The following is a 72,089-nucleotide window of genomic DNA, read 5'->3' as shown; positions in this document are numbered from 1 at the left end:
TGTTGGCCTTCATAGCTAGGGGATTTGAGTATAGGAGCAGGGAGGTCTTACTGCAGTTGTACAGGGCCTTGGTGAGGCCCCACCTGGAATATGGTGTACAGTTTTGGTCTCCTAATCTGAGGAAGGACGTTCTTGCTATTGAGGGAGTGCAGCGAAGGTTCACCAGACTGATTCCAGGGATTGCTGGACTGTCTTTTGAGGAGAGACTGGATCGATTGGGCCTTTATTCACTGCAGTTTGGAAGGATGAGAGGGGATCTCATAGAAACGTATAAGATTCTGACGGGACTGGACAGCTTAGATGCAGGAAGAATGTTCCCGATGTTGGGCAAGTCCAGAACCAGGGGACATAGTCTTAGGATAAGGGGCAGGCCATTGAGGACTGAGATGAGGAGAAACTTCTTCACAAAGAGAATTGTTAACCTGTGGAATTCCCTGCTGCAGAGAGTTGTTGATGTCAGATCATTGGATATATTCAAGAGGGAGTTAGATATGGCCCTTACGGCTAAAGGGATCAAAGGGTATGGAGAGAAAGCAGGAAAGGGGTACTGAGGGAAAGATCAGCCATGATCTTATTGAATGGCGGTGCAGGCTCGAAGGGCCGAATGGCCTACTCCTGTACTTATTTTCTCTGTCTCTATGTTTCTATGACACAATACAAAATATAAAATAGCCAGCTCCCTGGTTGGTTCCATGATGTATTTTTATAGGAAACTGTCTCAAATGCATTCCATGAACTCATCCTCCAGACTACCTTTACCAATTTGATTTGCACAGTCTATAAGAAGATTAAAGTCCCATACGATTATTGGTAACCTTTGTTACAAGCTCCTATTATTTGTTGATTAATACTCTTCCAACAGTATAGCTGCTATTAGGGGGTGTATAAACTACTCCCACCAGTATTTTCTGCCCCGTGTTATTTCTTATCTCCACCCATACTGATTCTACTTCCTGATCCTCCGAGCCAAGATCCTTTCTTACTAGTGTTCTTATTTTATCCTTCGTTAAGCACCCTGGAAATATTTAGTTCCCAGCTAAATGAACTACTCAGCAAAGTAAATCATCATTGCATTACTATTTCAACAATGGCATCTTAAATTTCTGAGTTAAATTGCACTCACCTATTCCCTCTGTTATTAAAATTTTATATGACACCTGTCAAAATTTGTTAGTGAGATTCATGCTCATGTATGTCTAAAATATACATTTAAATAAAAGCAAATTTCGATGACAAATCCAGTTTTATCAAAAAAAAAACTAATCAGATGAGTAAGCTAGATTATAACACCTTGGGGACAGATAATGGCAGTCAGTTCCAAAAGGATGAAAAAAAAATGCTTCATTCTCATTTAAACCTCAATCAATGGACAACTTAAAACATTTAAATGATAAATATTAGAGCAATCAATTCCAATAAAGTGAACAGAATTAAACCAACAATTTGAGCACCAACAATGAATTCACGAACGTGACAGAGATCCTTTTTGATGCATTTGCAAAAGGATGAGTTTGGAAATTGTGTGTTTGTTCTAAAACAAAGACTGGGTGAGCAGGCCCAGAACTCTAGTTTACAGAATGACATTTCTGACAATCATTATAATTCAAGTTCTGCCCTATAGGTTAGATTATTAAAAAAATATTGCAGATAATACAATCAACAACTAACCTAAACCTTAGTTCCAAGAAAGTTAAGAGTTAGTGGAAAGAAAGGAATACCAGGTTATAATCCAATTGACTGGTTCAGAATATCTCAAGGAAGTGCCACAACTCAAAATTTTAACTCCTTCATGTGCATTTGGTATTTTATGAAATTTCTATTTAAGGATGAAACACTTTTTGCCATTTAATAATAAACATTAATGATAATTAAATGCTTTATGAAAAACAGTCAATTGGCGAGATACTGGAGGGCTGTCAACCCTCGTGGAACCATACCTCAATGAGCTACTACCTTGGTGTGCAGAGGAACAGAAGGGAGAAAGTCACATGGAGAAAATAAAAGACTATTTTTCCAGACTGCTAGGTGCTATTTTGATTTAAACACAAACAACTGGCTCTAGTTTTACAGCAAATTACTTTCATAAAAACTCTAACTTAAGAAAAGTTGGGGGTGAAATTTTTTCATTTGCTAACTTTAATAAAAAGTTTCATATAGGATTAAAGCAGCAGGTATTGTTAGGAGAGTTATGTTGTATAGTATTGGAGGAGTTATTTTGGAGCTGCAGGGAATTGTTGCTTGACATACCCCACAAATTGATGTGGGAACTCTTATTATTTCTAATTTTTTTACATTAATGACTTGGATTCACAAGCTCAATGTAAACTGGATGAATTTGCAGACAATAGTAATATTGAGTAGACTGGGTCTTTACTTGTTGGAGTTCAGAAGGATCTGGGGCGATCTTATAGAAACATTTAAAATAATGAAAGGGATAGACAAGATAGAGGCAGAGAGGTTGTTTCCACTGGTCGGGGAGACTAGAACTAGGGGGCACAGCCTCAAAATACGGGGGAGCCAATTTAAAATCGAGTTGAGAAGGAATTTCTTCTCCCAGAGGTTTGTGAATCTGTGGAATTCTCTGCCCAAGGAAGCAGTTGAGGCTAGCTCATTGAATGTATTCAAGTCACAGATAGATAGATTTTTAACTAATAAGGGAATTAAGGGTTATGGGGAGCGGGCGGGTAAGTGGAGCCGAGTCCACGACCAGATCAGCTATGATCTTGTTGAATGGCGGAGCAGGCTCGAGGGGCTAGATGGCCTACTCCTGTTCCTAATTCTTATATTCTTATGTTAAATGTGACTAGACTGCTCAGAATTATAAATTATGCTCGACAAAATATGTAAGTGAGTGGAACAATGGCAGATGAAATTTAGTCAGAATAAATGTAAAGGAAATGGCAAAAGTAAAAATGAATGGTGCTGAATCATAGAGGTTTACACCACAGCAGGCCATTTGACATATTGGGGTCAAGTTTCGGCCTGAGTTGCTCCTGTTTTTTTTTGGAGCAACTGGTTTAGAATGGAGTATCTTAGAAATTGCAATTCTCGGCATTTAGTTTGCTCCAGTTCTGGTCAGTTCGAACAGTTTCACTTTGGAACAGAATTTTTTTTCCAAAAGGGGGCGTGTCCGGCGACTTACGCCTGTTTTGAAAGTTTAGGCAGTGAAAACTTACTCCAAACTAACTTAGAATGGAGTAAGTGCAGATTTTTGTATGCTCAGAAAAACTTTGCCTACACTTTACAAATCAGGCGTAGGTTACAAATCAGGTGTCGGGAATGAGTTTGGTGGGGGGGGGGGGGGGAAACATTTTCTATGTTTCTATCGAGAAAGCAGGAATGGGGTGCTGAAGTTGAATGTTTCGCCATGAACTCATTGAATGGCGGTGCAGGCACGAAGGGCCAAATGGCCTACTCCTGCACCTATTTTCTATGTTCTATGTTTCTAATTAAATTCTACAAGCATTCAACAGTCTTACTTATACACATAAAAAGCCATCCTGAATAAATAATTTTGAACAAAGCAAAGACAAAATATTCAATGTTCTTACCTGTGTGAAGCAGCAGCAGCCTTTGAGCTGCGGTGTTTCAGGCAGGCCTTTTTTCCACCTCAGAGACGGGGCGTCGTCAGTGGCTCCACGGCAGCCGAACAAACAACAAACAAGCAACCTTCAAGTTGCGAAGGGGACTGAGGCTTTTCGGCCACGCGATAAGGGCGGCGGCAGTGGCTCAACGGCAGCCGAAGAAACAGCAAACAAGCAGCCTTCGAGCTGCGAAGGGGACTGAGGCCATTCGGCCACGCGATAGGGGCGGCGGCAGTGGCTCGACGGCAGCTGAAGAAACAGCAAACAAGCAGCCTTCGAGCTGTGAGGGGGACTGAAGCCATTCGGCCACGGGATAGGGGCATCGTCAGTGGCTGGAGGCAGCCGAAGACAGCAAGCAAGCAGCCTTCAAATCAACAAGTCCCTTTAAAAATGGTTGAGTGCCAATGTTTATGCGCTACTGCGCGTGCACGCGCGTTCCAACACGCATGCGCAAGGCTGCCGGCACGACGCTGTCTCATTTTAATTAGCCCCGCCCCCCACCACTTCTAGAATTGGCGCGACTCTCTTGCTCCGTCCCCCCGCTGCTCTGTGCGCACTGCGCCAAGCTCCAAAGGACCTGCAGGGAGCCGGAGAATCTGAAGATATTTTTTGACGCACTTTCGGGCACGAAAAATGGGCGTCCAGGTCAGGACTGTGCCGTTCTAGACACGGCCCGAAACTTTACCCCAATGTGTCTGTAACAGTTCTTTGCTGGAGCAACAACAAATGCCAATGCCCTGCTCTCTCCTTAAATCTTATTCAAACGTTTATCTAATTTTTCTTTAAAAATTGTAATAGTCTTTGCCTCAACCACTCGCTGTGGCCAAGCAGTTTATGCTGCATGCATATAATTTCTCCTCACTTTGATCATTTTAAACTCGTGACCTTTCATAATTGATTTTCCCAACCAGCGAAACATTTATATTCTATACTTTGCATAAACCCAGTACTATGACATTAGCATTTTACGACATCCATTTGAAGTGCTACTTTTCATGTCTTCTGAACCTGAACTCCAAATTCTCCTCCTCTTTCACATCACCCAGCCTTCCTTCAGTCAAAGTAGAAACATGATATTTGTTCGCAAAATGTACCACCTCACAATCACGAACATTGAATTTCATCTGCCACTTTTTTATCCAATACACCAATTGATCAATATCCCCTTACAGCTTTATTTATCCCTTTGCAGAATTATTGGGCCCAAGTTTCCACATGATTCGCGCCTGATTTTTAGGAGCAACTGGTGGAGAACGGACTATTTTAGAAATCGCAATTCTCCACTTTTTTTTTCTGCAGTTCTAGTCAGGTAGAACAGTTCTAGTTTAGAACAGAATTTTTTCTTCAAAAAGGGGGCGTGTCCGGCCACTGACGCCTGATTTGAAAGTTTCCACAGTGAAAATGTACTCCAAACTAAAGTAGAATGGAGCCAGTGAAGATTTTTGTAGAACTGAAAAAACCTGTTCTACACATTAAAAAATCAGGCGCAGGTTACAAATTAGGCGTCCAGAACGAGGTGGGGGGGAGGGGTGGGGAAGGGAACTCATTAAATTCGACAATAAATCCTTATAAATCCAACCTGAATAAACATTTATAAGCCAAGAAAAGATTAAATAAACCATCTTCCTACCTGTGTGAAAGTGCTTCAGCCAGGGAGAATTCTGCAGACGTTCGTGCCGCTGAGCGGGAGGGGGGGGGGGGGGGGAGAAGAAAGCCGTTTGTGTCGCTGAGCGGGAGGGGGAGAGAGAGAGAGAGCGAGAGAGCGAGAGAGCGAGAGAGGGAGAGGGAGAGAGAGAGAGAGGGGGAGGGGGGGGGGGAGAGCGAGAGGGAGGGAGAGAGAGGAAGGGGGAGAGAGAGAGAGAGAGAGAGAGAGACGGAGGGAGAGAGAGAGAGAGAGAGAGGGAGGGGAGAGAGAGAAAGAGAGAGGGAGGGAGGGGGGAAAGAGAGAGAGAGAGAGAGAGAGAGAGCGAGAGAGGGAGAGAGAGAGAGAGAGAGAGAGGGGAGGGGGAGAGAGAGAGAGAGAGAGAGAGAGGGGAGGGGGAGAGAGAGAGAGAGAGAGAGAGAGGGGGGGTGGAAGAGAGGGGGGGTGGGGGAGAGAGGGGGGAGCGGGTGTCAGGTCTCGGGTCGGGGTGAGGGAGCGGGTGTCGGGGGGGGAGGAGAGCAGGTGTCTGGTCGGGGGGGGAGCAGGTGTCTGGTCGGGGGGGGGGGGGGGGGGGGAGTGGGGGTGTCGGGTCGGGGCGGGGGGAGCGGGTGTCGGGTCGGCGGGGGGAGCGGGTGTCGGGTCTTGTCGGGGGCTGGGAGCAGGAGCTGGCCGTGGGAGGAGCCTTATTCACGCAGCCCCAGTGAGGCCATTCGGCCAAGGCTAGGGGCTGCGTGCTTCAGGCCCCTCCCACACAGTTCGGCGCCTGGAGCTACTGCACTTGCGTGCTGACTGTAGTGCGCATGTGCAGAGGTCCCGGCACTGTTTTCAGCGCCGGGACCTGGCTCCGCCCCCCCACAGCTCGTGCTGGCTGCGCCGAGGGCCAGAGGACCTGTAAGTAGGTGGAGAATACCGAGGATTTTTTTAGGCGCGAAAAAACGGGCGCCCAGCTCGGAGGGGCGCCCGTTTTTTTTCTTGTGGAGACTGGGGTGGGGAGAGAAGAGAGACTGGGGTGGGGAGAGAAGAGAGACTGGGGTGGGGAGAGAAGAGAGACTGGGGTGGGGAGAGAAGAGAGACTGGGGTGGGGAGAGAAGAGAGACTGGGGTGGGGAGAGAAGAGAGACTGGGGTGGGGAGAGAAGAGAGACTGGGGTGGGGAGAGAAGAGAGACTGGGGTGGGGAGAGAAGAGAGACTGGGGTGGGGAGAGAAGAGAGACTGGGGTGGGGAGAGAAGAGAGACTGGGGTGGGGAGAGAAGAGAGACTGGGGTGGGGAGAGAAGAGAGACTGGGGTGGGGAGAGAAGAGAGACTGGGGTGGGGAGAGAAGAGAGACTGGGGTGGGGAGAGAAGAGAGACTGGGGTGGGGAGAGAAGAGAGACTGGGGTGGGGAGAGAAGAGAGACTGGGGTGGGGAGAGAAGAGAGACTGGGGTGGGGAGAGAAGAGAGACTGGGGTGGGGAGAGAAGAGAGACTGGGGTGGGGAGAGAAGAGAGACTGGGGTGGGGAGAGAAGAGAGACTGGGGTGGGGAGAGAAGAGAGACTGGGGTGGGGAGAGAAGAGAGACTGGGGTGGGGAGAGAAGAGAGACTGGGGTGGGGAGAGAAGAGAGACTGGGGTGGGGAGAGAAGAGAGACTGGGGTGGGGAGAGAAGAGAGACTGGGGTGGGGAGAGAAGAGAGACTGGGGTGGGGAGAGAAGAGAGACTGGGGTGGGGAGAGAAGAGAGACTGGGGTGGGGAGAGAAGAGAGACTGGGGTGGGGAGAGAAGAGAGACTGGGGTGGGGAGAGAAGAGAGACTGGGGTGGGGAGAGAAGAGAGACTGGGGTGGGGAGAGAAGAGAGACTGGGGTGGGGAGAGAAGAGAGACTGGGGTGGGGAGAGAAGAGAGACTGGGGTGGGGAGAGAAGAGAGACTGGGGTGGGGAGAGAAGAGAGACTGGGGTGGGGAGAGAAGAGAGACTGGGGTGGGGAGAGAAGAGAGACTGGGGTGGGGAGAGAAGAGAGACTGGGGTGGGGAGAGAAGAGAGACTGGGGTGGGGAGAGAAGAGAGACTGGGGTGGGGAGAGAAGAGAGACTGGGGTGGGGAGAGAAGAGAGACTGGGGTGGGGAGAGAAGAGAGACTGGGGTGGGGAGAGAAGAGAGACTGGGGTGGGGAGAGAAGAGAGACTGGGGTGGGGAGAGAAGAGAGACTGGGGTGGGGAGAGAAGAGAGACTGGGGTGGGGAGAGAAGAGAGACTGGGGTGGGGAGAGAAGAGAGACTGGGGTGGGGAGAGAAGAGAGACTGGGGTGGGGAGAGAAGAGAGACTGGGGTGGGGAGAGAAGAGAGACTGGGGTGGGGAGAGAAGAGAGACTGGGGTGGGGAGAGAAGAGAGACTGGGGTGGGGAGAGAAGAGAGACTGGGGTGGGGAGAGAAGAGAGACTGGGGTGGGGAGAGAAGAGAGACTGGGGTGGGGAGAGAAGAGAGACTGGGGTGGGGAGAGAAGAGAGACTGGGGTGGGGAGAGAAGAGAGACTGGGGTGGGGAGAGAAGAGAGACTGGGGTGGGGAGAGAAGAGAGACTGGGGTGGGGAGAGAAGAGAGACTGGGGTGGGGAGAGAAGAGAGACTGGGGTGGGGAGAGAAGAGAGACTGGGGTGGGGAGAGAAGAGAGACTGGGGTGGGGAGAGAAGAGAGACTGGGGTGGGGAGAGAAGAGAGACTGGGGTGGGGAGAGAAGAGAGACTGGGGTGGGGAGAGAAGAGAGACTGGGGTGGGGAGAGAAGAGAGACTGGGGTGGGGAGAGAAGAGAGACTGGGGTGGGGAGAGAAGAGAGACTGGGGTGGGGAGAGAAGAGAGACTGGGGTGGGGAGAGAAAGAGACTGGGGTGGGGGGAGAGAGAGACTGGGGTGGGGAGAGAGAGACTGGGGTGGGGAGAGAGAGACTGGGGTGGGGAGAGAGAGACTGGGGTGGGGAGAGAGAGACTGGGGTGGGGAGAGAGAGACTGGGGTGGGGAGAGAGAGACTGGGGTGGGGAGAGAGAGACTGGGGTGGGGAGAGAGAGACTGGGGTGGGGAGATTTGGACACTACCTCCTGTCAGAGAAAAAAATGGCATTGGGGGCACCAGTGGGACAAGGGTTAAAGTGCTGGTTCCTGCACTGACCCATAAGGAGGTAAAAGGCCTTTCTTTTTGGCCTTGTACATTCCAGTACCAAGGCTCCATGAAGGTATTGTTATGGGTTGGGATACCAGATAGTATTCCAACAAGAAATGTCAATATGAGAGAACCTAAACAGACCACTGATCGGGCCTTGTGAAGAGGCCAGAGATAGACTTCATGGCACCAAAGGAAATGTATAACAAATTCCAACCTAATGATACCATTCTGGGTACGGTCTAAGATGGTCATGAGATGATGGCCTGTCAATCCGAGCTCATGGCCTGTCAATCTGAAGTAGTACCGATAAGGTAGTCCAATTAGAAATCTAGGGAGGTCTTGCCCGGGAACGGAGGGGTTTTTGAAATGTATAAAAGTTGTATGATTGTGCTGTTCGGGGAGCATCTCCACTCACAGGCAGCTGTGATGAGAGGTGTTCCCGGACGTTCGTAATAAAAGATAGTTATACTTTGCCATCTGTCTCTGTCTGCTAACTTCGAGAATTGCTACGTGGGCTGGGGCGAGCGTCGACCCTCTATATCAGTGGGCCCGCTCATGGGAAAAGAAGCCTTCCTGTTCTCCCCTCTACACTCCTCTATGTGGAAATGTATTTTTATCTAAGCTGATACCATACGGTATTTGTGTGCCCTTTGCAATATATATATATCAAAATGGAGTCCTGGCCCTTCCAGAACTTTCTGCATTTTAGCAGTCAGCTTGCATAAACAGCTAAACCTGGTTTGAGATGGCTGATGGCCATCAGACAGCTAGGAGACAAGTCATGCTGAGACAAGTACCCCCCCCATGGTGCTTTCCTATTGTCTACACTACAGGAGTTCCATGTCACCCCACCCTTATCTTCTAGCCATTATCTCTTTCCGAGACCTCATCCATTTGATGCAAACAGATAAACTGACCAGGAAATTGAACTATCCTGACACAATACAAGACAGGTGATAGCCCATTACCTATGACTCACATGGAGTAATGGCCGGCTGGCCAACTGATAACCCTGACAAAAGGAAATATCTGGATACCATGTCAGGACCAGGATATAGTAATTAACTCTTTATCTGTATTCACTGACTGTGAGACAGAGCAATACACAGGGAGAGGCCATAACATGGGTTTTACTGTATAAATATCTTGTTAAACTGAACCATTTCGGAGGTGTTCACTTTGCCTTTGACTGAGTGTAACCTGCCCCTTGCTAGCAAGTAAATTAAAGAAACTTCTACCGGAGCTGTAAGTGTCGGAGTCATTCATTTCGGAGGTCGGGATTTCGACATCTAGCCCTATATCCAAATCATTGAATGACACAATAAACAGAAGTGGTCCCATAAGAATCCAGTGGGACACAGCTACCCACTTACAACCACTGAGAAACTGCCCTGAACTCTTAATCCATTCCCTCTTTTCTAACCAGTTTGTAATCCAATCTAATACCCTTATCTTAATTCCATACTCCCTTCTTCATTAGTCGCGTGTCATACCTTATCAAATGGTTTCTGAAAGCCCAGGTACACCGCATCCGCCATACACCATATCTGCCAGATGATGACCTTGGGTCCTGCTATGAGGAGAAGGATGCTAGCAAAGCATAAGCCACATATGGACGCTCTGCCTGCCCTCTTCAAAGATGTATAGCAAATGGCTGGGATAACCAGTGGAGTGTGCCAACATCCAAGAGGGGTTCAACTCACTGCAGGTAGCCTGGAGAAATTGACAGAAGCATCTGTAAACCTTCCCCCAGTTCATGAAAGAGTCAGGCAAGTCAGTCAGCTCAGGAGAGGTCACTGTCAACCTGACTGAAAAGTATACAATACAGCATCTCAGAAGGACTAAAGGATATCTGGTTGACACTCTCTCAGGTATGGAAGGATGTTTGTGATTCCGTAAGGTCCGTTCTTTCACTGATAGCTGGTAATCCGAATCCTGATCCTAGTCCCAGATAGATGGTGGTGTGTGCCTCAGAGGCTGCTTCCTCTCAAGGCATCAATGAAAATGACAATCTTTAGTATCAAGACAGATGGCAGTGGGAGTTATATAAACTATGCTATTAGATAGTCAATTTGAGACACTGCTGCATTTGTCTGCTATCTGCTAATGATGTTCCCAAAGCAGGTTTTATATAGATCACGTCATAACACTGCCAATAATGTTTTATCAGTTGAGCTTTTACACTGAGGCCAAGATCAATATTTGTAAAACAAATAAAAGGATTCGACAGGGGAGATAAGAAGCCAATTCCTCTAGTGGGGCATAATCTTAAAATTAGAGGGCCCAAATTTGGCCAGGAGTTGCTCCGTTTTTTTTTGGAGCAACTTGATTTTTCTGAGTATCTTAAAAATTCCCATTCTGCACATTTAATTTGCGCCAATGCTAGTTAGAATTTTTTTTAGTTTTGTTCAAAAGGGGGCATTACCAGCCACCTACGCCTGTTTTGGCCATTTAAGCCAGCTAATAGCTGCTCCAAACTAACTTAGGCCAGCGTATGTGGCCACTTGTGGCCGCACAGAAAACCCTGGTGGAGAGTTAAAAATCAGCACAGGTAACTAGAGATGTTGGCCCCAAGTTTCCACATGATTTGCTCCTGATTTTTAGGAGCAACTGGTGTAGAACGGAGTATCTTAGAAATCGGAATTCTCGTCATTTAGTTTGCTCCAGTTCTAGTCAGTTAGAACAGTTTCACTTTGGAACAGAATTTTTTTTTCCAAAAGGGGGCGTGTCCGGCCACTTACGCCTGTTTTCAAAGTTTCGTCAGTGAAAACTTACTCCAAACTAACTTAGAATGGAGTAGGTGAAGATTTTTGTACGCTCGAAAAAACCTTGTCTACACTTTAGAAAATCAGGCATAGGTTACAAATCAGGCGTAGGGAATGGGGGGGGGGTGGTTTAAAGGGAAGTTTACAAACATTAAACACTTCAGTTTTACAAATAAAGAGCCATTATCAATAATAAATGATAAATACATCAATAAATCAACCAATAAATCAATAAAAAAAATTAATAATAAATATTTTTTTTTAAATCAATAAATAAAACATTTTCTACTTACCGACTGCAGCACCGGGAGCCCTCCAACAGCGTGCTGGGATGCCCCCCCCCCCCCCCCCCGCAGTGTGTCTCTGTCAGTGTCTCTATCTCTCTGTCTGTCTGTGTGTTTTTATCTCATTCTCTGTCTGTCAGTGTCTGTGTTTCTGACAGCGAGGGGAGGGGGAGGAGGGGGGGTAGAGGGAGAGAGGGGGGGAGCAGGGGGAGGGATGGGGGAGATGGGGGAGGGGATAAAGGAGATGGGGGAGGGGGGAGGAGATGGGGGAGGGGGAGGAGATTGGGGGGGGGTAAGGAGATTGGGGGGGGGTAAGGAGATTGGGGGGGGGTAAGGAGATTGGGGGGGGGTAAGGAGATTGGGGGGGGGTAAGGAGATTGGGGGGGGGGGAGGAGATTGGGGGGGGGGAGGAGATTGGGGGGGGGGAAGAGATTGGGGGGGGGAAGGAGATTGGGGGGGGGGGAAGGAGATTGGGGGGGGGGGAAGGAGATTGGGGGGGGGGGGAAGGAGATTGGGGGGGTAAGGAGAAGGGAGGGGGGGAAAGGAGAAGGGAGGGGGGGAAAGGAGAAGGTAGGGGGGGAAAGGAGAAGGTGGGGGAGGGGAAAGGAGAAGGGGGGAGGGGAAAGGAGAAGGGAGGGGGAGGGAAAGGAGAAGGGAGGGGGGGGAAAGGAGAAGGGAGGGGGGGGAAAGGAGAAGGGAGGGGGGGGAAAGGAGAAGGGAGGGGGGGAAAGGAGAAGGGAGGGGGGGAAAGGAGAAGGGAGGGGGGGAAAGGAGAAGGGAGGGGGGGGAAAGGAGAAGGGAGGGGGGGGAAAGGAGAAGGGAGGGGGGGGAAAGGAGAAGGGAGGGGGGGGAAAGGAGAAGGGAGGGGGGGGAAAGGAGAAGGGAGGGGGGGGAAAGGAGAAGGGAGGGGGGGGAAAGGAGAAGGGAGGGGGGGGAAAGGAGAAGGGAGGGGGGGAAAGGAGAAGGGAGGGGGGGAAAGGAGAAGGGAGGGGGGGAAAGGAGAAGGGAGGGGGGGAAAGGAGAAGGGAGGGGGGGAAAGGAGAAGGGAGGGGGGGAAAGGAGAAGGGAGGGGGGGAAAGGAGAAGGGAGGGGGGGAAAGGAGAAGGGAGGGGGGGAAAGGAGAAGGGAGGGGGGGAAAGGAGAAGGGAGGGGGGGGAAAGGAGAAGGGAGGGGGGGAAAGGAGATGGGGGGGGGGGGAAAGGAGATGGGGGAGGGAGGCTGAACGGGCCCGTCCCCAGCACCAGATTTACAGGTAGGTGGCATTGGGTCGGGTCGGTGAGGTGGTGGGAGGGAGGTCGGTTCGGTTCGGGTCGGGGGGAGCGCAGGGACCTGGCTCCGCCCCCTACAGCTCCTGCTGCGCTGCGCCGCGCCGAGGGCTAGAGGACCTGCAGGGAGCTGGAGAATCTGGAAGGTTTTTTTAGGTGCACTTTGTGGCGCGAAAAACTGGCGTCCAGGTCGGGACTGCGCCGTTCTAGGCGCGGCTCGAAACTTGGGCCCATTGGGGGGGGGGGGGAGGGAAAGCAGAGGACCTTGCAAACACCTTCACAACAACATTAAAGAAGCATAAAAACCATCAATAATAAATAAATAAATAAATAATAAAATATAAAACTTAAGTCCTACCTTCCTAACTCGGTCCCCCGAGGGACTGGATTTCTCTCCGAGGGACGAATTAGTTGTAACCTAGTACCAGGAAGAGCACCAGTCCTCTAAATCCGTGGACCTCAGTCACAGATGGTAGATGTGTATCTTTTGTAATAAAGTCTATGATCTCCTTTAACCTTGAGACAACACACTGCCAGGGATGCTTTCACTGATCGTGCCCTGTATTGACTTGGGTGAACTTTCTAGTGAGGCTCTGAAACGACTGCAGAAAGTTTCATTGGTTTTCTCTGGTGCATACAATTTTTCAAATTCCAAGCTAAGCAGAACAAACAAAGCCTTGAGTTGATATTGTGTTACAGCTCTGGTCATTGAGGAATGAAATCAGCAAGCACTTATTCACATGAAGGATAGCAGAAATCTGGAACTCTTTCCCCCAAAAGGCTGTTGGATGCTGGGTTAATTGAAACTTTCAAGACTGAGGTCAATATATTTTTGTAGGGTAAGGGCATCAAGAAATATGGATCAAAGGTGGATAAATGGGGTTGAGGCACAGATCAGCCATGATCTACCTGACTGGCAGACTAGGTTTGACTGGCGGAACAAGTTCCAAAGAGCTGAATGGCCTAAATCCCTGTTCCTGTATTCCTATGCAAGATTAAAATCAAGAGTCTCTATCATAAATGTCATTTTAACTGACCGTAACAGTCCAAAGAAAAAGTTGGAGTAATTTTGCATTTATTTATTTTGCTGTAACTGTATTTTGATTAAAAAGTCAAACAGCTGGACGATGTAAATTTTTGCAAACTTTAGTTTTTTTAGAATTCCTCCCCCACTTTTCACACACCAAGGCCACATTACGGATGCCATTGTGTCCCACAAACGTGGTGAAATGAGTATATAAAACTTAGAAATCTCTTAACAATCGATTGCTGGTCTGCATTTGCAGAAATAGCCAAAGAAGTTCCAGTCTGAAGATGAACAGTTTAGTATGGATTTTGCTTTACGAGCTTCATGTTTGAATGTCATCTCCATGTGTGCGGTGTTTTGTAGGCTAAACAGTGAAGAATGTGAATAATGTAAAATATTAACAGTCTGCAGAGGTTTCATGGATACCACAAGTTCTGTCTTATGGTAGAAAAAAATAATTCAGAAATAATTTTAAGGGAAATACTTCAATGCCATTAAGCACCAACATGCGAGCAATTTATTGCTGAATGCTGTAAATGTTGAACATAATATTTGTATAGTATACCCTGTAAGAGGATTATAAACTGAAAACTTTTTATTCTGGTTATTTCCCCTTTAACATCCAGGGTTTATTTTCTTTTCCGACATATTACCAAAGAATTCTCTGTTCATAGCAAATCCTCCATTTACTACTTTAGACAAAGCTTTAACCTGTTGGCTTTAAATGTTGAAATAGCAAACAAAGAAAAATTTATATAAATTCATCAAGTATTGATGCAATAACATTCACAGTATAACTGCTTTGGTTTGTTCTAGCGTGAGACACCAGTCGAATTCTTGATATTTGCCGCGCTTCTGCGCCTTTAGTCAGTAGTAAAACTACAGCTAGAGATTTCTCCTGGCACCACTATTGGGCACAGTTGCCATTGTAAGCTATTTGCTACAGACTGCATGGCATTAGCTTCTCCAAACCAAAGCAGTATGTTGAATTTGTGACTTAGAAATATAATGCAACCTTTCCTAACACAAATTTTAAATCAAAGAGCTGGATTTTACGAACTTCGGTGGGTCCGTGGCAGCAACGTCGGTGGCGGGTGTCGACGCAGCTGCTGTCTCCATCCTGGCCTCTGAAATGAATTTCCCCGATTGGGCTTGTTAAACCCGCCTAGCAAGTTTCCCGGCCAATTAGAGGAACCGGGTCTGGTGTCATGATTTGATGACGCGTCATTAGCCGGTTTCCTTAAAGGGACCATGGCCAACTTTATTTTGACATTTTGCTGCACTGACAAGCACTGCACAAAAGGTGCAGGGCTGCACCAAGGCTCATCCATGATTCCCGGCAGATGCTTATGGAGGGAGTCACAGCATGCAGGGAGGTCCTCTTCCCTTCCCATGGGTGAAAGATTCCCCACTAGGAGATCAACACAGCCTGGTTGCTCATTGCACAGGAGGTCACAAGCAGGGATGTGGTCAGGACCTGGGTGCAGTGCCGCAAACATTTCAATAATCTCAGTAGATCACAAAAAGCTAGTACAAAGCCACACTCAAACTCATCCTGCTGTGCCACTTATCACATCCCTATCACCGCCTTCCCTACCCTACCCCTGCACATCCTTACTCACACTAACGCACGTTGCACCTTCATCCATCCTTCTCTATCTAACATTATCACTTCCCCAACTCACTAGCCACCCCTCACACTCACCCTCATCCTGTGCAATCATACTAACTAACACACGAGGGTAAGCATTTGGGTGTTTTATGCAATGTTCATGTAAAGTTTCGGTTAATGTGGTGTCAAACATTGAAACCTTTATTTTCAACACTTTGCGTTCTTGGACAGATGTGTGTGCAGCTTTGGAAGTGGCTGAGTAAGTTGCAGTTAATGGTGAGTTATAACAGTACCCCCGCAATGGTGATGAGTGGGAAAGGAATCGTTTGGGCATTTCAGGGATGCTTTATGGTTCTGGTGTGGGGTCGTGCCAACCTGGCACATCATGTGGCAGCCAGGAGTGAAGTGAAGTAAATCTGGCCATTGTGAGGCCATCCCTGGCCTCCCGGGCAGCAATGTGCTCGGATGCTGATGCCCTGTTCGGCATCTGTTGATTGCAGCAAAGATTGGTGTTGTTGCTGGTGCTGCCGGTGTGCCAGGTGATGGGGCTGATCATGGAGGGATTCTGTGAACCAAGGTGAGGGAGTTAAGGCCACCCATGCTGATGGAATAGGTGGCAGGTGAAGTAGAGATGACAGAAGCGATCTATCAATGGTGGCAGAGATAATGAGGTCAGACTGGCTGGAGACTTATGTAAAGACTTGCAGCATTCTGAATCTGTAGTGGAAATGCAGTTTAGAGAAGCTAGTGGTTAAGGGAACATTTCTCAATCAGCTGGGAGCTTTGACTTGGCATTTGGAGCCGTCAACTCATCAGCTGATTCAATGCCTCGCGCCTCAGCTTCACAGACGAGATTGAGGCACAGTGGGAAACCCCACTCCATAGGATAGGTTTTAGCTATTCGGAAGCCAGCCGGCAAAGTCTCCATTCATAACTGTACCTACCTTTCCTGTTAGCATCTTGGGGAATTCTAGGCTATCCATTCCCAATAAAAAAATAAGAACATAAGAAATAGGAGCAGGAGTAGGCCACATGGCCCCTCGAGCCTGCTCCGCCATTTAATACGATCTTGGCTGATCCGATCATGGACTCAGGTCCACTTTCCTGCCCGCTCCCCTAACCCCTTATTCCCTTATCGGTTAAGAAACTGTCTATCTCTGTCTTAAATGTATTCAATGTCCCAGTTTCTACAGCTTTGAGGCAGCGAATTCCATAGATTTACAATCCTCAGAAGAAATTCCTCCTCACCTCAGTTTTAAATGGGCGACCCCTTATTCTAAGATTATGCCCCCAAGTTTTAGTCTCCCCCATCAGTGGAAACATTCGCTCTGCTTCCACCTTGTCAAGCCCCCTCATAATCTTATACGTTTTGATAAGATCACCTCTCAATCTTCTGAATTCCAATGAGTAGAGGCCCAACCTACTCAACCTTTCCTCATAAGTCAACCCCCTCATCTCCAGAATCAACCTAGTGAACCTTCTCTGAACTGCCTCCAAAGCAAGTCTATCCTTTCGTAAATATGGAAACCAAAACTGCACGCAGTATTCCAGGTGTGGCCTAACCAATACCCTGTATAACTGCAGCAAGTCTTCCCTGCTTTTATACTCCATCCCCTTTGCAATAAATGCCTTGCAATGCTTTTTTTTTTATTTTTCCTGTCATCGGATGCCCAAAACTGTACACGATACATGTACTCGTTCAACTTTACTCTACTTCTGCATTCTATATTTAATGGCTCCCACTCAGTGGAAGTAGGACTGCATCACAATGACTTTCTGCTTCTCTACCATATTTAAATCTTGCCATTTAAGTGTTTTCCTTTTCCTATTTTTACTTCTAAAATGTATTACCTCATATTTTTCTTCCAAACGGAGTGTGAAAAGACCTCTGCCAATCTTCAGTTGGTCATTAGGTATGCTAGAACAGTATAGCTTAAATATGGTATGGGAAAATATCCTGCTGACAACAATCTGAAGCAAAATATGTAGTAAATGATGAGCAGGAACCTGTCCCTAGCCACTACGTGGCATAGCATGTTATAACACCAACTGAAGAGGAACATAGAACAGGAGTAGGCCATTCTACCCTTCAAGCCTGTTGACCATTCAATGAGATTTGTATCTTAATTCCATCCACCCACCTTGGCTACATATCCCTCAATGTCCTTGGCTGGCAAAAATCGATCAATCTCAGATTTAAAATGATTAATTCAGCTAGCATCTCCTATTTTTTGTGGTTAAGAGTGCCACACTTCTACCACCCTTAGCATGAAGATGTGTTTTCTAACTTCTCTCCTGAATGTCCTGGCTCTGATTTTAAGATTATGTCTCCTTTTCCGAGACTCCCCCACCAGCAGAAAAAGTTTCTCTCCATCTACCCTACCAATTCCTTTCAAAATTCTAAAAACATCAATCAAATCACCCCATAACCTTCTATATTCCAGAGAGTACAAGCCTAGTTTATGTAATCTGTCATTATAATCTAACCGTTGGAGCCCCGGTAACAATCCGGTGAATTTGTGCTGCAGTCCTTTCTTTCTACAGTTTGGTGCGCAGACATGTAGACGGTACTCCAGATGTGGTCTAACCAGGGCTTTGTAGAACTGTAGCAAAACTTCCTCCCTTTTATATTCTAGCCCTCTAGTTATAAAAGCTAACATTACAGTCACCTTTTTGATTATTGTTTTGAACCTGAGACCCACATTTTAATGATCTGTATACATGGATCCCCTCGATCTCGGAGGTGTCTCAGTGCTCCATTAGTTCAAATACAACTACTAGTTTTCAAAATGGACATGCATGTTATGGAGGTCCAATTTCAATTAAAAAATATGAGCATGCTTTTTCACACAATCATTTCCTGCTTTTTACAATGATAATCAGTTTTTGTACAGATTTCCCAAAGCAATGGCATTGCTAATCCTGAAGCCAAGAGCATAATTCTCATTTTAGGCAACACGTATTTTCCTTTTCAGCGGTTTATTTGAATATAATTTACTCCGCTTTTTGTTATTGTGCATCTAAACTCATACCACCATCATAAAATCATGAAATAGACGAATACCAGAATAATACTTTTTCCTTGTTAAATCAAAAAAAATGGGGTTTCATTGCTTTAAGAGACACAAGAGAACTCCATGGGTTACCAATTCACACTATGCAATCAAATTAAAGTGAGAATCCATATGTTTCAGGATTTTATTAAGAACTAAATTTAAAACACACTAAAACAAGAGCACATTATATTATGGTTGCTTGCTGCACTTGTAAAAACATGTGATCAATAAAAATAACTTCCAAGTTTCTATTAAATCCCTAAACTACTCCAGTCCTCTTTGGATCTGGGCATGGTGCCGGAGGATTGGACGACTGCTAATGTAGCACCCTTGTTTAAGAAGGGAGAAAGGGATAGGCCGAGTAATTATAGGCCTGTCAGCCTCACCTCAGTGGTGGGAAAATTATTGGAAAAAATCCTGAAAGACAGGATAAATCTGCATTTGGAAAGGCAAGGATTAATTAGGGACAGTCAGCAAGGATTTGTTCAGGGAAGATCGTGTCTGACTAACCTGATTGAATTTTTTGAGGAGGTAACCAAGAGGGTTGATGAGGGTAGTGCGTACGATGTAGTATATATGGACTTTAGCAAGGCTTTTGATAAGGTCCCACATGGTAGACTGGTCATGAAGGTTAATGCCCAGGGGATACAGGGCAAAGTGGCAAGTTGGATCCAAAAATTTGCTTCGAGGTAGGAAGCAAAGGGTAATGATTGATGGATGTTTTTGCGACTGGAAGGATGTTTCCAGTGGGGTTCCACAGGGCTCAGTACTGGGTCCCTTACTTTTTGTGGTATATAACAATGATTTAGATTTGAATATAGGGAGTATGATTAAGAAATTTGCAGACGACACCAAAATTGGCTGTGTGGTTGATAATGAAGAGGAAAGTCATCGGCTGCAGGAGGATATCAATCTACGGGTCAGGTGGGCAGAGCACTGGCAAATGGAATTTAATTCAGAGAAGTGTGAGGTGATGAACTTTGGGAGGGCTTATAAGGAAAGGTTATAACATTAAGCAGTAGGCCACTGAATAGTGTAGATGACCAAAGGGACCTTGGGGTGCTTGTCCACAGATCCCTGAAAGTAGCAGGCCAAGTCGATAAGGTGGTTAAGAAGGCATACGGAATGCTTGCCTTTATTGGCCGAGGCATAGAATCTAAGAGCAGGGAGGTTATGCTTAAACTGTATAATACTTTGGTTAGGCTGGAGTACTGCGCGCAGTTCTGGTCGGTGTATTATAGGTCGGACGTGATTGCACTAGAGAGGATGCAGAGGAGATTTACTAGGATGCTGCCTGGAATGGAGAATCTTAGTTATGAGGACAGATTGGATCGGCTGGGTTTGTTCTCATTGGAACAGAGGAGGTTGAGAGGAGAGCTCATTGAGGTGTACAAAATATTGAGGGGCCTGGACATAGTGGATAGTAAGGGTCCATTTCCATTGGTGGGAGGGGTCTATTACGAGCGGACATAGTTTTAAGGTGGCTGGTGGAAGGTTGAGGGGATTTGAGTGGGGGGGGGGGCTTCTTTACGCAGAGGGTTGTAGGGATTGAAGTGCAGCGAAGGTTCACCAGACTGATTCTCGGGATGGCAGGTCTGACATATGAAGAAAGACTGGATCGACTAGGCTTATATGCACTGGAATTCAGAAGGATGAGAGGGGATCGCATAGAAACATATAAAATTCTGAGAGGATTGGACAGGTTAGATGCAGGAAGAATGTTCCCGATGTTGGGGAAGTCCAGAACCAGGGGTCACAGTCTAAGGATAAGGGGTAAGCCATTTAGGATCGAGAGGAGGAGAAACTTCTTCATTCAGAGAATTGTGAACCTGTGGAATTCTCTACCACAGAAAGTTGTTGAGGCCAGTTCGTTAGATCTATTCAAAAGGGAGTTAGATATGACCCTTACGGCTAAAGTGATCAAGGTGTATGGAAAGAAAGCAGGGAAGGGGTTCTGAGGGAATGATCAGCCATGATCTTATTGAATGGTGGTGCAGGCTCGAAAGGCCAAATGGCCTACTCCTGCACCTATTTTCTATGTTTCTATGATCTGAAACTCGCTGCCTGGAAGAGTGGTGGATGCAGAAACCCTCACTACTTTTAGGAGATGGTTGGATAGGTACTTAAAGTGTAGTAACCTGCAGGGTTACAGACCTAGAGCTGGTAATTGGGATTAGACCTTTTGTTGGACAGCGCAGATATAATGGCAAGTACTGCAGGGAATAGAATATCCTGCAGTGATCTCCTGGACTAGTTTTGATCGTGTGGATGGCTTGGAGAGGAATTTTCCCAGATTTTCTCTCCCTAAATTGGATTGGGTTTTTATCTGTTTTTTGCCTCTCCCAGGAGATCACATGGCTCCAGTTGGGGTGGAGTGCCGAATGTTTCAGTATAAGGGATGGCGCAGTTGTGTGAGGCGGACTGGTTGGGCTGGGTGCTCTTTGCCTTTCCATCATTGTTCATAGGTTTATATGTAACCTTTAGGCCTGCTGACCAAGGGCCGTGCGGCTCTTTGTCGGCCGGCGCAGAAACGATGGGCCAAAATGGCCTCCTTCTGCGCTGTAAATTTCTATGTTTCTATAAAAAATGCAACTGCAATTAAAATTTTACACCGTTTTGAAGTCAATGCTGTCATCACAGTTTTTCAAAATGGTGCTCCTAAAGGACATTTCATTGGAAATTGTTCCTCTGAAGGGACAGCTTGTCATTGACAAAGAACTCGTGTCAAAAACTTTTTTTTGAAAAGTTTGAACAAAGCCAGTTGCATAATCCAAATCAAAAATGATCCAGATATTATGCGATTAATTAATTATCCCATAAGATATACACCAAGAAAACATTCAGTTTTCATTATAATTATATAAAAATAAAAACTATGATAAAATGTTTAGTTTCAGGTCTCATTCACTGTAGTGTTTCATTATTTTCTTAATCACGTTTGTTTTGGTGTCAGCCGTGACTCAGCGGTAGCACTCTCACCATGGAGTCAGAAGTTCTCCTCCCGAGACTTGAGCACAAAATCGATGTTGGCACGGTCAGAGGTGTTGTCATTTGGATGAGACATGAAGCCATATCTGCCTTCCTTCCCAGATGACGATAAGATTCCATGGCATTATTTCGAAGAAGAGCAGCGGAGTTCTCCTGGGCCAACATCAACCATCCTTCAACCAACATCACTAAAACAGATTATCTGGCCACGATCACATTGCTGTTTGGACATAACACAAGAAATAGGAGCTGGTATAGGCCATTTGGCCCTTCGAGTCTGCTCCACCATTCAACGAGATCATGACTGATCTTCCGCCTCAACTCCATTGATAGAGAATTCAAGCTCTGCAGCCTGGCTGCAGTTTGAGAAAACACAGACCATATTGCATTAAGTCATCAATCAACTTGACATTTTAGGACCTTGGGTAGCGAGCCAATTAAAAGGTTAACAGACTATCAATTGAGCCAATAAAGTCAAAGAAGGCGAGTTCTTTTCTGTAAATTGAAACAGGTATAAGTACAGCCATTTTGGCCATGTGGTCTCAGAAGGACAAAAGCCTGGCTTAAAGCCAAGAGTTTGTTGCTGCTGCCAGAATAAAGTTACATTAAAACTACAACCGGAGTTCGTATTTCATTGGAAATTAAGAGATCTAACAATTTTGGCGTCACGAACAGGATCGCTGGGAAGAAACTGAATTTTGGACATCGGACCTACATACTGAGGTAAGGACTCCTCTCTATAGAAGTCCTCGGTCAAACGTCTAAATTCGCCTCTCCTTCTACGCAATTCCGAAAGCTCCGGTTTGCGAACCTTCCGGTTGGTAGTCGGCTCGAGGTCTCATAGGCGTCCAACTTCGGCGGTGTGTTAGTTAATTAATCACCGACCCACTGATCGGCTGGAAAGTCTACGACTCGAGACCCTAGTAAAGAAATCAGTATTATGGCAGCAGGAGATAAGAGCAAAGAATTGCTTACAACTGTTAAAGGTGGGCAGGCACCACCTGAGGTTTCGATAGATGAAATCCTCCAACAGTTGAAAGAATACATAGAGCAACAAATCAACGTATCTAAAACCTGTATTAAGATCGAACAAAAATACGGTACCTCCAAAGGACAATGGTCCTTGGACGAAATTAAAAGCGTCTGGGGAAAAACGATCTGTATGAAAAATAAAGAGCGAACTAGATGGTCCCTAGCCGTTATGGGACAGATCCGAAAGCGGAATGAAATTATAATGCTTTCCCAACATGATCGCGAACTGACCAGTACAAAGGACCAATTGCAAGCTGTTTGTGCACAGCTGCGACAGAAAAGATTTGAACTTGAAAAGTCGGAAGCAGAAGTTAAAGATCTTAAAGGTGAAATTAAAGAATGGAAAACATAATTTGGTCAAGAGACAGTAATAGGAAAAGGAAAATGTATCGGTCAATTCCCAGGGTACCCATGTTTGGATAAATTAAAAGCGCAAACCCGAAGACACAACCGAGGAATAGATACGGATTCTGAATCCTCAGACGATACAGGGTTGGAGGATGAAGAATTAGGGGTGCGCTTTGCCCAGTTTAAAAAAAGACGAGTTGAAGTCAAATCAGAAGAGACTGCGGATGAGGGCGGAACCAAAAAAACGAGGAAAAGGGTGTATGCAGAATATTTAGTTCATGATCCGGCAGACAGAGAGAAAATTGATAAATGGTCCAAGGAATTGCCCAATCTAAAGAAAGGGGGAGTAAAAACATGGGACCAATTGGACCGCTTAAGAAATATATATCAACTTCATCCCTGGGACGGAGTGAAAATTTTGACCAAAATGGTGCCAAAAACACAGGGAAGAAAATTGCACGACAAGGTAGAAGAAGCTTTGGGGCAGGATGAGCAAGAATTAAACGCAGGATGGGAGGCGATTAAACACTGGCTGCAAGCCTTCAGCCCAGCTGAGACAGACTGGGGAAATATTGCAGCCTGCCAACAGAAAGGAACAGAGGAGGTCCTGGAGTATGACGAGCAGTTTAGATGCACGTGGCTAGAACATTCGGATATGAATAATACGGATGAGGAAATGGATCAACAGTGTTTGGACCCCTGAAAGCAGCTTTCGTGGCAGGTCTAAAGACAGAACTGTCCAAAATGCTTAAGGTAGTGTTACTGGACTGGGAAGGTAGAGGAACTACCTTTGCAGCATTGGTGGATCGATGTAACCAATTAGATCGGGTTATGGGAGCTAAAGTCCGAGCTGTACAGGCTATGGGATGGAAATCTCAGGATTCCGATAAACAGTTATTAGGAAAATTACCCGGAAAACGTCATTATTGTGGGAAAGAAGGTCACTGGGCCAAGACGTGCAGGGCAAAACAGCAAGGTCGTGGCCGGGGAAGAGGACGCAGCCAGGGATACAATTCAGCCAACAAACCAGGCTTGTCACAAGATAATAACCTCATAGAAGCATTTAAGCGACTGACAATACAACAACAGAAGGAGTTACTTGGGATAGCAAAAAACGATTAGAGCCCACCTCCTCGCACAAATACAACAAAGGGGAGATGGGCTATATAAATGACTGAGGGTGGGCGATAAGGATGTGGACTGTCTTTTAGACACAGGGGCGGAATTAACATGCTTACCTCTACAATATGGAGACTTTTTGCCGTTGGATGGTAGGGCACGTACAGCCTATGGAGTTGGGGGCAATAAAATGGGACTTATAGGGCTGGGTTCACATGAACTAACCACACCGGTCTGAATAGGCCCAGTAGATCAACCCCTTTTGGGAATGGACGTTCTAATCCAAGTAGATTCATCGTTGCATTTCGAGGATGGTCGGGTGACATGGTCAATTAGAACTTTGAAGAAAGAAAAATTGAAGGAACACCCGATATGGGCTAAAGATAAGAACGATTGTGGCCTACTCCAGATGGAGCCTGCGTCATTTACCGGGACCAAGCCTCCATGCACTAAACAGTATCCCATCAGTCCAGCTGCCATCGCGGGAATCTTACCGGTTATTCAGCAATTGGAGAAACAAGGGTGCTTATTAAAACGCATAGCTCCTCCAATAGCCCCATGTGGCCGGTACAGAAATCTAAAGAGACTTGGCGTTTGACTGTCGATTATAGGAAAGCGAACCAGTGTATTGATCAAAAAGCTCCTTTGGTCGCAGATCCCTCCACCATTTTTAATGCCCTCAAACCGGAACATAAATATTTCTCGGTTATAGATATGGCCAATGGATTTTGGTCGGTGCCTCTGGCACCGGAGGTTCGACAGTGGTTTTGCTTTCACGGTCCAAGGACAACAGTATACTTGGACCCGGTTACCGCAGGGTTTCCACAACAGCCCTACGTTATTCCACATGGCTTTACAAAGCCATTTGCGAGAATTACCTCCCCTGTCATCCACAGTCATCCAATATGTAGACGATATCCTGCTCGCTTCAAACACGGAAGAACAGCATGAACAAGATTTACGAGCTTTGCTGGACCACCTTTGGCTGAGAGGACATAAAGCCAGCATCGACAAAGCACAAATATCCCAAGAAGAGGTTGTATACCTGGGACAAAAGATTTCACAAGGAAAGAGAGAACTTATCCAGGATAGAACTGCAGCCATTCGGGCTGCGAAAAAACCCACCACTATTCAGGAACTAAGGTCTTTTTTGGGATTGTGTAACTTTAACAGAAATTGGATTGACTCCTTCACACAGCTTGCTCAGCCAATGAATGATATTTTAAAGGGGAAACGTGCCTCTAAAGAAGCCATCACCCTCACTAAGGAACAGCAAGAGGCCTTCCTGAGTTTGAAAAAGGCTGTGTGTTCGGCACCGGCTGTGGGAATCCCCGACAGTGGTAAGCCATTTACCCTGTTTGTCCATGAGAAAGAAGGATATATGACAGCTATACTGACACAAGAACATGGGGATCGGCAAATACCAATTGGCTATTATTCGGCAAAACTGGATGCGGTAGCCCTCGGATGGGGAAGTTGCCTAAGGGCCATGGAAGCTACATGTCGAGCGGTAATGATCACTGCGGGTCTAGTCCTCGACCAAAAGCTGATTGTCAAATGTCCCCACACCGTACATGCTTTGCTGTCTATGAATAGAATGTCTCAGGTGACGGCAGCTAGATGGACCCGCTGGACAGCAGTTTTGGAAGCTCCAAATCTCCATATTGTCCGGGCCAGCCCGGTTAATCCCGCAACTATGCTCCCGATGTCAGAATCGAGGGAGCAAGAGGGGGGAGAATGTGAAGAGCATGACTGCGTGGAGATTTTAAAAGAAACAGAAGAAGCAGCCTTAGCAGCAGAGGAGCCTCTGCGCAACCCAGACCTCATCCTGTTTACAGATGGTTCCTCCTTTGTTGACAATGGTACCAGAAAAGCAGGATGGGCAGTTACAACCTTATATGAGGTAGTGACAAAAGGACGTTTACCCTCAGGAACGTCAGCACAACAGGCCGAGTTACGGGCCCTGTCAGAAGCATGTCGAATAGCAGAAGGACAGACAGTTAATGTCTACACAGATTCGCGTTATGCTTTTGGAGTCGCTCACGACTTTGGTCTGTTATGGCGGAAAAGGGGATTCCTCACTGCTGCTGGTACACCTATCCGAAATGGAAAAGAAGTCAGAGACTTACTAGATGCCATGCAATTACCTCAGGAAGTGTCCATCCTGAAGTGTAAGACCCATACCAAGGAAAATACCATGGAAGCACAGGGAAATGCCCTAGCCGACCAGGCAGCTAAAGATGCCGCCTCACAGGGCGCTCCCCCAGAAGAACCAACACAGATGTGCAGATTGAAAGCAATCAGGACTCTGACACGAGACCTTCAAACAATGCAAGGCGAGTGCTCCAGAGAGGAAAAATGGACATGGATTGAGGCAGGAATTAAGCTATGTGAAGATGGTGTCTGGAGATAAAGTTACCGACAAGCCAGTCGCGCCACAAGCGCTTATGCTTTTTTTTTTTAAGCCCAACAGATCCACTCGTGGGGACACTTAGCCTCGCAACAGATGACGGCACGGTTCCAGAAAAGCTGGTGGGGTCGGGGATTTAAAAAACATGCCCAGCTGGTAGCAGACCACTGTGGTCTGCCAGAAAAATTCTGGACCCATCACGGTAATGCCCCAACTGAGGCCCCCTGCCCCTGTCGGACCATTCCAGCATCTGCAGGTTGATTATATATCTTTTCCTTCATGCCAAGGATACACTAACATTCTTGTCATGGTCGACAGATTCTCTAGATGGGTAGAAGCTGTCCCAACTAAAAGAGCCACAGCCAATCACACTGCAAAGGTCTTGTGTAAGGATTACATTACCCGATGGGGAGTCCCGAGTAGCATTGACTCAGATCAGGGAACACACTTCACAGGTGCTGTCTGCCAAGAAGTCTGCAGGTTACTGAACATTACGTGGGATTTACACTGTCCTTATCATCCACAATCATCAGAACAAGTAGAGCGAATGAATCAAACTCTGAAACAACGGCTTGCCAAATATCACCAAGAAGGAACACCATGGCCCCAGGCACTATCAATAGTGCTATGTAACATTAGGGCAACCCCGAACAGAACTACAGGTCTAAGCCCATTTGAAATTATAACAGGAAGACCCATGTCGCTGCCAGGAACTATCGATTTACGGAAAGCTGATGTTCACTTAATGAGTGACACTTTGTTATCATACTGTCAGAACCTAACCAATGCTATTAGTTCTGTTTCCCGACAGTTATCTGCAGCTTGTGGTAATCCACCCGAAGGAGAACACGACATCATCCCGGGAGTCTGGGTGTATGTGAAAAAGTTGCATAAAGAACCTTTGGGTGCTAAGTGGGAGGGACCTTATCAAGTGTTATTGATAATTTAAACAACATAAACAAACAATATAAAAGTAAAATAATTACAACAACTAGAATTAAACCTTCCACCAATGAAGTTCCTATTGAACCTAGCCATTCAGTGGCTTCGCTCCACAAAGTGAATGATAGGGGTTGCTTAAGTTTTTCTACCTCCTTTTAGATATGCTTCGCTAAGTGGGTAATTTCTTCGGAGCTATCTGGGATATATGTGCAACACTCAGTTCCGAGTAGGGCGCAAGTACCTCCCTTTTCAGAATTCCGGGAGCAGTGTTATTAAATGACCACCCAGGCAGCTGTTAAAGCCTGGATCCACGCTTCACACGTTAAACAAGCACCCGTAACTGAAGCTGAAATCTAATAAGGACAATTACTTTTTGCCAAAATGTATAAATTTACTGTATTACTGATTGTAGGTATTCTAGGCATAGGCCTACTTCTTACTAGCCGACCCTCTGCTCCAAAGGGAAATAGTAGGGTAGCAAGGGAATTATAGTAACTGCTCCCGGAATTCTGAAAAGGGAGGTACTTGCGCCCTACTCGGAACTGAGTGTTGCACATATATCCCAGATAGCTCCGAAGAAATTACCCACTTAGCGAAGCATATCCAAAAGGAGGTAGAAAAACTTAAGCAACCCCTATCATTCACTTTGTGGAGCGAAGCCACTGAATGGCTCGGTTCAATAGGAACTTCATTGGTGGAAGGTTTAATTCTAGTTGTTGTAATTATTTTACTTTTATATTGTTTGTTTATGTTGATTAAATGTTGTTGCAACCAGACGGCTGTAGCTGCTGTCCCACAGGTGAGACACCTAGCAGGTCCCAGCAGACCGTCTGTACGTGGCACAGGGGTATGTTATGCTTAAGGGGTATGTTATGTTTACTGGTTGAATTAAGATATTGATTTGGATTAAATTGGAATAAGGTTAATTAATCTACTAAAACCAGACTTCCATTGTGGCCACGATGGAACTCTGGTTGGTGTAAGTTTGTGTGGAAGCTGCTAGTCCAGACATGTGGTGAAACACATCAACAAATTTTAGAAGGAAACTCTATTAACATGTATGAAATTATTTTGTAGAATGTTTAATCAGTGATAGCTGATGTTTTATTATTCAGTTTGTGAAAGAATCAAAGGGGGGATTGATAGAGAATTCAAAGCTCTGCAGCCTGGCTGCAGTTTTTGAGAAAACACAGACCACATTGCATTAACTCATCAAATTGATATTTTAGGACCTTGGGTAGCGAGCCAATTAAAAGGTTAACAGACTATCAATTGAGCCAATAAAGTCAAAGAAGGCGAGTTCTTTTCTGTAAATTGAAACAGGTATAAGTACAGCCATTTTGGCCATGTGGTCTCAGAAGGACAAAAGCCTGGCTTAAAGCCAAGAGTTTGTTGCTGCTGCCAGAATAAAGTTACATTAAAACTACAACCGGAGTTCGTATTTCATTGGAAATTAAGAGATCTAACAATTTTGGCGTCACGAACAGGATCGCTGGGAAGAAACTGAATTTTGGACATCGGACCTACATACTGAGGTAAGGACTCCTCTCTATAGAAGTCCTCGGTCAAACGTCTAAATTCGCCTCTCCTTCTACGCAATTCCGAAAGCTCCGGTTTGCGAACCTTCCGGTTGGTAGTCGGCTCGAGGTCTCATAGGCGTCCAACTTCGGCGGTGTGTTAGTTAATTAATCACCGACCCACTGATCGGCTGGAAAGTCTACGACTCGAGACCCTAGTAAAGAAATCAGTATTATGGCAGCAGGAGATAAGAGCAAAGAATTGCTTACAACTGTTAAAGGTGGGCAGGCACCACCTGAGGTTTCGATAGATGAAATCCTCCAACAGTTGAAAGAATACATAGAGCAACAAATCAACGTATCTAAAACCTGTATTAAGATCGAACAAAAATACGGTACCTCCAAAGGACAATGGTCCTTGGACGAAATTAAAAGCGTCTGGGGAAAAACGATCTGTATGAAAAATAAAGAGCGAACTAGATGGTCCCTAGCCGTTATGGGACAGATCCGAAAGCGGAATGAAATTATAATGCTTTCCCAACATGATCGCGAACTGACCAGTACAAAGGACCAATTGCAAGCTGTTTGTGCACAGCTGCGACAGAAAAGATTTGAACTTGAAAAGTCGGAAGCAGAAGTTAAAGATCTTAAAGGTGAAATTAAAGAATGGAAAACATAATTTGGTCAAGAGACAGTAATAGGAAAAGGAAAATGTATCGGTCAATTCCCAGGGTACCCATGTTTGGATAAATTAAAAGCGCAAACCCGAAGACACAACCGAGGAATAGATACGGATTCTGAATCCTCAGACGATACAGGGTTGGAGGATGAAGAATTAGGGGTGCGCTTTGCCCAGTTTAAAAAAAGACGAGTTGAAGTCAAATCAGAAGAGACTGCGGATGAGGGCGGAACCAAAAAAACGAGGAAAAGGGTGTATGCAGAATATTTAGTTCATGATCCGGCAGACAGAGAGAAAATTGATAAATGGTCCAAGGAATTGCCCAATCTAAAGAAAGGGGGAGTAAAAACATGGGACCAATTGGACCGCTTAAGAAATATATATCAACTTCATCCCTGGGACGGAGTGAAAATTTTGACCAAAATGGTGCCAAAAACACAGGGAAGAAAATTGCACGACAAGGTAGAAGAAGCTTTGGGGCAGGATGAGCAAGAATTAAACGCAGGATGGGAGGCGATTAAACACTGGCTGCAAGCCTTCAGCCCAGCTGAGACAGACTGGGGAAATATTGCAGCCTGCCAACAGAAAGGAACAGAGGAGGTCCTGGAGTATGACGAGCAGTTTAGATGCACGTGGCTAGAACATTCGGATATGAATAATACGGATGAGGAAATGGATCAACAGTGTTTGGACCCCTGAAAGCAGCTTTCGTGGCAGGTCTAAAGACAGAACTGTCCAAAATGCTTAAGGTAGTGTTACTGGACTGGGAAGGTAGAGGAACTACCTTTGCAGCATTGGTGGATCGATGTAACCAATTAGATCGGGTTATGGGAGCTAAAGTCCGAGCTGTACAGGCTATGGGATGGAAATCTCAGGATTCCGATAAACAGTTATTAGGAAAATTACCCGGAAAACGTCATTATTGTGGGAAAGAAGGTCACTGGGCCAAGACGTGCAGGGCAAAACAGCAAGGTCGTGGCCGGGGAAGAGGACGCAGCCAGGGATACAATTCAGCCAACAAACCAGGCTTGTCACAAGATAATAACCTCATAGAAGCATTTAAGCGACTGACAATACAACAACAGAAGGAGTTACTTGGGATAGCAAAAAACGATTAGAGCCCACCTCCTCGCACAAATACAACAAAGGGGAGATGGGCTATATAAATGACTGAGGGTGGGCGATAAGGATGTGGACTGTCTTTTAGACACAGGGGCGGAATTAACATGCTTACCTCTACAATATGGAGACTTTTTGCCGTTGGATGGTAGGGCACGTACAGCCTATGGAGTTGGGGGCAATAAAATGGGACTTATAGGGCTGGGTTCACATGAACTAACCACACCGGTCTGAATAGGCCCAGTAGATCAACCCCTTTTGGGAATGGACGTTCTAATCCAAGTAGATTCATCGTTGCATTTCGAGGATGGTCGGGTGACATGGTCAATTAGAACTTTGAAGAAAGAAAAATTGAAGGAACACCCGATATGGGCTAAAGATAAGAACGATTGTGGCCTACTCCAGATGGAGCCTGCGTCATTTACCGGGACCAAGCCTCCATGCACTAAACAGTATCCCATCAGTCCAGCTGCCATCGCGGGAATCTTACCGGTTATTCAGCAATTGGAGAAACAAGGGTGCTTATTAAAACGCATAGCTCCTCCAATAGCCCCATGTGGCCGGTACAGAAATCTAAAGAGACTTGGCGTTTGACTGTCGATTATAGGAAAGCGAACCAGTGTATTGATCAAAAAGCTCCTTTGGTCGCAGATCCCTCCACCATTTTTAATGCCCTCAAACCGGAACATAAATATTTCTCGGTTATAGATATGGCCAATGGATTTTGGTCGGTGCCTCTGGCACCGGAGGTTCGACAGTGGTTTTGCTTTCACGGTCCAAGGACAACAGTATACTTGGACCCGGTTACCGCAGGGTTTCCACAACAGCCCTACGTTATTCCACATGGCTTTACAAAGCCATTTGCGAGAATTACCTCCCCTGTCATCCACAGTCATCCAATATGTAGACGATATCCTGCTCGCTTCAAACACGGAAGAACAGCATGAACAAGATTTACGAGCTTTGCTGGACCACCTTTGGCTGAGAGGACATAAAGCCAGCATCGACAAAGCACAAATATCCCAAGAAGAGGTTGTATACCTGGGACAAAAGATTTCACAAGGAAAGAGAGAACTTATCCAGGATAGAACTGCAGCCATTCGGGCTGCGAAAAAACCCACCACTATTCAGGAACTAAGGTCTTTTTTGGGATTGTGTAACTTTAACAGAAATTGGATTGACTCCTTCACACAGCTTGCTCAGCCAATGAATGATATTTTAAAGGGGAAACGTGCCTCTAAAGAAGCCATCACCCTCACTAAGGAACAGCAAGAGGCCTTCCTGAGTTTGAAAAAGGCTGTGTGTTCGGCACCGGCTGTGGGAATCCCCGACAGTGGTAAGCCATTTACCCTGTTTGTCCATGAGAAAGAAGGATATATGACAGCTATACTGACACAAGAACATGGGGATCGGCAAATACCAATTGGCTATTATTCGGCAAAACTGGATGCGGTAGCCCTCGGATGGGGAAGTTGCCTAAGGGCCATGGAAGCTACATGTCGAGCGGTAATGATCACTGCGGGTCTAGTCCTCGACCAAAAGCTGATTGTCAAATGTCCCCACACCGTACATGCTTTGCTGTCTATGAATAGAATGTCTCAGGTGACGGCAGCTAGATGGACCCGCTGGACAGCAGTTTTGGAAGCTCCAAATCTCCATATTGTCCGGGCCAGCCCGGTTAATCCCGCAACTATGCTCCCGATGTCAGAATCGAGGGAGCAAGAGGGGGGAGAATGTGAAGAGCATGACTGCGTGGAGATTTTAAAAGAAACAGAAGAAGCAGCCTTAGCAGCAGAGGAGCCTCTGCGCAACCCAGACCTCATCCTGTTTACAGATGGTTCCTCCTTTGTTGACAATGGTACCAGAAAAGCAGGATGGGCAGTTACAACCTTATATGAGGTAGTGACAAAAGGACGTTTACCCTCAGGAACGTCAGCACAACAGGCCGAGTTACGGGCCCTGTCAGAAGCATGTCGAATAGCAGAAGGACAGACAGTTAATGTCTACACAGATTCGCGTTATGCTTTTGGAGTCGCTCACGACTTTGGTCTGTTATGGCGGAAAAGGGGATTCCTCACTGCTGCTGGTACACCTATCCGAAATGGAAAAGAAGTCAGAGACTTACTAGATGCCATGCAATTACCTCAGGAAGTGTCCATCCTGAAGTGTAAGACCCATACCAAGGAAAATACCATGGAAGCACAGGGAAATGCCCTAGCCGACCAGGCAGCTAAAGATGCCGCCTCACAGGGCGCTCCCCCAGAAGAACCAACACAGATGTGCAGATTGAAAGCAATCAGGACTCTGACACGAGACCTTCAAACAATGCAAGGCGAGTGCTCCAGAGAGGAAAAATGGACATGGATTGAGGCAGGAATTAAGCTATGTGAAGATGGTGTCTGGAGATAAAGTTACCGACAAGCCAGTCGCGCCACAAGCGCTTATGCTTTTTTTTTTAAGCCCAACAGATCCACTCGTGGGGACACTTAGCCTCGCAACAGATGACGGCACGGTTCCAGAAAAGCTGGTGGGGTCGGGGATTTAAAAAACATGCCCAGCTGGTAGCAGACCACTGTGGTCTGCCAGAAAAATTCTGGACCCATCACGGTAATGCCCCAACTGAGGCCCCCTGCCCCTGTCGGACCATTCCAGCATCTGCAGGTTGATTATATATCTTTTCCTTCATGCCAAGGATACACTAACATTCTTGTCATGGTCGACAGATTCTCTAGATGGGTAGAAGCTGTCCCAACTAAAAGAGCCACAGCCAATCACACTGCAAAGGTCTTGTGTAAGGATTACATTACCCGATGGGGAGTCCCGAGTAGCATTGACTCAGATCAGGGAACACACTTCACAGGTGCTGTCTGCCAAGAAGTCTGCAGGTTACTGAACATTACGTGGGATTTACACTGTCCTTATCATCCACAATCATCAGAACAAGTAGAGCGAATGAATCAAACTCTGAAACAACGGCTTGCCAAATATCACCAAGAAGGAACACCATGGCCCCAGGCACTATCAATAGTGCTATGTAACATTAGGGCAACCCCGAACAGAACTACAGGTCTAAGCCCATTTGAAATTATAACAGGAAGACCCATGTCGCTGCCAGGAACTATCGATTTACGGAAAGCTGATGTTCACTTAATGAGTGACACTTTGTTATCATACTGTCAGAACCTAACCAATGCTATTAGTTCTGTTTCCCGACAGTTATCTGCAGCTTGTGGTAATCCACCCGAAGGAGAACACGACATCATCCCGGGAGTCTGGGTGTATGTGAAAAAGTTGCATAAAGAACCTTTGGGTGCTAAGTGGGAGGGACCTTATCAAGTGTTATTGATAATTTAAACAACATAAACAAACAATATAAAAGTAAAATAATTACAACAACTAGAATTAAACCTTCCACCAATGAAGTTCCTATTGAACCTAGCCATTCAGTGGCTTCGCTCCACAAAGTGAATGATAGGGGTTGCTTAAGTTTTTCTACCTCCTTTTAGATATGCTTCGCTAAGTGGGTAATTTCTTCGGAGCTATCTGGGATATATGTGCAACACTCAGTTCCGAGTAGGGCGCAAGTACCTCCCTTTTCAGAATTCCGGGAGCAGTGTTATTAAATGACCACCCAGGCAGCTGTTAAAGCCTGGATCCACGCTTCACACGTTAAACAAGCACCCGTAACTGAAGCTGAAATCTAATAAGGACAATTACTTTTTGCCAAAATGTATAAATTTACTGTATTACTGATTGTAGGTATTCTAGGCATAGGCCTACTTCTTACTAGCCGACCCTCTGCTCCAAAGGGAAATAGTAGGGTAGCAAGGGAATTATAGTAACTGCTCCCGGAATTCTGAAAAGGGAGGTACTTGCGCCCTACTCGGAACTGAGTGTTGCACATATATCCCAGATAGCTCCGAAGAAATTACCCACTTAGCGAAGCATATCCAAAAGGAGGTAGAAAAACTTAAGCAACCCCTATCATTCACTTTGTGGAGCGAAGCCACTGAATGGCTCGGTTCAATAGGAACTTCATTGGTGGAAGGTTTAATTCTAGTTGTTGTAATTATTTTACTTTTATATTGTTTGTTTATGTTGATTAAATGTTGTTGCAACCAGACGGCTGTAGCTGCTGTCCCACAGGTGAGACACCTAGCAGGTCCCAGCAGACCGTCTGTACGTGGCACAGGGGTATGTTATGCTTAAGGGGTATGTTATGTTTACTGGTTGAATTAAGATATTGATTTGGATTAAATTGGAATAAGGTTAATTAATCTACTAAAACCAGACTTCCATTGTGGCCACGATGGAACTCTGGTTGGTGTAAGTTTGTGTGGAAGCTGCTAGTCCAGACATGTGGTGAAACACATCAACAAATTTTAGAAGGAAACTCTATTAACATGTATGAAATTATTTTGTAGAATGTTTAATCAGTGATAGCTGATGTTTTATTATTCAGTTTGTGAAAGAATCAAAGGGGGGATTGATAGAGAATTCAAAGCTCTGCAGCCTGGCTGCAGTTTTTGAGAAAACACAGACCACATTGCATTAACTCATCAAATTGATATTTTAGGACCTTGGGTAGCGAGCCAATTAAAAGGTTAACAGACTATCAATTGAGCCAATAAAGTCAAAGAAGGCGAGTTCTTTTCTGTAAATTGAACCAGGTATAAGTACAGCCATTTTGGCCATGTGGTCTCAGAAGGACAAAAGCCTGGCTTAAAGCCAAGAGCTTGTTGCTGCTGCCAGAATAAAGTTACATTAAAACTACAACCGGAGTTCGTATTTCATTGGAAATTAAGAGATCTAACACCATCTTCCCGCACTATCCCCACATTTCTCAATTCTCTTCATTCCCAAAAATTTAATCGGCCTCGGTCTTGAATATACTCAACGACTGAGCATCTACAGCTCTCTGGGATAGAGAATTCCAAGGATACACAACACTCCGAGTGAAGAAATTTCTCCTCATCTCGGTCCTAAATAGCCGACCTTTTATTTTGAGACTGAGACCCCATGTTCTCGATTCCCCAGCCAGGGGAAACATCTCAGCATGAACCCTGTCAAATCCCTTAAGAATTTTATATGTTTCAATTAGATCATCTCTCATTCTTCTAAACTCTAGGGAATATAGGCCTACACTGCCCCCCCCCGCTCCCAGGAATTAGTCTGGTGAACCTTTGCCCCCCCTCTATGGCAACTATATCCTTCCTTAAGGAGAGTAAAACTGTACACAATACTCCAGGGTGTGGTCTCACCACAGCCCTATATAATTTCATTAGGCGGCCTTACTCAAATCCTCTTGTAATAAAGGTCAACATAGCATTTTCTTTTCTAATTGCTTGTTATACCTGCATGTTAACTTTCAGTGATTCGTGGACAAGGACACCTAGGTCCCGCTGAACATCCAACATTTCCCAGCCTCTCACTATTTAAAAAATACTCTGCTTTTCTATTTCACATTTCTGCACATTATATTTCACTTGCCATGTCCTTGACCACTCACTTAGCCACATTATATCCCCTTGAAGCCTCCTCACAACTCAAATTCTCACCTAGCTTTGTCATCAGCAAACTTGGATATAATACTACATTTTGTCCACTCATTCAAATCATGGATATAAATTGTGAATAGTTGAGGTCCAAGCAATCATCCCTTGCAGTACCCCACCAGTTACAGCCTGCAAACCCGAAAATGACCCATTTATTTCTACTATCTGTTTTCTGTCCGTTAACCAATCCTCAATCCATATTACCCACAATCCCATGAGCCCTAATTTTAATAACTTCTTGTTTGGCACTTTATCGAATACTTTCTGAAAATCCAAATACACCACATCCACTGGTTTCCCCCTTATTTCTTCTACTAGTTACAAACTCAAAAAACTCAAACATGATTTCCCTTTCATAAATCCTTGTTGACTCTGTCCAATCCTACTTTATTTTCCAAGTGCCCTGTTACCATGTCCTTAATAATAGATTCCAGCATTTTCCCTATTACTGATGTCAGACTAACTGGTCTATAGACCCATTTTCTCTCTCCCTCCTTTCTTAAATAGTGGTTCCAGTCTGTGGGAATCAGTCTAGAATCTATGGAATTTTGGAAGACGACAACCAATGCTTCCACTATCTCTATAGCGATCTCTTTCAAAACCCGAGGAAGTAGGCCATCAGATCCAGGGGATTTATCGGCTTTCAGTCCCATTAATTTCACCAGTACTTCTTTTTTTACTAATGCTATTTTCTTTCAGTCCCATATTCTCGCTACACTCTTGGTTCTCTACTATTCCCGGGAAGTTTTTTTTGTGTCGTCTTCCATGAAGACTGACAAAGTACTTGTTAAATTTCTCTGCTATCTCCTTATTCCCCATTATAATTACTCCTGTCCCAGCCTGTAAGAAACCTACATTTACTTTCGCTAACCTTTTCCTTTTTACATACCTATAGAAGCTTTTACAGTCTGTTTTTACATCTCTCACTCGTTTACTCTCATTGTTTTCCTTTTTTAAAAAAAATCAATTTCTTGGCCCTCCTTTGCTGAATTCTGAAATCCTCCCAATCAGGCAACATTATGAGTCTCTTCCTTTGATCTAATACGATCTTTAACTTCTCTCGTTAGCCACGGTTGGACCACTTTTCCTGTGGAGTTTTTGTGCCCTAAAAGGAATGTACGTTTGTTGCAAAGGACAAGGACACTCGGGTCCCTCTGAGTGCAAACATTTCCCAGTCTCTCGCCATTCAAAAGATATTCTGCTTTTGAAGTTTTTCAGACCCAAGTGGATTCACATTTCCCCACATTGTATTCCATTTGACATGTTCTTGCCCAGTCAACCTGAGTATATCTCTCTGCAGCACCTTGGCATCCTCCCCTCAGCTTACTTTCCCACCTAACTTTGTATCATCAGCAATTTTGGATACGTTACACTCAGGGTTGGATTTTTGGCTTTCCGGCTTTCCCGATTTCGGGGCGCTAATGGCAGGGCAGTCCCGATACCGCCTGAAAAAAAGTTTGCGCATTCGACTGGAAATTTCGGCAAAAAAAAAAATCAGTATCCATGATCGCGGCGTTAAATCAGGCATTACATAATGGACTATGTTTCTCCGAGCCAAAAATGGCGGCGTTAAAGAGGCGACCATTTTGCGCGCGTGCAGTCACGTTTTTGTTTTCCCGGGCGTAGACGTTATTTCAGGGCGCGGCAGCTTCCTCTAAGCAAGCGCAGATGACCCGCCCGACTTCTGGTACTTCTGCAGAGATGGAGCAGCAGGAGGCCAGGCAGCATGCCAGGCGTTTCTCAATGGAGGTTGCTGAGGCCTTAGTCCACGCAGTTGTAAGAATAAAAGTGGTTATTAATGATTAACATTGATTCTGTGTATGTATAAATGTTAAGTGTAGATTATACAGAAAGGCTGAGTTTTATATGAAACAAAATGGAAGCCCACAGAGATGCCGCATGGATTTTGTGGTATTGGAAAGGCATTTAATCTAATCAAGAGATGGCTGAGCCAGGCCAGACAGCCACATGTGTGAGGAGAGCCAATAAGGAGCTGCCCTGGAATCAGGACCTAATCCTGAGGCTTTGAAGGACAATAGCTTTTGAGAGGTATAAAAATCTCAGCCAAAAACTTTTCTCTCTCTCCTGAACCAGCCAGCCAAAGGGAAGTAACATGTATCACTCTTCATTATAACCTCATTGTATCCGTTGTACAAGGTGGATGTGCACGAGTGTGTTTTTTTAATAAACTGTTCCAATTGTTTTAGAAGAATTGTCTGTCAAATTTAATGCTGGAGATTTAGAAATCTTACAATTGGTGGAGAATGCAGGCAACTGGCAAGACAGTTTTTTGATGATTCTTTTGAACAATTGGAAATCTCAGGAGTTGTGATTCTAAACTGTGTCGCAAAGTATAGCTTGAAATGATTAAACGGATCGGGAGAAATTGCGTCTTAAGGAGCGGTCATCTTGATAATTGTAACTATTTAAGTGGGGTGGGTTTATGTGGAGACCCACCAGTAGTTATATTCAAAAGACACAGGATGAAGGGGTCGGTCATGGACAGAAAACCAATAAAAAGAAATGTTGAACTAGTTTATCAGGAGAAGTTGTCCAAAAAGTTCCCGATACAAAACATAGAAGAGTTAAAGGCACAGGCACAGCACATCCACGAGGGTTAACCTGCGTCATTTGGTGAGATGGTGAAACTTATCCAGGAAAGGGTAGATAAGGGAGAGATAAGGCCAAAACGGGCAAACAGTCTCGTGGCCTGCAATGAATTTTATTGTGCCCAGAGAGATGAGGAATTAATGAAACACACTCCAAAGTGATACAAGATTTGAAAGAATTGCAAGTAAAAGAGATTAAACTAAAAGAACGAAAGATTGAAGGTATAAAACAACAAAAAGGCGGCGGACTCCACTTGTGAAGCAGTTAAAAGAGGGAGAAATACAGCATTTAAGACAAGAAATTGGCCAATTAAACCACAGCATTAACCAATTAGAAAGAGGGGCTGAACAGGCAGTTTCATTGCTACAACAAAGTCTCTCAAACTTAAATGCTAGAGCAGTTGTTGTTGAAGCAAATGAAAAGAAATTAAGAGTTAAAAAAATATAAATTGGAAAACTTGAGGCTCCAGCAAGAGATAGAAGATCCTAGGGGAGCATTAATGGAAGTAATTAAGAAGCAACATAGGGAGGCAGATCACTCCCAGTGCCAACTAGAAATAGCGAGGCGAAAAAGTAAGTTAGGGGAGCAGCAGGCCCTGGTATCCGTTGTAACATGGGGAGCCATAACAGAGACAGCAGAAGGGGACGTGGGGGAGACAGATTGGGAAGAGGAAGAAAGTCAGTACAATCCCGAGGAGAGTGGTGTAGAATGGGATACCTTGGAGACACAAGAGCCAATCATAGCCGTAGTAACCACTTCTTCATGACGTAATGCACACGGCCACATCACCAGAAACCATACCGACTCACATAGAAATAGAGAAAATAGGTGCAGGAGTAGGCCATTCAGCCCTTCAAGCCTGCACCACCATTCAATAAGATCATGGCTGATCATTCCCTCGGTACCCCTTTCCTGCTTTCTCTCCATACCCCTTGATCCCTTTAACCGTAAGGGCCATATCTAACTCCCTCTTGAATATATCCAATGAACTGTCATCAACAACTCTCTGCGGCAGGGAATTCCACAGGTTAACAACTCTCAGTGAAGAAGTTTCTCCTCATCTCAGTCCTAAATGGCCTACCCCTTATCCTAAGACTATGTCCCCTGGTTCTGGACTTCCCCAACATCGGAAACAATCGACCCACATCTAACCTGTCCTGTCCCGTCCCGTCAAAATCTTGCATGTTTCTATGAGATCCCCTCTCATCCTTCTAAACTCCAATGTAAAAAGGCCCAGTTTATCCAGTCTCCCCTCATATGTCAGTCCAGCCATCCCGGGAATCAGTCTGGTGAACCTTCGCTGCACTCCCTCAATAGCAAGAACGTCCTTCCTCAGATTAGGAGACCAAAGCTGAACACAATATTCCAGCTGAGGCCTCACCAAGGCCCTGCACAACTGCAGTAAGACCTCCCTGCTCCTATACTCAAATCCCCTAGCTATGAAGGCCAACATACCATTTGCCTTCTTTACCAGCCTGCTGTACCTGTATGCCAACTTTTAATGACTGATGAAACATGACACCCAGGTCTCGTTGCACCTCCCCTTTTCCTAATCTGCCACCATTCAGAAAATATTCTGTCTTTGTGTTTTTGCCCCCAAAGTGGATAACCTCACACTGATCCACATTATACTGCATCTGCCATGTATTTGTCCACTCACCTAACCTGTCTAAGTCACCCTGCAGCCTCTTAGTGTCCCCCTCACAGCTCACACCGCCACCCTGTTTAGTGTCATCTGCAAACTTGGAGATATTACACTCAATTCCTTCATCCAAATCATTGATGTATATTGTAAAGAGCTGGGGTCCCAGCACTGAGCCCCGTTTATCCCGACTTTCTGCTTCCTGTCTGCCCACCAGTTCTCTATCCACATCAGTATATTACCCCCAATACCATGTGCTTTGATTTTGCACATCAATCTCTTGTGTGGGATCTTGTCAAAAGTCTTTTGAAAGTCCAAATATACCACATCCACTGGTTCTCCCTTGTCCACTCTACTCGTTACATCCTCAAAAAATTCCAGAAGATTTGTCAAGCATGATTTCCCCTTCATAAATCCATGCTGACTTGGACCGATCCTGTCACTGCTTCCAAATGTGCTGCTATTTCATCCTTAATAATTGATTCCAACATTTTCTCCACCATTGATGTCAGGCTAACCGGTCTATAATTAGCAGCTTTCTCGCTCCCTCCCTTTTTAAAAAGTGGTGTTACATTAGCTACCCTCCAGTCCAGAGGAACTGATCCCCAGTCGATAGACTGTTGGAAAATGATCACCAATGCATCCATTATTTCTCGGGCCACTTACTTAAGTACTCTGGGATGCAGACTATCAGGCCCCGGGGATTTATCGGCCTTCAATCCCATCAATTTCCCTAACACAATTTCCCACCTAATAAGGATATCCTTCAGTTCCTCCTTCTCACTAGACCCTCGGTCCCCGAGTACTTCCGGAAGGTTATTTGTGTCTTCCTTCGTGAAGCCAGAACCAAAGTATTTATTCAATTGGTCTGCCATTTCTTTGTTCCCCATTATAAATTCACCTGAATCCGACTGCAAGGAACCTACGTTTGTCTTCACTAATCTTTTTCTCTTCACATATCTATCGAAGCTTTTGCAGTCAGTTTTCATGTTCCCGGCAAGCTTCTTCTCGTACTCTATTTTCCCCCTCTTAATTAAACCCTTTGTCCTTCTCTGCTGAATTCTAAATTTCTCCCAGTCCTCAGGTTTGCTGCTTTTTCTGGCCAATTTATATGCCTCTTCCTTGGATTTAACACTATACTTAATTTCCCTTGTTAGCCACGGTTGAGCCACCTTCCCAGTTTTATTTTTACTTCTCACAGGGATGTACAATTGCTGAAGTTCATCCATGTGATCTTTAAATGTTTGCCATTGCCTATCTACCGTCAACCCTTTAAGTATCATTTGCCAGTCTATTCTAGCCAATTCACGCTTCAAACCCTCGAAGTTACCTTTCCTTAAGTTCAGGACCCTAGTTTCTGAATTAACTGCGTCACTCTCCACCCTAATAAAGAATTCTGCCATGTTATGGTCACTTTTCCCCACGGGGTCTCGCACAACAAGATTGCTAATTAGTCCTTTCTCATTGCACATCACCCAGTCCAGGATGGCCAGCTCCCTGGTTGGTTCCTCGACATATTGGTCTAGAAAACCATCGCTAATACACTCCAGGAAATCCTCCTCCACCGCATTGCTACCAGTTTGGTTTGCCCAATCAATATGTAGATTAAAGTCACCCATGATAACTGCTGTACCTTTATTGCATGCATCCCTAATTTCTTGTTTGATGCTGTCCCCAACCTTACTACTACTGTTTGGTGGTCTGTACACAACTCCCACTGGCGTTTTCTGCCCTTTGGTATTCCGCAGATCCACCTATATCGATTCCACATCATCCAAGCTAATGTCCTTTCTTACTATTGCATTAATTTCCTCTTTAATCAGCAATGCCACCCTGCCTCCTTTTCCTTTCTGTCTATCCTTCCTAAATGTTGAATACCCCTGGATGTTGAGTTCCCAGCCTGGGTCACCCTGGATCCATGTCTCCGTGATGCCAATTACATCATACCCATTAACTGCTATCTGTGCAGTTAATTCGTCCACTTTATTACGAATACCCCTTGCATTGAGGCACAGAGCCTTCAGGCTCGTCTTTCTAACACACTTTGCCCCTTTAGAATTTGGCTGGTATGTGGCCCTTTTTGCCTTGGGTTTCTCTGCCCTCCACTTTTATTTTCTTCTTTCTATCTTTTGTTTCTGCGCCCATTATACTTCCCTCTGTCTCCCTGCATAGGTTCCCAACCCCTGCCATATTAGTTTAACTCCTCCCCGACAGTGAGAATGTAGATAGAAGGTTTGCGAATGTGTTAGTAAGGGATCATGGGAAAATGGCCAAGAGAAATTGTCCAGCTGCGATATTTGCCTTGTCGACGCAAACAAAGGATTACTCAGAGTTGTGGTCAAACACGAGTTACGTGAAAAAGCAAAAGTCAGACATGATTCAGACGAGGTGCTGCTATATCCAGCCATGAAATAGGGAAATCGAAACAATAAACACATCCCTGGAGCCCGCCCTATTTGGAGAGTTGCTAGCCTGCAATTGGGTATGCTATGGGGGAAATCGACCAATGATTGTATAAACTGAGTGTCACTCAAATGTGTTCTGCTGTAACAATGTATAAGTGTTGAGCTTTTGTACTGTTACGAGACTTGTCAGGAGGAAAGGTGGACAGACTCGAATCGAGCGTGTTCCCTTTTATCTTAACAGGTCCCGGCCGGAAAATCTACAGAATAAAGATCTTATGTTGCTAAGACTAAAAGTGTTTGTGTGTCAGTGAATTCGCTGAAACAGATTGAAGGGAAAAGAATCCAGTATCAACAACAGTACTAGCATCAATCCCCTGAGGATATTGTTTCCGGTCCTGCCCAGGTGCAAACCGTCCGGTTTGTACTGGTCCCACCTCCCCCAGAACCAGTTCCAATGTCCCAGGAATTTGAATCCCTCCCTGCTGCACCACTCCTCAAGCCACGAAGTCATCTGAGCTATTGAGATTCCTACTCTGACTTGCACGTGGCACTGGTAGCAATCCTGAGATTACTACTTTTGAGGTCCTACTTTTTAATTTAGCTCCTAGCTCCCTAAATTCGTCTTGTAGGACCTCATCCCTTTTTTTACCTATTTTATTAGTACTTATGTGCACCACGACAACCGGCTGTTCACTCTCCCTTTTCAGAATGCCCTGCACCCGCTCCAAGGCATCCTTGACCCTTGCACCAGGGAGGCAACATACCATTCTGGAGTCTCGTTTGCGGCCGCAGAAATGTCTATAGGGAGGGAGAAAACAGGGAATTATAGACCGGTCACCCTGACATCGGTAGTGGGTAAAACGATGGAATCAATTATTAAGGATGTCATAGCAGCGCATTTGGAAAGAGGTGACACGATAGGTCCAAGTCAGCATGGATTTGTGAAAGGGAAATCATGCTTGACAAATCATCTGGAATTTTTGGGGGATGTTCCAGTAGAGTGGACAAGAGAGAACCAGTTGATGTGGTGTATCTGGACTTTCAGAAGGCTTTCGATAAGGTCCCACACAAGAGATTAATGTGCAAAATTAAAGCACATGGGATTGGGGGTAGTGTGCTGACGTGGATTGAGAACTGGTTGGCAGACAGGAAGCAAAGAGTAGGAGTAAATGGGTACTTTTCAGAATGGCAGGCAGTGACTAGTGGGATACCGCAAGGTTCTGTGCTGGGACCCCAACTGTTTACATTGTACATTAATGATTTAGACGAGGCGATTAAATGTAGTATCTCCAAATTTGCAGATGACACTAAGTTGGGTGGCAGTGTGAGCTGCGAGGAGGATGCTATGAGGCTGCAGAGTGACTTGGATAGGTTAGGTGAGTGGGCAAATGCATGGCAGATGAAGTATAATGTGGATAAATGTGAGGTTATCCACTTTGGTGGTAAAAACAGAGAGACAGACTATTATCTGAATGGTGACAGATTAGGAAAAGGGGAGGTGCAACAAGACCTGGGTGTCATGGTACATCAGTCATTGAAGGGTGGCATGCAGGTACAGCAGGCGGTTAAGAATGCAAATGGCATGTTGGCCTTCATAGCGAGGGGATTTGAGTACAGGGGCAGGGAGGTGCTACTACAGTTGTACAGGGCCTTGGTGAAGCCACACCTGGAGTATTGTGTACAGTTTTGGTCTCCTAACTTGAGGAAGGACATTCTTGCTATTGAGGGAGCGCAGCAAAGATTCACCAGACTGATTCCCGGGATGGCGGGACTGACATATTAAGAAAGACTGGATCAACTGGGCTTGTATTCACTGGAGTTCAGAAGAATGAGAGGGGATCTCATAGAAACGTTTAAAATTCTGAGGGGTTTAGACAGGTTAGATGCAGGAAGAATGTTCCCAATGTTGGGGAAGTCCAGAACCAGGGGTCACAGTCTAAGGATAAGGGGTAAGCCATTTAGGACCGAGATGAGGAGAAACTTCTTCACCCAGAGAGTGGTGAACCTGTGGAATTCTCTACCACAGAAAGTTGTTGAGGCCGATTCACTAAATATATTCAAAAAGGGAGTTAGATATAGTCCTTACTACTCGGGCGATCAAGGAGTATGGCGAGAAAGCAGGAATGGGGTACTGAAGTTGCATGTTCAGCCACGAACTCATTGAATGGTGGTGCAGGCTCGAAGGGCCGAATGGCCTACTCCTGTACCTATTTTCTATGTTTCTATCTATTCCCCTTACAATTGAATCCCCTATCACTATAGCTCTCCCACTCTTTTTCCTGCCTTCCTGTGCAGCAGAGCCACCCACTGTGCCATGAACTTGGCTGCTGCTGCCCTCCCCTGGTGAGTCATCCCCCCCAACAGTACCCAAAGCGGTGTATCTGTTTTGCAGGGGGATGACCGCAGGGGACCCTTGCACTACTCTTCCTGTTGTTCATCCATTCCCTATCTGGCTGTGTACCCTTTTCCTGTGCTAAGACCAACTCACTAAACATGCTATTCACGTCATTCTCAGCACCGTGCATGCTCCAGTGAATCCACCCGCAGCTCCAGTGCCGCAATGCGGTCCGTCAGGTGCTGCAGCCGGATACACTTCCCGCACATGTCGTCGTCAGGGACACCGGAAGCATCCCTGACTTTCCACATAGTACAGGAGGAGCATAACACGTGTCTGAGCTCTCCTGCCACAACTTAACCCCTAGATAAACTTAATTTGGCAACAAGGCTAAAAGGTTACTTACTGATAAAGAAAAGAAAAAGAAAAACTACTTACCAATCATCAGCCAATCATTTACCCCCTTGGCTGTGACGTCACCTTTTGATTTCTTTCTACTTCTTTTTTGCCTTCTCTCCCTGCTGCAGCTGCACAAGCATGCCGACGATGACGAACTCCTGCTGGGCCTTTCTTGGCCTCTCTTCCGACCTCCCAACGACGCTGCTCCCCGCTGGCCTCCAACGACGAACTCCTGCTGGGCCTTTATCGGCCTCTCCTCTGACCTCCCGACGACACTGCTCACGGCCCATATCTGGTGCTGACGCCACGGCATGTAGCCACGAGTTGGGGCCCATTAATGATGGGGAGGACCCACTGGAAGTTAATAGGAGGTGAGCAAATCTTAGGAGGGATCACCCAGAGTTGGAAGAGAGAGACTTAACACTGGTCCTCTTCTTGGCCTGCTCCACTTCCCTAAAAGATAATCTGCCTTCAGTCATGAGTCCTCCAGCCTGCCGCAGTGGCCGATGCATTCATGACCGAAATCCTAAACATTTAGGGATCCAAAACTTGAACTTAGTGGCTCTGCTTAATCAGACTAAGCAGCGCCCAGAAGAGACCCCTTGAGCCTTCAGTAATCGCCTGTACAATATCTATCAACGTACGCAGAACCAGGCACCCGCAAATACGATAGTAAGAAAGAATCAGGAACTATTTAAATCGATGTTCTTGACCCAACTCCACCCTTTAGTTAAAACCACCCTGGGAATAGCCATGAGGCTCACCAATCAGTGGACAGATATAGAGATCAGCGCTCAAAGAGCCGAGGAGATGGTTAAAGACCAATTAAAGGTGAAGTCACCACCCACAGCAAATAAACCAGTGTCAATGTTGGAGGGATCTCGAAACTACCCCTTTGTAATTGTAAGAAGGTAGGCCACCTAGCAAAAGACTTCAGCAGACCCAGACCAGCACCGAAGCATAGATAGCTCCCGAGGGACAAATCTGAGCCCTCTGTGACAGATCAACGATTGGATCAACTGATATCCCTCATACAAACCCAAATTGCCACGGGGAGGATGCAAAATCATTTACCGGTGCATGCCGATGCACACTCATTCAAGTTACCCATTCAAGGATCGACCCTATGACTGGGTTCGGCCCCCAAAGTGGGTCGGAAGTGGGGTTCCGACGTGATGGTAGTGGGAGACCAGGAGTCCTTGTTGTCTTAAAAAGGGGGCAGACAGCAGATGATGCTTATTGACACTGGCTCAGCCATTACCATCATCCACACCCCATATCCTGAACGGCATGCGGTGATAGGCAAGGGTTATATGATCCTTAAAGAGTTTAACGGTGATACAACCACTGTACGTACAGGGAAGGTCATTAAACTTCAGTTGTGAGGCCTCACCTGTAAGGTCCCAGCACCAATGCTGATGACCACCCCCGACGGAAGGGGAATTTTAGGGACTGATGTGTTGGATCAGTATGGCGTGGTGATAGATTATAATCAGGACTGTGTTTGGATGGGATTGAGAGATAAGACAGGAGTGATAGAAATTTCAGATGCTCACTCAGTTTTTGCTATTAAAAAGCCATCCAAGAATGACGCTCCAGGGAGCGAAAATGAAGCTGTGGCAAAACTAATTCAGAAACAGCTAGTGGTGTTTGCCACATGCAAGCATGACTGTGGAAAAATGGCAGGCAAGGGATCTATTGAGGGACCCCCCCACTCATTCACTAAACAGTAGTTTGGTGGGATAGCAAAGGAACTTTATCCCAGGTTTTGCAGAGTGTGCGAAGCCCCTGTATGATTTAATAAAATTGCAGGGTGATGACATATGCCCGGCATGGACTGATGCCCACACCCAGTCCGTGGCTAAATTAAAAACTGCAGTGATAAAGGCCGCATGTCTGATCCCTCCTGATCCCACGCAGCCCTTCCATTTGGAGGTCACGGCCACAGAGCAAAGCCTCACTGCAGCTCTGTGCCAAATGCGAGCTTATTGACTGTAGCCCATTGCATATGCGTCTCGAATCCTGCAGGGGGCAGAAAAGATGTATACTGCATGCGAGCGCCACCTACTGGCCGTCTTCTGGGCGGTATATCACTTTACTTTTATTACTGGGTTACAGGCTACAATCTTGCACAACGAACACACACTTCAAACTACTGATGAAACCTGGAGATTCGCTAGTTTCCTCGCAGTGCCTCAGCAAATGGACATTGGAATTTATGGAAAGAGACATTGATACCATTGCCAAACCCACCACATTGCTGCCACAATTTCTGATCTATGAGGGGGACCTGCATGAATGTCCGTTACCCCTGATTAACTTTGAGACCCATCCTGTGTAGAAGGAGCCCATGCAGGGTGCCTCAGATGTCTACATCGATGGGTCCTCATATCACATTGAAGGATCCCCTCACACCGGATATGCTGTGGTATTGCCAGAAAGAACCATCCAGCGAAGATGCAACAGACAGTCTTCACAATATGCAGAAATCGCCACACTTCTAGCTGCTGTAAAGGAGACCTCAGATAGACCCGTGAATACTTGGTCCGATCGAATCTATGCTATAAACACCCTGCCCCTTTACCACAAAAATGACTATTGTACAATAGACGGCAAGGCCCTGGTCCACGGCCCCTGGTTACGCCCGCTCTGGTCATACCTTAAACAGCGATCCCAGCCCTGCTTCATAGGAAAGATAGCAGCCCATAGAAAAGGGGGTCCACAGTGAGGGAAATTCCAGAGCAGACAGAGCAGCCAAGGACGCTGCGATTGATGGGGAGATAGAGGATATAGTTATTGAGCCCTGCAATGCTGTTCGCAAGGCCTCCCCAACAGATCACCTAGATTTAAAATCCCTGCAGCAGCAACACTGGTCAAATGCTGTTGTTAGCGCCTGGCACGAGGAAGGCAGACCCCTTCCTCAACCAACAGCCTGGGCTCCCAATACCATACAAGCCACTGCCCCTGACTCAGATGAGCAGTTGCTGATGTTCAAAAGAAAGCCAAACGCCTGCCCGGTGGTGTGTGTTCCACCAGAGATGGGTCAGGAGCTGCTCTCCCTCTTTCACTCTCCTCCTCCTCCGACACACAGCAGGACACTATTCGGCCCTGGTAATCTTCTAAAAGGTAGCAGCCACCGCTTGAAGGCCTTCCATGAGGGAAGCAATCAACCAACACGTGGCACAATGCCTACCGTGCCTGCAACACAATCCCCCCCGCATGCACTAACCGAGCCTTGCTTCAAAGCGCACCCTCACCTCAAGGGCCATGGACTCATCTCCAGATAAGCTTCATTGGGCCACTTCCACAGGCGCAAGGCAATTTTCAGCATGCCCGAGTGGTGGTGGATCAATTCACTAAATGGATCGAAGCATTCCCCCTGCCACTCCAACACCACAATCACAGCAGCCAAAACACCACTGAATCATGTGTTTTGTAGGTGGGGAGTACCAGTACAAGTGAACAGCACACTTTACCGGTAAAATTTTTACCCACCTCTGGGGATAAAACACAAATTACATATTGCTCACCACCCCCAGTCATCCTGAGGGGTCGAAAGGGGGAAACAGGACCCTCAAGTTAATGTTTAAAAAATTGTGCGCGGACCACCTCACTCAGTGGGCTAACATGCTGCCAATGTGCTTAATGGCAATGAGCTCCACACCTCATTAGAACAACAGAGGTCTCCCCATGAGGCCATGACAGGGAGGCTCATGAGAACACCAGGCCAGCTAACACTAACAGGGATGAGTCCCCTGACGATGAAAACATGTAGTTCCAAGTGGCTGGTACAAGTGGTGGATCACACCGATCAGATCAATCGATTTGTGGCCACCAAATTGGAGAAGTCAAAAAGACAAATTAAAAAGTACTTTGACAAGAAAGTACGTCCCTTTGAATACGAGGCGGGAGGCTCAGTCATGATTCCAAATTATGGGAAAAAGCAGCATGCTATTGAGCCCAGGTGGTGGGGACCGCATAAGATTCTAGACCGACTGAACTGATTTATTTGATTCAGTTACTGGGGAAAAAGGGTGTCAAGTACAAGAAGTTAAAAACTGCCAAAGAGTAAATACTGCACTAACCTTGTTTCCCCACAGAGAATCCTCACAATTGTCAGGATGATACTGGCTAAGACCGAAGCCAAGGGAAGATGGAGAAGCGAGAGCTGCAGCATCACTCACGAACATCAATCATCAATGTGCTTTGAGAAGCGACTGTGCATTGAAGATACGGGAAGGGGAGAGTCTCCACTGGAGATGTTATTGGACTGTAGTAAATCCCCTACGTGGCCTACACCTTACGAGGTGGGGCCAAGTCAGGCCATCCACTTTTCTCTCTTCATCTCAATGTTTATGATATGTGAACCCTGAGGAGATAAACCATGTGAGGAGTCGATAAGGATATTTCCCCCTCAAGGTGGGGAGCTTGCAAGAATAAAAGTGGTTATTAATGATTAACATTGATGCTGTGTATGTATAAATGTTAAGTGTGGATTATACAGAAAGGCTGAGTTTTGTAAGAAACAAAATGGAAGTCCACAGAGCTGCCGCATGGGTTGTGTGTATTGGAAAGGCATTTAATCTGATCAACATAGGAACATAGAAACATAGAAAATAGGTGCAGGAGTAGGCCATTCAGCCCTTCTAGCCTGCACCGCCATTCAATGAGTTCATGGCTGAACATGCAACTTCAGTACCCGCTTCCTGCTTTCTCGCCATACCCCTTGATCCCCCGAGTAGTAAGGACTGTGAGGTTATCCACTTTGGTGGTAAAAACAGAGAGACAGACTATTATCTGAATGGTGACAGATTAGGAAAAGGGGAGGTGCAAAGAGACCTGGGTGTCATGGTACATCAGTCATTGAAGGTTGGCATGCGGGTACAGCAGGCGGTTAAGAAAGCAAATGGCATGTTGGCCTTCATAGCAAGGGGATTTGAGTACAGGGGCAGGGAGGTGTTGCTACAGTTGTACAGGGCCTTGGTGAGGCCACACCTGGAGTATTGTGTACAGTTTTGGTCTCCTAACCTGAGGAAGGACATTCTTGCTATTGAGGGAGTGCAGCGAAGGTTCACCAGACTGATTCCCGGGATGGCGGGACTGACCTATCAAGAAAGACTGGATCAACTGGGCTTGTATTCACTGGAGTTCAGAAGAATGAGAGGGGATTTCATAGAAACGTTTAAAATTCTGACGGGGTTAGACAGGTTAGATGCAGGAAGAATGTTCCCAATGTTGTGGAAGTCCAGAACCAGGGGACACAGTCTGAGGATATGGGGTAAGCCATTTAGGACCGAGATGAGGAGGAATTTCTTCACCCAGAGTGGTGAACCTGTGGAATTCTCTACCACAGAAAGTTGTTGAGGCCAATTCACTAAATATATTCAAAAAGGAGTTAGATGAAGTCCTTACTACTAAGGGGATCAAGGGGTATGGTGAGAAAGCAGGAATGGGGTACTGAAGTTGCATGTTCAGCCATGAACTCATTGAATGGCGGTGCAGGCTAGAAGGGCCGAATGGCCTACTCCTGCACCTATTTTCCATGTTTCTATGTTTCGATGACTTCATCTAACTCTCACTTAAACATTAAATGCAATTTATAGCAGGGAAATCAATCCATTCTTGCCCACCAATTTGGTTAGGAATTTTCAGGTCACACATTTTTGTTCTCCAAATGACATACTGGGACCTTTAAACTGCTGTGGACACGAGTCTTCCAGAAGCAGCAATTTTCTAGACAGAAATCTTGCCAGACAAATCTACGTTAGGCTGACCCTGGGAAATTCACAGTTCTGTAAAAGTCGGGTTTGTACAAAATCTGCCTTGCCAAATTAACATTGATGATTCCAGCTACAATCTAGGCTTCTATATCTTAGCTGTAACTAAAGATAATTTTTAATTCATACTACTATGTCTATCTAGAGTCATATTAAAAAAAGTGATACACTCAATTTGGGGATTGAGATCTTTGCTTCAGTTACAAGACGACATATTCGGAGAAAAGTTCAATTAGGAATCATTTATTTAAAAAGGATGCCTACTCTGGCCTGTCCCTCGACAGCTCTAATTGTATGAGGTCAATTACAGGTTAATTGCAATTGGTAAGGGAAGCTTATATATTGGCAGATGCTTCAAAATTTAGATGCAAATCAGAAGAAACAAGCATGAACTGACTGCATCTGTTACTTCTGACACATTGGGCTAGAAATTCAGTTTTATACGTTATCAGGTTTTTAACGTTATTTTACGTCAAAAATAGCACTAAAAACGTTGCCACTTTTTAAAGGGGTAAAATTGCAAAAAAAATGCAGCAGATGGTAAAAATCGGCGATGCATGAGGATTCGCAGTCCGCCAACTTTAGCCCGAGGCCTATCACCGACAAAAATACAGGCCCTGGGAGGGGGGAAAAAAAATACAAAAAAATTGCAAATCATAAAATAAAATCAGAAAACATTCACTATACATTTAACTAATGAATCGCTGAAAGGAAATTAAAAAATAAAAACTTCAACTTACCTTTTTTGTAGGTCTTCATACTTATCGTTGTTTCTGGGGCTTCAACACACGCTTTTTTCAGGTGCTTTTTTTTCCATCCTGAATACGGATTCTCTGAATGGCTAATTTTAAGCGGTGCTTTTTTTTTGGCGTTGCACATGGTCGATCCGCTTTTCGGCAATATGTCCAAACCAATTTAGGCAAGTACAGCAAAAGTGATAGGTCGACCCATCACTAGCAGCTACAGTATGAAATTTGGAAAAAGTAACCAGATAAAATATAATAATCTCTATTTGTTTGTGATACATAAACTAAAATACAAATGAAGGTATGCATTTCCATTTTAACAGGTTTTCAAAACAACTTCACTAATACTAAAGCTACATACTACAGATGCTTCAAATCCGAAATAAAAACAGAAAATGCTGTAAATACATGAGCGGGTCAGCCAGCAACAGAGTTAACGGTTCAGGTCAATGCCTAACGAAAGGTCTGAAAAACCTGAAACATTGGGCTGGATTTTGTGGGGGGGGGGGCGTCAGCAGGCGCGATCGGTAGCGGGTCGGGTCGGAAATCCCGCTCTGAACCCGCCGCCACACGTCTTCCCCCGATGTCGGGTCTGTCAGCACTGAGCAGACCCAACTCGCGGCAGTGAGTTCACAGCAGGGGACCCAATTCAGATAATTAGTGGCTTGTTTAGAGCCACTATGAATTTCAGTTCAGCTTCTGCATTTGACAGCTCGTCAATAGGGTCCACACTGGTTGTGGACCACGTCTGTCAAGCTGAGGTGGGAGTTCCATGTCCATTGAATCAGCTGCTCAGTTGACAGTTTCAAATGTATAGTAAAAACTCCAGAGATATCTTCCCTCAGCCACAAACTCTTCCTCACTGAATTTCCACAACAGATTCACCATGCTGCAAGTCTTTACACAAGTTTCCATCCAGTCTGATCTCGTTACCTCTCTCATCACTGACAGTTCGCTTCTGTCTTCTCCACCTCACCTGCCATCCAACACGTCAGCTTGGGCGCCCTTTATACTCTCTCACCGTGATCCTCAAATTCCTACAACGACCAAACCCAACACCAGCAGCACAACACCACTACCCTTCTCCACAATCACCTGATGCTGCACAGGACATCAGCACCAACCACACTGCTGCCCTGGAAAGCCAGGGATGGCCTCACCATGTCAGATTTACTTCACTTGACGCTGTACACTCTGCCTGCCACATTATGTGCCAGGTTGGCACCATCCCACACCAACATCATAAGGCATCCCTACAATGCCCAAGCTATTCCTTTCACACTCATCACCATTGCGGGGATTATCGTTCTGTCTCATCATTCACTACAACTCACTAAGCCACTTCCAAAGGTGCACACACATCTGTCCAAGAAGGCAAAGCGTTGAAAATAAAGGTTTCAATGTTTGACACCACATTAACAGAAACTTTACATGAACATTACCCTTGTGTATTGTTAGTTGGTATGTTTGCATTAGGATGAGGGGGAGTGTGGTCTTTGAGGGGGGTCAGGTTCCTTTCTGACCAACTTCAGCGGTTTCGAATCGCTCCCCCCTCCCTTGGGTTCTGTACTCTGGATTTATTTGGGGGGTGTGACAAAAGTGCACAGGACACTGGTTTGATGCAAAGAACTTTGGTTTTTATTACAGTCAAAGTAATACAGGCTTATTACTCTCGTAAGAAAATACACCGCCAAACTTACAATCACTCTAATAAAGAAGACAAGGAAAGGTACATGGTCAAACTTAAAATCACTAATAAAGTACCATACACTACACATTCAAAGGGGGTTGCAGTAAAATTAGACCTCCCACCTCCCAATACTTAATTCTAGCTAGGTTAGACTCCAGGGCAGGGACTTATGCTTACCAATCCTTTTGATAGTTAATGGTAGATGGTGATGTTCTTCCTTCCTTCAGGACTTCAAGACTTCGAGGCTGGAGAAGTTAGTTTTACAACTGTTACGTTGGTTTCTCTCCTTGTCTTGATGAGGTAGTAGCGACCACCTCTCTCCCCTACTAACCTCTGTTGAAAGCAGGGGCAGTTATACGATTTCAGTGTTCCAATCTTGCCACCCAATCTGTTCACAATCCTTTGAATAATTTTGGCGGGCTTGGTTCTTCTTTGTAATATTTTGTCGGGCTCGTTAAAGTTGATGTGTCTTGGGTGGGTTGATCTTCAAAAACTGTTTCCTGATGGAAAAATTAGTTTGGTAATTGAAATGTCCTTTTGTCTTTAGTCTTTCGCATACAGGCTAGATTGGGCCTCTTTGTGATGTACATGCTGAAATGGTTTGTCCAGACCCATGTTGATGGAGAGCTATCGCTGGTGATACTGTGATGGTAATGTCTCTTGTGGAGGAAGATTTCCAAATACTCATTCTTCCAGACAGGTTACCTCAGTCCTCACACCCAGACAGTTCCAATAATCAAGTAGGCTTCCTTTGTTCCCTAGGTCCGCCCACAGGCTTGAATTTATCTTGTAAAAGTTCATAATTCTATTAAAGTTCACAGTTTCTTCCATAAGTACTTTAGAGTTCAAAACTTTTCAGTAGATAGTCCCAAATTAAATTTCCTTTTGAATGAGCCCAAACACAGGAGGGGGTTCTGGTGAATTTTGCTCACTGCACTAGTTAAATGGGGTTGTGATAATAGAGAGAGGGGGATTGGTGGAGGTGCAAGGTAAGTTGCTGTGAGTAAGGATGTGCAGTAGTAGGGTAGGGAAGGCAGAGTGATCGGGATGGGATGAGAGGCCCAGCAGGATGAGGTTGAGTGTGGCTTTGTACTAACTTTTCATGATCTACTGAGATCATTTAAATGTTTGCGGCACTGCACCCAGGTCCTCCTGACCACATCCCTGCTTGTGCCCTCCTGTGCAATGTGCAACCAGGCTGTGTTGATCCTCTGGGGAGTTCTCTTCCACCTATGGGAAGGGAAGAGAACCTCCCTGCGTGCTGTGACTCCCTCTACAAAGATATGGAAGGAGTCATGGGAGAGTCATAGAAACATAGAAAATAGGTGCAGGAATAGGCCATTCGGCCCTTCTAGCCTGCACCGCCATTCAATGAGTTCATGGCTGAACATGCAACTTCAGTACCCCATTCCTGCTTTCTCACCATACCACTTGATCCCCTTAGTAGTGAGGACTTCATCTAACTCCTTTTTGAATATATTTAGTGAATTGGCCTCAACAACTTTCTGTGGTAAAGAATTCCACAGGTTCACCACTCTCTGGGTGAAGAAATTCCTCCTCATCTCGGTCCTAAATGGCTTACCCCATATCCTCAGACTGTGTCCCCTGGTTCTGGACTTTCCCAACATTGGGAACATTCTTCCTGCATCTAACCTGTCTAACCCCGTCAGAATTTTAAACGTTTCTATGAGGTCCCCTCTCATTCTTCTGAACTCCAGTGAATACAAGCCCAGTTGATCCGGTCTTTCTTGATAGGTCAGTCCCGCCATCCCGGGAATCAGTCTGGTGAACCTTCGCTGCACTCCCTCAATAGCAAGAATGTCCTTCCTCAGGTTAGGAGACCAAAACTGTACACAATACTCCAGGTGTGGCCTCACCAAGGCCCTGTACAACTGTAGCAACACCTCCCTGCCCCTGTACTCAAATCCCCTTGCTATGAAGGCCAACATGCCATTTGCTTTCTTAACCGCCTGCTGTACCTGCATGCCAACCTTCAATGACTGATGTACCATGACACCCAGGTCTCTTTGCACCTCCCCTTTTCCTAATGTCACCATTCAGATAATAGTCTGTCTCTCTGTTTTTACCACCAAAGTGGATAACCTCACATTTATCCACATTATACGTCATCTGCCATGCATTTGCCCACTCACCTAACCTATCCAAGTCGCTCTACAGCCTCATAGCATCCTCCTCGCAGCTCACACTGCCACCCAACTTAGTGTCATCCGCAAATTTGGAGATAAATTTGGAGTCGGGGTGCTACCCTGCACCTCTGTACAGTGTTTGCAGCACTTCAATGCTGTAGAACACGGACAGCACAAATGTCAAAATAAATTTGGCCATGGTCCATTTAAGGAAACCGGCTGATAATATGCCATCAAATGACGTCACCAGACCCACTTCCTCCAATTGACCTGGAAACTCGCTGGGTGGGCTTAACAAGCCCCATTGAGGGAAATTCATTTCAGAGGCCAGGATAGAGGCAGCTGCAGGGCCGGGACCCGCCACCGACATCTCCCGCCTCAGTTCGTAAAATCGCGGCCTTTAACTCTTTTTCTTTTTCCAGAGATGCTGCCTGACCCACTCAGTATTTCTAGAATTTTCTGTTTTTATTAATATAATACATTAATAGTATGATACTGGGAATGAAATGGTTCAAAGGGAAGAGATGCAGCAATTAGATAACTAGAGATAAGGAAGTAGTACTGAAAAAGTACTGTATCTTGATGGCATACATTCTAGATTGCTGCAGCAAGTCAGAAGAAATAGTAGAGACTACAATTTTTTAAATATCCTTCGACATAGTGGGTTGCCAATGTATTTTTGTTCAAAAAGGGAGACAAGGATAAACCAAGTAACTATAGACCAGCTTGCTAAGATGACTTATGTGCAATATCAAGAGATATTTGCGGGGGGGGGGGGGGGGGGCGGGGGGAGGAAAGAGAGAGAGAGAGAGAGAGAGAGAGAGAGAGAGAGAGAGAGAGAGAGAGAGAGACTATTTCCTAAAATTAGAGTTAGGGGTGATGTAGTGGAAATCTGGAACTCTCTCCCCAAAAAAGCTATTACGGCTAGTTCAATTAAAAATATCAATTTTGTTTACTGAGTATTAAGGGACATGAAACCAAGGTAGGTAAATGGTGTTAAGATAAAGTCACATATCCAAATTTGCCGATGACACAAAGATAGGCGGCATTGTCGGCAGTGTAGATGAAAGCATAAAATTACAAAGGGATATCGATAGATTAGGTGAATGAAATCCATTTGTCACACTTTTGCCCAATGTAGGCAAATGTGAGGTCATCCATTTTGGACGTACAAAGGATAGATTTTTGTTAACCAAAGGTACTAAGGGATATGGGCCAAAGGCGAGTATTTGGAGTTAGGTCGCAGATCAGCCATGGTCTCAATGAATGGCGGAATAGGCTTGAGGGGCTAAATGCCCTACTCCTGTTCTAATGTAACATACAAAAATGACAGGCCAGAAACAATCAGCTGATCCATCAAGTCTGCGCCACCTCCATAACACCTGGATCATCATGACTAGACACTTCTTACCCCACAATAGTCATGTAATCTCCTGGGAGAGACGAAAAAAGGGCCTGAAAGGGAAAAAAGTTACATGGAAAATTCCTCTCTGACCCCTCAGGTGATCAAAACCAATCTCGGAGACTACATTGTCCATACTTATGTTAACTGTTACCTTTGAAAGATTTTGAACTTTTCAATATAGACTTTTCATACTTACTTTTAAGAAAGACTATAAGATTGGACTTGGCAAGAGAGCATGATGGATTAAAAGTATTAAACAAAGGATAACTTGTGTGTAGCCAACATAACATGAAATTACAGGTAGAGTCATTTGGGATCGATAGCCGACCAAGGAACAGATCATATATATCAAAATACTACTGAAGCAAAAGACTATAATACCGTGATCGAAATCAGAAAGGATGCTGGATGTTAAACATAGAAAATAGATGCAGTAGGCTATTTGGCCCTTCGAGCCTGCACCACCATTCAATGTAATCATGGCTGATCATGCATTTCAGTATCCCGTTCCTGCATTCTCTCCACACCCCTTGATCCCTTTAGCTGTGAGGGTTACATCTAACTCCCTCTTGTATATATCTAACGAACTGGCCCCAACAACTTTCCGTGGTAGAGAATTCCACATGCGTACAACTCTGAGTGAAGAAGTCACTCGGTCCCAAATGGCTTACCCCTTATCCTTAGACTGTGACCCCTGGTTCTGGACTTCCCCAACATCGGGAACATTCTTCCTGCATCTAACCTAGGTCCAATCCCGTCAGAATTTTATATGTTTCTTCAAGATCCCCTTATTCTTCTAAATTCTATTGAATACAAGCCTAGTTGATCCAGTCTTTCCTCATATGTCATTCCTGTCATCCCGGGAATCAGTCTGGTGAACCTTCACTGCACTCCCTCAATAGCAAGAATGTCCTTCCTCAGATTAGGAGATCAAAACTGTACATAATATTCAAGGTGAGGCCTCACCAAGGCCCTGTACAACTGTAGTAAGACCTCCCTGCTCCTATACTCGAATCTTCTCGCTATGAAGGCCAACATGCCGTTTGCCTTCTTCACCGTCTGCTGCACCTGTATGCCAACCTTCAATGACTGATGTACAATGACACCCAGGTCTCGTTGCACCTCCCCCTTTACCAATCTGTCACCATTCAGATAATAATCAGCCCTCCTGTTTTTACCACCAAAGTGGATGACCTCACATTTATTCATATTATAACTTTACCAAGTTCGAAAAGTATTATGGATTTTATTACTTCACTGTCTTGGGAAAAACTATCTTTTGTTGGTAGGCAAGGACAAGGGACAGATAAGCAGAGAACAACAAAGGACAGCTGCTTTACTGAATTGGGAGAAACCATCGTAAATGCCAGTCTGTTTTGTCCAGCACCAAACTAGGAAACACAGATATAAAAAAAAAAAATAGGCAACACTACAAGGCCAGGGTCTGGTAAACATGCTGACTACTACGATAAGAGGCTATGGCCCCGAAATTCACAGTCGCGGGAAGGTCAGTTACTGCTCGTTTGCGTCGGCCATTCGTCAAAATCGAACAGCCGGCGCTTTGGGCTCAACTGGCCGCCCCGAAATAGATTCGGCCTGGGAGGTCTAGCAGTAGTGTGGGCCACCGCCAACTCTCGTGGTGGTGTGGATCTTGTGGCAGTAGTGATGCGTTAAAAGAGCGCACCGCTGCCGCTTCATCCCCAGACCCATTTTCAACGTGCCCCTGCCAGCTTTCAGGGCCAGTGCAGAGTGGCAGAGATCTCAGGGAGCAGAGAGAGACAAGAAGGCAAGATCCAAAGCTGAGGATGTTCAGCACAGAATCCACACTCAGAGGGTGGGAGAGCGCGAGACAGAGCGAGCGCGAGACAGAGTGACAGAGAGAGAAAGAAAAAGAGAGATGCCGAGATTCATAGAAACTTAAATCTCAATCCAGGGGCTCAGACTGGAAACATCGCCTCAGCTCAGCATTCCAAGCAGTTACAAATGGGAATCTATTCCACCTCCGCCGCCTCAAGGCTAGATCCAAGGCCGTCCCATCCTCTGTCATCTAACTACAGTACGCAGATGCCACTTGCATCTACACACACTCTGAGGCCAAACTCCCAAGGCATCATCAACACGTTCACCAAGGCATACGAGAGCATGGGCCTTACACTAAACATCCGTAAGACAAAGGTCCTCCACCAACCTGACCCAGCCACACAGCAGTGCCCCCCGGTTATCAAAATTCACGTTGAAGCCTTGGACAACATGGACCATTTTCCATACCTCAGCAGCCTACTGTCTCAGCAAGGGCAGACATCGATGACGACATCCAACACCGCCTTCAGTGTGTCTGCGCAGCCTTTGGTCGCTTGAGGAAGAAAGTTTTTGAAGACCAAGACCTCAAATCTGGCAGCAAGCTTTTGGTCTAAAGGGCAGTAGTGATACCCGTCCTCCAAATGGCTCAGGAGATGTGGACTATTTCCAGCAGACACCTCAAAGCACTGGAGAAGTACCACCAACGCTGTCTCCGCAAGGTCCTGCAAATCCATTGGGAGGGCAGACACACCAACATTAGTGTTCTCGCTCAGGCCAACATCCCCAGCATCAAAGCACTGACCATGCTCGATCAGCTCTTCAGGACGGGCCAGATCATCCGCATGCCTGACACGAGACTCTTCTCGAAGCCTCGACACAGCAAGCAAGCCCCAGGTGGGCAGAGGAAACGCTTCAAGGACACCCTCAAAGCCTCCTTGATAAAGTGCAACATCCCCACTGGCACCTGCGAATCCCTGACTCAAAACCGCCCAAAGTAGAGGAAGAGCATCCAGGAGGGCGCTGAGCATCTCGAGTCTCTCGCCGAGAGCATGCAGAAACCAAGTGCAGACAGAGAAAGGAGCATGCGGCAACCCAGGCTCCCCACCCATCCTTTCCTTCAACTATTGTCGGCCCCACTTGTGACAGAGACTGTAGGTCCAGCAGTGGACGGTTCAGCCACCTGAGAACTCATTTTTAGAGTGGAAGCAAGTCATCCTCGACTTTGAGAGACTGCCTATGATCATATGTGTGCCTAACCTACGCCTTCGCCTCAGTGTCTCCCCTGTGGCTGCCTCATGGGTCTGGGAAGGCCGCTGTGTTGTGCGTGTGGAAGCTGCAGATGTCCCATCACCTCAAGGGCTGCGCTCTCCTGGGAGGGTTCAGTCTGACTTGACTCGGGCGAGGCCATGCGTGGAGGCATTGGTGGAGTGACAGATCTGGGGCCAGGAATGCTGCGAGCCGGAGGGAGCGCATCATCCGTATCCTGGCTCGAGGAACCTGAAGAACTCACCAGGGGCGGCACAATACCACCACCAATCTAAGCGAGCTCAGGTCGATGCTGTGGTGCCACACCGGAAGGTCCCCCGTAGGCCATGGTGGACCCTGCCGCAAAAGCAACAGAGGTCTCGGGGGGCATCCAGCTGAGACTGCATGTGAGCAGCCACAGTCTGAAAGCCACCAGATATGACAGCACTTAAGACGCTCCATCGACTCTTGCAGAGCCACGGCCATCCTCTCCAAAGCAGCACCGATACGTTCGTTCCCTCGTGACTGTGTTGCAATGGCAGCTGCCACATCAATCTAAGGGTGAATTTCCCATGGGAATAACGCCCCAATTAAGACTGCAAACTTTCAAGTTTGGAGGGCTTTTTTTTTTTAGGTCAAAAGGGTGAATTTGGATCCAATGGCCACTGCAAACTTTGCAGCGCTACTCGGGGGGAAAAAAGGCCTCAACACCGGCTTTCTGGCTGCACTGAATTTCGGCCCCTGTGCCTGAAAAACATATAAAATACTCAACTTACAATGGAATTTTTTTAGGAGAACTATATGCGACATTGGAATAAAATGGCATAGAAGAGGAACCTTCTTAATTCCCATTAAAAGAAACTGATCATTCCTTCATTCCTGAATTGCGCTCACTGTAAAGGTTGTATGAGAAGCTGCTTCTTTTTTCTTTCTTTCTGTCTTTCTTTCTTTCTGGTTTAAAACGGGCTGAATGTATAATTAAATTCGTTAGAGTTAGAAAATACATAGTGTCTTGCTTGATCTTTTACCTTTTGCATTCTGAAAGAGAGGGGAAGTCCCTACACTTAAGATATGATCTCTGCCCCAGCCAAGAACTGGTCCAGCTCCCTTTTGAAGGCTGCAGAGAGTCAGCACACACCGCACAAGCTGGCAATGTATTCCAAAAGTTCACTACTCTCTGGGAAAAGAAGAACAGCCTAACTTCTAGCCTATTTCTACCTTTGCAAAGTTTAAATGCACAACTCCTGGTCTGGCCCACTCTGTCAAGCTGAAATAATCCATCAGTGGACATGCAATCCAGCCCTTTTATTATTTTATATATCTCTATCAGCTCTACTACAATGCTCTAAAGTAAATAGACCTATCTCTTTAAAGCTATCTGAGTAACTTAGGTTCTTCAAGCTGGGAATTATTCTTGTGGCTCTCCTCTGAACATTTTCCAAGGCCACTATTTCACCCACCATGTGAGGGGGCCAAAACTGGATGTATTACTCTAGATGTGGTTTAACCAAGGACCTGTATAAGGACAGAATGGGTGTCAGACTTTGACTTGTATTTAATGATTCTTTCAATATAACTTTGCTTTGGCTACATCTTCTATGCGTTGGTTGTGAACCAAGTTCTGTGATTCTCTTAAATTTTAGGGTGAGAGAACAATAGCATTTTTTTCAGGAGACTAAAACGTTGAAATAGTCCTGCAGTATTGGTAATTAATATTTTAGGCCATCTCCATGGGCTATTTTAAAGCATTCATTAAACTGTCTACTTTAAATGGTTTAACAAATGGATTATAATAATACACAAAAGAATTTCAGAGGACCATGCCAATTTGTTTGATATAAATACTATATAACTTAATTCCAACTTATAAATTGAGTAGAGTCCACCATTCGGAAAATTTATACATGACTCAGATTGATCAGATTTGGTACTGTTAATGCCTTCTCATTTCCTGCTTTACAGTATTTTGAATTATAAGAAATGGATACATTTCACATGCTGCATGTAAAACATATTGCACATATTAGGGCCCCAGAGTAAATAATTGCTATCAGTGATCTCTGTTGCCACCACATAGTTCACCTGAATTGGACACATGGCAGATTAAACTTTAGTACCCAGAGCTACTCCAATACAGGTGTACAGGAGCAGTCAGCCGTGGCTCAGTGGGTAGCACACTCACCTCTGAGTCAAAAGGTTGTGGGTTCAAGTTCCACTCCAAGAACTTGAGCACATAAGTCTAGGCTGATGTTCCAGTGCAGCACTGAGGGAGTGCTGTACTGTCGGGGGTGTCTTCTTTCAGATGAGATGTTTAATTGAGGGCCCCGTCCCCCCCTCTCAGGTGGACGTAAAAGATCCCATGGCACTATGTCGAAGAGGAGTAGGGGAGTTATCCCCAGTGTCCTGGCCAATATTTATCCCTCAATCAACATAACAAAAACAGATTTTCTCGTCATCACATTGCTGTTTGTGGGAGTCTGCTGTGCGCAAGTTTGCTGCCGCGTTTCCCACATTACAACAGTGACTACACTCCTGCAAAAGCGCTTTGAGACATCCAGTGGTCATGAAAGGCTCTATATAAATGCAAGTCTTTTTTTCCCTTTTTATCAGTGCTCTGGCAAGTTTTCATCTTTTGGAGAGAAAAAAATTGGCAAAAAAAAATGATGCTTGGTGTTTTAATCCATAATGTGTAAAAGGAAATGGATCAGTTTTTCAAAAGGAAGGTAAGGGTAATGAAGAGCTAACACGAGCTGTGGCCTCCATCTGTATTGTAATTTCTGGATTCTATCATTCTAATTATTTGTACATTCTTCATTCCAGCATTGACCACATTGGAATAAAACTGATCATAGATCATGAGAATTTCTTCTTAAAGACCTACTGAAAGATAAATAAAATTGAATTTTAGCTGGCATGGCCAAACAGAACCAATCTGGGAAGAGGTCTAAAGAGTCTGTCTGAGAACAACCACACAATGGAAGCCACAGGAGACTCATTAATTGTTGATAGTTGTGCTTTTATGTTCTTTTTAGTCTTTCACATGAAGGTCAGCTTGTCTGACCTCAGTGATGGAAGGTTAACCTGCCTAACAATAGAACTCTTCTCATTCCACTGCACTTGAAACAAATGGGTCTGGTCTGTCGCTTCGACAGTTTTTCTATATTCCAAACTCAGAATTATTTCTGTGCTTTCAGGGAACTGTATTTCACCTAGTCATAGCAATAATCTTCTGTTTGTAAAATAGTTGTTAATTTCTGTGTTTTTGACTCCAAAGGAGGAAATAATTTCTCATCTACCACTTGGTTGAAATACAATGCCACTTTCACCACACATTAAAAGACAACTCTTGTCTAACAAAGGCCACATTTAATAGAACTTCCAACTGAACTGCAACTTAATCTGTAATTGATTATAAGGGCAGGGACTCACTCCGAGGCAGGCCATTCCAGTGACATGTATTGCGTGCCAAAGCAATTCCATTGCAAACAGTGGGATTACACCTCAAGACTAGCCGGAGATAACTCGGGAGCTACATGATCTTGGGAAATCACACATTTTGGAAAATTTGCATTCCCAGCTGTAAAGCAAGAACTGTATTCATAGAGCACTATGCAAGTCCTCAGGATATCGCAGCACGTTCAGTCAATAAATTGCTTTCGAAGTATAATCACATACACAAACACAATCTGTAGAAAAACTTGGCAGCTACTTTGAACAAAGCAATATCCAATGAACAGTAAAAGGGATAAATAACCATGTTGGTGTTGTTGGTTGAGAGATGAATGTTGGCCAGGACACCAAAACTCCCCACTCTTCTTCAAACAGTGCTGTGGACTATTTTACATCTATCTAGACAAGTCAATTGGGTGTCAGTTTAATGTCACATCATGTGATAGTACTTGCCAACAATGTAGCACTCCTTTAGTTCCGCACTAAACCGTGGTTCCGCTCATTAAGGGGCACAACGGACATGATCTTCGCTGCATGACAAATCCAACAAAAATGTAGGGAGCAGCATCAACCCTTGTACATGGCTTTCTTTGACCTCACAAAGGCCTTTGACACTGTCAACTGGAAGGGATTATGGAGTGTGCATCTCAAATTTGGCTGTCATCAAAAATTTTTCACCATCCTCCACCTGCTTCACGATGACATGCAAGCCGTGGTCCTTACCAACAGATCCACCACAGACCCAATACAAGCGCAGACTGGGGTCAAGCAAGGTTGTGTCATTGCACCAATGCTCTTCTCAATCTTCCTCGCTGCAATGCTTCATCTCATCTTTAACAAGCTCCCCGCTGGAGTGGAGTTAATCTACAGGACAAGCGGGAAATTGTTCAACCTCCGATGCCTCCAGTCCAGATCCAAGGTTGTTCCAACCTCTATCATTGAATTACAATATGCAGATGACGCTTTGTGCACTCGGGAGTCCGAACTCCAAACCATCGTTGACATCTTTACTGAAGCGTACGAGTGTCTGGTCCTTACATTAAACATCAGTAAGACAAAGGTTCTCTACCAACCTGCCCTAGCCACATAGTACTGCTCCCCAATTATCAAGATCCATGACAAGACCTTGGATAATGTGGACCACTTCCCATTTTGGGAGCCTACTATCAGCAAGGACAGATATCAATGGCGAAGTCCAACATCGCTGTCAGTGTGTCAGTGCAGCCTTCGGCCGCTTGAGGAAAAGTGTGTTCAAAGATCAGGATCTCAAACCCGGCACTAAGCTCATGGTTTTCGATACCCGCCCTCCTATATGCCTCAGAGACATGGATTATGTACAGCAGGCACCGCAAAGCACTGAAGTACCACCACCAACGCTGCCTCCACAAAATCCTGCAAATTCATTGGCAGGATAGGCGCACCAACTTCAGCATTCTCTCTCAGGCCAACATCCCCAGCACTGAGGCATTGACCAAGCTCGATTAGCTCCGATGGACGGACCACTATGTCCATATGCCTGATACTAGACTCCCGAAACAAGCACTCTCCTCTACATCATGGCAGGCGATTCCCAGGAGAGCAGAGAAAACGCTTCAAGGACTCCCTCAAAGCCTCCTTGAAAAAATGCAACATCCCCACCAACTCGAGAATCTACGTGGAAGCCAAGTACAAACAGCGAAAGGAGCGTACGACAAATCAAGCACCCCATCCAACCATCATCTGCCCCACCTGTGACAGAAACTGTAGATGCCGCATCTTAGATCAGTCATCTTAGAACTCATTTTAGAGTGGAAGCAAGTTATCCTCGACTCCGTGGTGCTGTCTGAGAGAGGAGAGAGTGTACTGGACTCAGTCCAGATAATTTACTGGAGTGGGGTTTGAACCAATACTCTTGACTCCAAAACAATACTGCTACCAATTAACCAAACTGACACTGCTCTCTCAGGGTTGGATGGCTACTGAATGACTCTCAGACACTATGAGCCCTTTATAATGTAGTTGCTTGATAATAATCTCCATAATTGATAATACCTAACAGTGAGAGAGAACCCATCTCAGGGTGTGGATTTCATTGATAAAATTATTATTTCTGAAAAAAGTCAAAGAAATTGAAGGCAAGGATGCTATTTTCCTCTATAAAATAAAATACTTGGAACAGGCTACCATAGGGAGGTAATTGAACTTCTGGCATTATGTAGCTGTGCAGGAGTCACTGGAGGTGGCACTCACTACCAAGACCACTTCATTCCACTGAGCCTGGATAATGCCCTTCATAGCCTCCTTCTCTCCGGACCAAAAAGCTGAACCATGTCACATTTCAGCCAATAACGCCTCAACTGAATAGTTCCTACATTTAAGGGCTCAGTGCAGCCTCAGACATTGTATTGGTTCAAATTTAGAAAAAACTTCTTTACCCAGAGAATGGTGAGAATGTGGAACTCACTACCACAGGGAGTGGCTGAAACAAATAGTATAGATGCATTTCAGGGGAGGCTAGACAAGCATATGAGGGAGAAGGGAATGGAGCGTTATGTTGATAGATTTAAATGAGGAAAGATGGGAGGAGACTCGAGTGGAGCATAAATGCCGGCATGGACAGGGTGGGTCGACTGGCCTGTTTTCTATGTCACATATCCTATGTAATATTATGCAAATTGTTTTAGACACAAAATGGCTACCATAACCTTTTATGTAGCTGCAGTAGCACAGGATTTCCCTCCCCCAGTTCCAAAGGCTAGCTTCCAAAAAGAGCATGGAATAGGTATTGGGAGCCAGCAGACAATATTAAAATGTAGATGGCCAAGGAAAATTGGATGGATATGCACTACGAGCACCATGGAGAAAAATCTAGGCCTTCTACTCTGAAGAGTTGCACATAGCAGTTCCATACTGCTTGTGTGGAGGGAAAACACCAACATAGGCTGGTTGGGCCAAACGGCCCTTTTCTGTGTACAATTCCTATGTAATTCTGTGTGAAAGGAGAGCAGAATTCCTCAGTCACCAGAGGGAGCGCTATTTATATAGCTCACTGAGGATCTCCAGTGGCCCAAACTGGTATTGCATTATTATAAAACCATATATGAATTGTCTGAGGACCTAAACATTTTGACAGTTAAAATCGTGAAACAATATTTCTTCTTAATCCAGTTAGAAAAAATACAAGTCACCTGAAATTGGGTAGCTCTCTAGCATTAGAGCCCCTGCAGCACCCCACTGAGGTCATTAGCGCCTCATTTACTGCCCCTCCCCTCCTTCCTGGGGCGCTAAATCCCGACTTAGCAGAGTTAACAATCATTTGCGACTGGTGCTAACTTTTCAAACATTTAAAAGTTAGCAGCCCAAACGGGGCACTACTGAATATTGCCCAGTTGGAAAACAAATCATACATCAGTAGGTCAGTCCTTCTCCTAGTACTAAGATACATCATGAGTAACCAACTGAGGGGTCAGAATATCAACACTTTGGACATGTGGACACCCTTGTGTCAGCCTGGCACAGCAATCTAGGAAACAACACCTAGCACATTGACTGCCGCCCCCGAGAGCTCGAGTTCGATTTACCTGTTTTAGCAAACACCCAACAGCCATATAGGAAAGGAACGTGGATTTAAATGGACAGCGGGTCCCCGTTAAATTCGCCTCTTGCAGTTCTTGGGAGGCATCAGTTTTGGAGGAGCTGGGTGTGTCTGACTGACGGCGGAGAGAGACAACACGGATGATTCGACAGTCCCTGCATGTCAGCCTAACCCACCTTAGACAAGATATGCGTGGCCAAGATACTGGGCAGAGCGACAGTGGGGAAGGTCTTCCAGAGAGAGCTGCGAACCATGCTGAAGGACACCACTGTGAGACCGCAGCAGGCTGTCCGACAGGTGTACTCTTAGGTGTCAGCCAAGCCCGGGAGGGAGGGTTAGCAGCTCACCCACTGCTGAAACCCTCATCCATGCCCTTGTTACCTCTAGACTGCCCACGCTCCAATCACCGACCTGGCCCTTGATGACGTCACTCTTCGCCGCCGTCACCCTTCTGCACCAGCTCGCGCTGCTCCCTGAAGTAGTAAGCCTCCACGCTGCTCCTGAGGCTGTTCGCCACTCCTTTTATGCCCCCGACCTGCCATTAGTGTTCTCACGCAGGTCGGATCAGCGAGATCGGGGCGAAGGAGCGGCGAGAGACTGTAGAGGGACCTGATTGGGGCCCAGGAGTGGCATGGGTTCGGGGTCAGGGGCAGCACGGGCCAGCCCACACTGCGATGTGTGCGCGCACTAGGTCAGTGCAACAGAGCAGGTATCCAGTCGTCTTGGATAACCCTTGCCACTGGACCAAGACCTAGCTCTGTCAAGCCCGTGTGATGGCTGGTGTGCAACATTAAAAAAATCCTCGTACAGGCATCCTCCACCCTTCAGGGTGTAATTCAGGACCTGCAATATTAGGTCCTTCATTGAAACACCTGTGAACTCATCCTTTTTTGGCGTGGAAGCAAGTTATCCTCGTTTCAAGGGACTGCCTATGATGATGACTAAGATTGAAGGGGCAATATTCAAACCTGAGTGCCACGAAGTTCAACGACCTCAGTCGGATGGTCAAGGGGAGGACATGCTTCCACACCTCCTACATACTAGCCCGTGAACCTCATTATGTGCACACTGAGCAAACCACCAATCTCCCACCAAACATGTGCAGCTGCTCAAACTCATATCCTCATCACATGCTTTGCCTTCATTCACAGCTATTCAATGATGGTAGGCATAACTCCCACATGCATAGCTGGACTCTTCATACAATCATAGAAATTTGCAGCATGTAAGGAGGCCATTTCGGCCCATCGAGTCCGCGCCGGCCGACCAAGAGCTATCCAGCCTAAACCCACTTTCCAGCTCTTGGTCTGTCGCCCTGTAGGTCACGCCATTTTAATTGCACATCCAAGTTTTTTTTAAAATGTGGTGAGGGTTTCTGCCTCTACCACCCTTTCAGGCAGTGAGTTTTAAACCCCACCACCCTCTGGGTGAAGACATTTCTCCTCTTCTCTCCTCTAAACCTCCCCACAATTACTTTAAATCTATGCCCCCTGGTTGTTGACCCCTCTGCTAAGGGAAACAAACCCTTCCTATCCACTCTATCCAGGCCCCTCATAATTTTATACACCTCAATCAGGTTTCCCCTCAGCCTCCTCCGTTCCAAAGAACACAGACCCAGCATCTCCAATCTTTCCTCATAGTTAAAATTCTCCAGTCCAGGCAACATTCTTGTAAATCTCCTCTGCACCCTTTCCCGCGCAATAACATCTTTCCTGTAATGTAGTGACCAGAACGGCGCACAGTACTCCAGCTGCGGCCTAACCAGTGTTTTATACAGTTCAAGCTTAACCTCCTTACTCTTGCATTCCATGCCTCGCCTAATAAAGGCAAGTATTCCATAAGCCTTCTTAACCACATCCACCTGGCCTGCTACCTTCAGGGAATCTGTGGACCTGCACTCCAAGGTCCCTTTGTTCCTCGACACTTTTCAGTATTGTACCATTTAATGTGTATTCCCTTGCCTTGTTAGCCCTCCCCAAATGCATTACCTCACACTTCCCCAGACTGAATTCCGTCTGCCACAGTTCCGCCCACCTGACCAGTATATTGATATCTCCCTGCAATCCGCAGCTTTCTTCATTATCAACCACACAGCCTACTTTAGTGTCATCTGCAAACTTCTTAATCATACCCCCAACATTCAAGTCCAAGTCATTGATATAAACCACAAAAGGCGAGTGACCAAACACTGTGCCCTGCAGGAACCCTACTGGATACAGCCTTTCAGTCACAAAAACACCCATCAACCATTACCTTTTGCTTCATGCTTGAGCCAATTTTGGATCCAACTTGCCACTTTGCCCTGGATCTCATGGGCTTTGACTTTCATGACCAGTCTGCCATGTGGGACTTTATCAAAATCTTTGCTAAAATCCATATAAACTACATCATACGCACTGCCTTCATCGACCCTCCTGGTTACCTCTGAAAAATTCAATCAAGTTAGTCAGACACGACCTTCCCTTAACAAATCCATGCCGACTGTCCTTGATTAATCTATGTCTTTCCAAATGAAGATTTATCCTGTCCCTCAGGATTTTTCCAATAATTTTCCTAGCACTGAGATCAGGAGGACTGGTTTGTAATTACTCAGTCTATTCTCCCTTTCTCCCTTTTTAAACAAAGGTACAACATTAGCAGTCCTCTGGCACCACATCTGTAGCCAGAGAGGACTGGAAAATGATGGTCAGAGCCTCTGCTATTTCCTCTTTTGCTTCTCTTAACCTGGGGATTGATCCACTTTCAAAGCTGCTATGCCCCTTAACACTTCCTCTTTCACTATGTTTATCTCATTGTTTAATAACTCACACTCCTCCTCCCTCATTGCAAAGTCTGCATCACCCCTCTCTTTTGTGAAAGCAGATGCAAAATATTCATTAAGAATCATACCCACATCTTCTGCCTCCACACACAGATTTCCTTTGTGGTCACTAATAGGCCCCACTCTTTCTCTAGTTATCCTCTTGCTCTTAATGTATTTATAAAACATCTTTGGGTTTTCCCTGATTTTACTTGCCAACGTTCTTTCATGCTCTTTCTTTGCTTTCCTGATATCTTTTTAAATTGCACCCCCGCGCTTTTTATATTCCTCTCAAGTTTCTGCAGAGGTACGCTTATCAGAGGGGTCTGCACTGGGTGATGCACCAGGGCCGAGTGGGCTGCAGCAAGGTCAAGGGAAAAGGGTACCTCGGGAGCTAGCTCATCAGAGGGAGAGTTTGCATGCAAGTTCTGCTGCACAGGATTCAGATGAGGATCGCGATAGGGAGGCATTCACAAGAATGGTGATGGCCATGTACTCAGATGATAGGTGCAATGGCAAGGGTGCCAGAGAGCCTCTCCGCTATGGTAAGGAGTGCGGAGAAGTCCGCCTTCAGCATTGTAGAGAGGCTCTGCGCACACCATGGAGCCAATCACTTCCAGTCTGCAGACAATGGTGGACCCCCAGCGAGACCATGTGGATCCAGACTTTATGAAACACGTCATGGCTGAAATGGTAGCTTCCATTCCAGCACAGACGGAAGCAACGAAACGCCTTAGCGCTGTAATGCAGACAATGGTTGCTGGCATCGAAGCTCAGACTGATCTCATGACGTCTCAGCCGGATGCCACGCGTGGTCTTAGTGCGGTCATGCAGTCAATGACTGCTGGCATCGAGTCCGAGACTACTCTCATGCAGTTTGGTGGGGATGCGGAGGTGCTGCCCCAGGTGAGCGGCAGTGGGTCAGTGGAGCGGGAACCTGCTGTCCTCTCTCAGCATGACAGCATTCCTAATACCACCACTGCCATTACACTCGACAGCCGCAGCCCTGTCTGAGATGGTGCAGTCTACAGCCGGGCCTTCCAAGCCCAGAGCTGGTCGAGGGCATCCTGCAAGGCCATCTGTAGTCTCTGGCCTTGACACACAGCTGCCTTCCACCAGCCATGCTGCAGCCACAGGGAACACACTGCTGGCGGAGCTGTAGAATAGTTAAACCGAGTGTTAAGAGGGGATATAAGGAATTGCACAATGGTAATTGTTACATATATTTGTTGTTTATGATACTGTTCAATGTAATGAGATTAATTTTCATTGGAATGTTGCATCTTTGGTGGTGTGTCTCATTTCAGTTTTGGGGCTGTGGTATGGAAGGGAAAATAGATGTGCTGATGGGGATGTGCAGAGGAACCAGGAAATGGATAAAATTCACTGGAACTGAAACTGAAGTCCGATAAGATGGTCGCAGACCAAGTTTGCACAATTGCTCCTTCGTCGCTGGTGTTGCTGCTCCGCCTCCTCCTCATCCTCCTGAGGTGGTGGAGCTATGCCTGGTGGCAATGGCCGCGGCCTAATGATGGACAAGTTGGGCAGCAGGCAGCGACAAAAAGGCCCACCTGCTCAGTAGAATACTGGAGGACTCCTCCCGAGCGGTCATGGCAGCGGAACCATTGCTTGAGCACTCCAATGGTCTGCTCAATGATGTTCCTGGTGGCAGCATGGCTCTCATTATGTGAGTGCTGTGCAGGAGTGTTGGGGTTGCGGAGGAGAGCCACGAGCCAGGTGAAGAGCAGATAGCCTTCGTGGCCGACCAGCCAGCCATGAGCTTGATGTGGTGGCTGGAAGAGAGCTAACACACCAGACTGGCGCAGGATGAATGCATCGTGACTGCTGCCAGGATAACGGGTATTGACAGTGAAGATTGAGTGTGTGTGTTAATTCAGAGACTCGGGTCCTGAACTTAAGGAAAGGTAACTTCGATGGTATGAGATGTGAATTGGCTAGAATAGACTGGCGAGTGATACGGAAAGGGTTGACGGTGGATAGG

Source organism: Pristiophorus japonicus, chromosome 11 (genome assembly GCF_044704955.1).
Source record: "Pristiophorus japonicus isolate sPriJap1 chromosome 11, sPriJap1.hap1, whole genome shotgun sequence".
Lineage (NCBI taxonomy): Eukaryota > Metazoa > Chordata > Chondrichthyes > Pristiophoridae > Pristiophorus > Pristiophorus japonicus.
This window is presented reverse-complemented; position numbering follows the sequence as displayed.